The sequence below is a fragment of the Colius striatus genome, chromosome 5, assembly GCF_028858725.1.
Source record: "Colius striatus isolate bColStr4 chromosome 5, bColStr4.1.hap1, whole genome shotgun sequence".
Lineage (NCBI taxonomy): Eukaryota > Metazoa > Chordata > Aves > Coliiformes > Coliidae > Colius > Colius striatus.
Window position 1 is genome coordinate 45985535 of NC_084763.1, and position 72089 is coordinate 46057623.

The following is a 72089-nucleotide window of genomic DNA, read 5'->3' on the forward strand; positions in this document are numbered from 1 at the left end:
TCACCCAGCTTGACCCTGGTTGCCAAGTTCAAAACCCAGTGACTGCAGTCTTCACAGCCAGCCAGCTGAGCAGAAGGCAGAGCTGTACTCCATGGCCAAAATACATAATGGACCAGATCCTCATCCTATGTAAATAGGGAAATGACTGTAACACAGCTATGCCAATTGACTCTAATCAAGGCTCTGGGCCAAGAACTCAAAGGGCATGTCTACATGGCTCAAACCAATGCTGTATCACAGATCTCAGAGCTAGTTTCAAATATTTTCTTATATGGCACAGTACAATTCCATATTGTGATATTGACTTGGCTCCCAGAAGTCCTTAGGATTGCCAGTTAACTTGGCTTCAACACATGGTTACAGCTACATAGATAGTGATATATAGATATGATGTGGAGGAGATCTCTGTGTCCAGCTATGTTGTATGGTTTACCTGGTGACAGCAATACTTAGGGTTTATATACCACTAAAGCAGCCAGATTTCTTTTCTTTCTTTTTTTTTTTTTTTTTTTCCATAAACCAGACTGAACCCTGCTTTTGAAAGGAAAACAGATTTGCCATGTTACTCTGGTCATGCTACCAGCGGGTGATGCGTTCACTGCTTTTGTCATTACACTGCCCATATCTATCTCTTGAGTACTGGAGATACTGGAAGGCTTGAAATCTTTCTTAGCAAGCTCAGTGACTAAAAATTACCATGATTCAGGTCCTTTCCTTGTGGACTTCTGGATCAGATGGACATGCAATCCTGCCGTCGATGGCAGTGGAAAGGCCACAGATGGAACAAGCTGGTCGATGACATCCTACTCCATCTTCTTGCACAGTGAAACCAGCTGTGGCAAATGACAGATCATTTTGGGGGAAGACTACGTTATAAAGCATTTTATAAGCAGTAAACTTCTGTGATTTTCAGAAAGACTCCTTTCACAAGTCACTTGACAAACAGTGTGACTGTCTCTATGAACTCACCACACTGATGTGCAGAGAGTTTATATAAACTGGTGTGGAGGAAAGGCCTTTTTTAAAGTCTGCCTTTTAGTCCCTTGAGAAGGAGCAATCTAGTGGGCTTATTTGTATTATCATGCTCACTGCTGCTTAAAAAAAAAGACAAAATGTGGCAAGCAGCTCATTAAGAGAGAGAGATTGGATCTGTGTTAATATGCAAATGCTAATCCATTAGGACCCTGCTCATACACCAATCAATCAATTAACTCGTCTGTCTCTGTATTGTTCATTATTTGAAAAATGCTTTTAATCATTTTGCTATGCATTAATTAATAGCATGCCTAGTTGAAAAGAAAAAAAGAAATTTAGCATTCCTTGGGGTTTACATGTACAAATATTTAGTATTCAGCTGTGATTCAGTGATTAAGATGTATCACATAGCCAAAGATAACACAGGGATTTACAGAAGCAGAGATACAGGGAAATTTGATTTTATATCAACTATTTCATATATATCTTTTACAAAGCTCTTGATAGAGTAAGCCATTATATGTGATAGATTTATAAAAAGCAAATTCAGAATTGCAGAAAGAGAAATCAAGAGGATAAAATATGTTTTTCCTTCTACTATTTGAGAAGTATTAACGGGCCCAAATAATAGCAAATAGACATAACCCAACTGACTTCAGAAGCAATGCCACAGGAGATATGAATTTGGCTCCAAAACCTCAACAAGATAGCAATAGACAGAAAAGCTATTCCAGATGAAACTGAATTTTCTAAACAATAGTGACTTTCTATTAAAAAAAAGAAATGTATCATATGAGGGAGGAAATTGTTCACAATAAGGGGATAAAAATTCTAAACTGGGCAATAGATGTGCAGTAGGACAGGTAATTTGAAATTGATACAAAGGTATGTAGAATTGTTTGAGGACAGGATGAGATGAGCTTCCTGAATATCATAGAAGTCAGGTAGCATCATACTGTATGCTGGAGTTTGGTGATGTTCTAGTAAAAGGAAGAGCAGAAGTCAAGGTGAGAAGAGAGTGATATACATCAGAATTTAAACAAAGGTGACAGTTGCAGAGTGTCTGAAGCAGATTAATAGACAAAGGAAAAATAGGAGCTGAGGAAAGTTCAGGATCAAGGATGAAACAAAAGTGACAGAGAGGTAAAGCAAAATGTGAAGCCTGGTTTTGAAAGAGTTAGGAGTGATTGTATGGGGCAAAAGGATGCTTCTCTGCTGCATGCAAAGCTCTGCTTCTCTCCTTCAGATGAACATGGCTTTTAGACAGGTGAGTAATCCCATTAATTTCATTTTTTGAAATCTCAGTGTTCAGTCTGACCTAACAGCCCATTTTCTAAGGGTCCTTGTGTCAGAGAGGCTTTGGTGCCCTGTTTGCACCATCGTGAATGAGTGGCTTCTCTCTTTCACTGCAGCCTTCTTCATGTGGCCAATACCAGAGTGATCTCTGTGTCCTGAGACACAGAGAAGTATGTTGCTGCTTGAGTCTTTGCATTTTCTGCCTGCTCTGTCTTTAGTAATTTAGTTGAATGACACTAGGAAAACCCATGTGTTATGGGCTGCTAATTCTCAGCACACATCTGCCTTGTTAAGTATGACTCACCAAGCTCAAATTGCAGAGTGTTTATCCATTTGAAATCCTGAAGCTTTTACTGTAACAGAAGGAAAATGAGTGATCACCTCACTTAAAGTGTTGTTTTCCAAAATATTACTATACTAAGGGTTTCTAGGAACATCACTACTTCCACAGATAAAGCACTGGGTTAGATTTTATTAGTGAATATATGCTGAGCAATGTGCATACAGAGTTGAAATGATATTTATAGTTGTTAATTAACCCTTATTATTATAATGCATAATCTTATACTCTTTTTTTTTTTTTTAGTTTTGTGAGTTGTGTTTATATGTTCTATTTTTAAAATCTGTTCAAAAGCAGCATGGAGTAGCAAAATAAGCAGACGGAAGGACCTCACCATTTATAACTCAGGCCATACCACTTAGTTACTATTTATTACTCATATTATTTTTCCTCTAATAGCATTAGTATACATTTTTCCTTAGACACAAAAATCAAATTGTCTTTTTCTTGGATAAAGTTTGTTCTGAAGCTCCTGAAAACAGAAATGGTGCAAAAATATGGACAAATAAAGGTGGTTGTTCAAGGTCAGTCTCTAAGCAAGTAGCAGAGCTAAGAATAGATAAATACAGAGAAGGTGAGTGGGCACTGTGGAAATGCCAAGGACCAAAACATGTTTTATTTTGAGAGGAACTATTAAGTGTGTGAAAAAGAGCTAGCTGAATAACTAAACTTGTCCTCTACCTACTCTTTGCCCTGTAGCATTCACAATATACCAGTCTTCGGGTGAAATAAAGATGTTATGGAAGAGATGGTAGCTTCTGGGCAGAAGCTGATTGCAAGTGATTCCTGAACAGATGCAATGACTGTGAGTGCAGCTTCTGGCCAAGGGAGAATTCCAGGTGCTTACACTTTGGGTGCTTCGTAACTGCTCTCATAAGAAACAAAAGGGTGTGCTAGAAAAAAAATTGTTAGAGTATTTGTTAATTTTGTAAGATTTGGACATAAGTCTTTTAACTGATTTGGTTTTGGAAAGTTTTCTAGGCTTTTGTAGGGTAAAAGAAATAAAAATGTATTTTCTTCAACTTTTCCAATTAAAAAAATGGAATTGAAGTTCTGCAAGAAATAACACTTGCAGGAACACAGAACATCTTTATTTCTTAAAAAAAATACTTCAAATCTTTGACCAGCTCTAATTTTGAACATTACACAAACACTGTGCCTTTCCCTGTTATAGGAGGTGAAGTTTGCCAGCAGCAGCCGTTGGGATGGTGTGAGTAACTCCGTTGGAAAACCACCGTATTAATGTGATGGGGAGTGGCTGCAAGATTCGGGAATCATTTTATTTATTAAAAGCCATCGTTCACTCACTGTCAGGAAGGACAAATAAGTTATTGTGGCAATGGCCCAAGATGTGAAATCCCTGGCATTCATTCCTTACTCTACCTCTGAGCCTCAGACTAAAAAAATTCTCAGAAGTATTAAATGCTGAGCTGTTTTTATTTTAATTGGCTATCCATAAACTAGGAGTTTCAACACTTCCCTGTTTCACACAGAGTATCGGGTGGGAAAGAGCACGTGATGTCTGTGGAGCTCTATGGCCACAAAAGCCAGCAAAACACCCAAGGTCCTGTTGCTAAGGAATATTAAACAGGAATTCTGGGGGCAGAGGAGATATTGTATCCAACAGTATCCCAAATTCTGTTGGACACAAAGGAAATGAATAAACCGGGACTCATTCATCTCAGAACCACTTAAAAGATTTAGACAATGAGTTCCCACTGGGAAAGGAGAAAAATCAGTAATGCAAGTTTCATTTTCAAGGCATTACACAGGAAATTCTAAACAATAGAAACTTTAAAACTTTAAATCTAGCACCAAGACCATAAGTGCATTTCCTTTCACACATATTTGTTTAGATATGAAAAGAGTGAAAAATATTTACTGTCTTTTCTTCAGTGGTAAAGGCAACATTTCTTTTAAAGGCATAGGCACATGGTGATGGGATATGTTTATACACAGCTGAGGCCAGATACACTGCAGATTTTATGGGTTTGTGTATGGAGAGGCAGAAATCACATAGCTCTCCATGCTGATCTCCCCTGCATTCTTGGGAAGAGAGAAATGCAGAACTAAGCATTTCTGACACTTGAAGAATTCACCAAGAGATGCTCGCCTAACCCTGTGATTACTTCTATCTGTGCCTATAAACATACTGTAAATCATTATAGTATGGGAAGTTGTCTCCTTGCATTGATTGCAGATACCAGATGACATTTTAAACAAGAGAAAAATGAAGTCCTCCCGCTCCTGATATTTTCACCACTTCTTTTCTTTACTAATTTTCAATGTCAGAGACAAATTGTGCCAAAGTGCTAAAGTCTGACTTCCATAGATTTGCAAAGTGAATTAAACTATCCACTCCTTTCCTCTGAAGAGCCTATTGATATGCTCCTTGCTGTATCTCAAGGATGAGCAAAACAGCTTTCATAGGCATGGTACTAGTGATTATATTTAAGAATTAAGAGTTGCATTACTGGTTTTCAAAAGAGTTGTATTTTTGCATAGATTTTAGCCTTCTGCCTCTGAGAAATCTGTGACAATCTGTTAAAAACATGCACCCATTAGTGTGTTGCCTTGCACTCCGGCTCCCTCTCTGTCTCCTTGCTTTATCTCTGAGAGCTGTTTGGTAGGGTTTTTTTTATCAGTAAGACATAGAAATCTAGACATACACTACTGAAAGACCTTTACCTTTTACATCAAAATCCCTTTCAGTCACCATAAATGTGTTCTCTCCAGGAACTCCGTCGCCAATATGTTTTTATCTACCAGATCCATGATCCTCCATGAGTCTCTTATCAGAAATATGAAAGTGCAAAAAAAACCTTCTCTCTGGATCTATACAGTCACCAGTCTTGAGTCATCAAAACTTATGAGCAAGATTTCCTGAAACAGGAAGCCTTATAAAAAGTAAGTAAACAAGCAAAAGTGCACATGTATTGGAGTATTTTAATTCATTCCTATTTTCAGAGTTCCCAAGTTCATATTTTCTAATTTTATTTCATAAACTAGGCTAGAATTTTCTTTAAAAAAAAAAAAAAAAAAAAACTAGAAAACCCATTCTTTTCCCATGGCCTCAGGAACTGCAAATTTAAAAATGCTTTCCCCAGCACCTCCAAGTATTGTAGTGTACTTACAGATAAATTCCAGTCATGGGCACTGACTTCACTGCTCTGTCTTAAAAATGTAATATATGCCACTATGCTTAGGAGTGGCTTTGCAGAAGGAAATGCTTCTAAATGGACACAGATGCTTCTAGCATTATAAAAAAATGTTTGTCTTCTAAGTAATTTTAAGTGGAGAATGAAAAATATTTGAACATGAAAATAGTGAAACAATGCAGATGATCCATCCTGAACTCCACTAGCTAATGACCAGTTCTCTACCAATTTCTGATTTGTGTGTATAGATCTTTTAAAAAAAAACAGCAGAGACCCAAAATGGGTGAGCAGGGTAGGTAGCTTATGAACCTACACAGCTGATCTCTGGCTTGCGATTGGGCCTGCTTGTGTCGGAGTCTTTGTCTGACCTCAGGAGAGATCTTGTCCCCTCCCTCCCCCTTATTGCCTTCTTTATCCTGTTTGTAAGATGGGGTTAATGATTTTGACTTCTTTTGTAGAGCATGTTGAGATCTGCCAATGAAAAGACTGTTTACAACAGTAATGGTCAATTACAATGGCCATAATGGTCATACCCAAGGCTTTGGGAATAATGAAGATGGTACTAACCCAGAAATAAATCCTTTCATTAGATTGACACTCATTAGGTGCAAAAATATGAATTGCGTCAAATATCAATTGCATCTTTTGGGTGGCAAACCTATTTCTCATTTCATTTGTAGGTCATCAGTTTTTTCCTAGAAGATCAATCTTAGCAGCCTGTGCCTGCCCAATTCTTTCATGGAGCTACTGGATCCCATTTCTGTATTTGCACTTCCCTGCTCAGCCTAATTTGTAGAGCCAGCTAAATCATACCCCTAATTCTTCTGGTGGGATCTCAGCCTTCAGCTCTGAATCTTATATTTCCTTTATCTTTCCCTTATCTCCAATAACCACAGCAATGTCATTTTGGTTAAACACTTGATTTCCTCTTTTTGAGTGAAATTCACCCCTGGATTCTTTGTGTGGTAGAGCCACACCACAAAAGAGTGATGAAGTCCATGTGGCTGCATTGTCTTGAACAAATGTGGCCCTGAAACCAACTCCTATTCACTTTGTCTACAGGTCTGCTGCTGTCCCCAGTGTCTTCCTGGATAATTCTCCAGGATTTATCTACACCACGAAATCTGAAATGAAAACCATGCCAAAATTTTAGTAGAGTGAAAATATGAAAGTAGTAGTAGGAAAACAGCATGGGATCAATAAATACCTTTGGCCAAAAAACCTTTGCTTAAAAAAAAACTTGGAGGCAATTATGTTGCTTAAATTAAAACCCTGCTAAGTAAGAACGCAGACTACAATGAATCAGTCCAAGTTTTTTCTTAGCAGGTTGTAGCCCATAGCGACGACAGAGTGATTAATACTGAAACTGTCTCCAGCAAAGGGATCCTGTGTCCGGAGATGAGACTTGTGCATTACTCACAGAGGTCTTCTGGAGAGGCCAAGAGCACTTTCAGCCAAGCAGTTTCACAATCAAATGTACAAGCTTGGAAATGGACAGGAGAGAGTTTCACCTGCCTTATGAAGTTTGAGATGTTAACATGCATAACATGATTTGCATAATTTCTATAGTTTCCATTCTGTTAGATACATAACAGGATCTAAATATTATGCTTTCAGAAAAGGTTGTTTTATTGCTTTTTTAAAAAAACCCTTTCCCTCTATTAACCTTCGCCTCTCCCCTCTTCCCCCCTTTCGTAAATGTTTCATAATCTAGATACTTTTCTCATTACAATTTCTGTGTCTGACATTAAAAAATGTTCTAAAATTCATAGCTTGATGTTAAGTTTGCTCAATAATCGACCATTAGTTTACTTGATGCATGACTGTCTGAATACTTTGTACCAGTAAATATAACAAACTCATGATAATTACTATGTGTAACATGTTTGCATTCAAACATGACCTTGAACTTACTTCTCAAACATTTGAGAAATGTCAGCTATGATGATGATCTTTGTTCATTACTCAAAGGAGTTTCTGGGTCTGAATTGTGTAACACACATTTATGTCTATTTAAAATGACACAGTAGAGCTATTTTTATTGTTTTAAACGCTTAAAGCACTTTTAAATCTCAGTAGCCCTCTGAGTCATGCGATCCTATGACCATCTCGGCACTTTTCCAATCCAAATGTCTATTAAAAGCTTTGACAAAAGAAACCTTAATGTATTTCAGAAGCAGCTGCAAGGCCAACCTGTATGCTTATTAACACCCTGTTATTATACACCCATAGGTGTATAGCAGCACATTTTGCTGAGGGATACCTCGTCCCAATTTAAAAGGCAAATGAAATTATTTTTTGTAGAAATTAATGCGACAGGGTGTTCACCTACACTGGAAAACATCCACAGCAAGTGAAAGTGACACAGTGATACAGCTCCTGCCTTTTTAATCACCCGAGTATAATATTGACCTGTCAGTTCCAGCAGCATCAGCCTCTCTGCAGTAAGTGTGGTAGCTCAGCTGTGTGTTCCCTGTCTCGGGCTCATCTCCCTCTGAGGCAGGAGGGTGTTTGGGGCACAGTATGGACCATTTCTTCTGTTCTGTGGTGCCTCAGGAGCTTGGTTCCCTGTCCTTGGTTTAGGAAGCAATCTAAGTAGGCTACAATTGATCAAATTGTTCAGGCAACTTGCCATGAAAGAGAAAATTTTTCACCATTGAGATACTATGACGGTGAAAACACACAACTGCTAAAGTCTCCCGACTTCTCGTAGATGACAATGACTGACAGCTGAGAAGTGACTCTCACCTACACTGTATTCTGCAATCATCCAACAGCCTTTCTCCTAATGGAAAAAACAAACAAATAACAGTTCTCATACAGAAGACACTGGCTTTTGTCTGGCAGCTGGTGTGGGATAAACCTCAGTGACTGCCTCCAAACCAGACCAGGATACCATCTCAGGCTGGAGCTGCCTGGATTCAAAGGATGATGAGATTTCTTTTCTGCTTCCATCAGTGTATCTTGCTCAAATGCAAGTCACAATGAGTTAAAATTAGAGGGTCTCTGTCCTTGTGCTAAGCAGTGAATTCACTTCTCTGATACCTGTTTGATTCCAAAGCACAGACACTGCTTTTAATAACAAAGTGAAAGGGACATTGGTGACAGTCATCTATATTCCCCTACGTGCATTTACATTTGACTTCTCCTGCACCCTTCCTAAATTAGATACTGTCCACATTAGAATTCAAGCCATGCCAGCCACAGCTATGTTTAAATGTGGTTGTATACTAGTATGATTCCAGCATTCCATTTCTGACCACAGGGGATCAAGGATTTTTAAACTGTTGTTGCTGTTTCCCTTCCCTCCTAAAGCAGTATAAGCTGTACTGTGCTGTTGTTGGCGAGTCAGGCCTTCAGTCAAAAGTCTTGTGTGATTTTGGTAAATCCATATGCATTTTGAACTGTCTAAGCTCTGCTTCTTTGTCTCTGGATAGACTATATAGACTGCAATTTAGTACTACCACTATTCTGGAAATGGCATGGATCATGTTGCTCTGTTCCTTACTGGAGGATACTCAGACTTTTTGGGGAGAGATACAGAATGACATGACATAAAAAGAAAATCCTCTGAGACCAAAAGCATTGCATGAGAACTCTGTTAAAGTGAAACAGTAGCAAGGCTCTAGGCATCTCAATAGCAAGGCTACTCCTTCCTCTTCAGAAGTTAAATGCTTCACTTATGACTAAATATTAAGACAGCCTTTTGAGAAAGAATTCTTTACTCAAAAACATGCCATGGATTCTGTTTACTTTATACTACAGACAGAAACTGGAGATATTTTAGGTAACATTGCTTTGACTTGCATCAGTGAAATAATGCACTGGTGTAAAATTGACCCATGTAGAGATGATTCATGGCAATGAAGGATTCAGTACTTTAGACTTCTATGTGAAGAGCTATAAAATGCCATCTTTGCATGGAGATGGACAAGTAAATGTCCTGCAGTTTACAAAGTAGCAAGGCAACAACGGCATTTTCAACTCCTTTGCTACAATCTCATCCAAAAACTGAGGTCTAAGCAGAGGCTGAAGCTAAAATTTGTAAATCAAACTACAGGTAGTCCACCACTTAATGCTTTTCACTGAATGACAGAATCACCTTCTTCACGTGGAAGTCAGGTTTAAATCTTTACTTATGCCTAGGTTATGGTTCATATTCAAACACTGATATAGCCCTCTGTAGGGTAAAGAATACATTTTTGACTCCTTAAGGTGAGAGAGAAGTTGTGATTTAAAACAGAAAGTTGCATTTTTTTTTCTACACTATTAGGAAAGACAGTCTGGGAATTGCCACAAAAACATTACTAACAGAGTAAACAATTCAGTTTTTCAGATATCCTTAAGAATACTGTTTCTCTAGAAGATCCCAGAAGCTTTTAAAAGTTTAAATTCAAGAATATCTTAAAAGACCTAGTACTTGTCTCTTCTACCCAGGCCTGTATGTACATTAAGCATCCAGCACTGGCAAATAGTGTAAAAGGCAAAATGAATTTGTCAAACACACTGCTGAGTATGACAGTGTTCTGTGAAGAGTCTGTGAAATGGAATAGTGGCAAGGGAAAGAATAGTGTTTGGTTCTTGATAAAGAAGGTGACTTCCTACCTAGGCGATCAACCTGTGCAGCAAACTTATTAACTGTCATTGAGTGAGCCACTTCAGTCAGTGGGAAGCCACTAACATCACCCTTACAAACAGTGGCAATAAAAGCTAGGCACAGAATAGCTTTTTGCCCCTGACCTGTCAGTAACTTCCCCTCTATTCTTGGTCTACCACTGTCCCAACAGAGGATTCATCATTATGTGCCTCACCATCCTTCTGCCTGGCGCTCTTGGTCTGGAGATTGCTTGCTGGTGGTCCGCAGAGATGACAACAGTCATGCAAGCTGAATGAAGGCTGGGAGGCTGTCCACAGTCCCTCTTTACTTGTATAAAAATGAAAGGAAGGCTGAGTTAAGATTGGAAAATGATCTCAAGTGAGAAATATCACTTTTGATTCACTTATTAAGAATCTATTAATTTCTTAACTTTAAAAAAAAGTTTAAAAGTAAAATTGGTGCTTAATAAGTGGATTTTTAAGTAAAAAATAAAAGGTAACATGTAGAAGAATATTACTTTGTAAGTCTTATGGGAGGGAAGTCTTTAATGGAAAAGTATCTCAAGCTTCAATTAGGATACTATCTCAAAAATGTCTCAAGATCATAAATTAGAATAACCTAATTGGACTTACCTCATTTTTATACCAGCTAGGAATGTGACTCTCTGCATCTATCTGCAGAAATCTTCAGTTAGAAATTATTCTTCTTTATAAAGTGCTTCAAAGCCTTTGATGGGCTATTGAATGGCAAATTCCAGTGCTTTAGGCCACCTACTTCAACTTAATGGAATATTTGTGCAATTAAAGACATATCGTATATTTGGTGTGATGTACAATTGAGTACTGCTAGTTCTGTGTCCCTGTAAAAGAAATAAACCTTGTTTCATGGGAATGACCAATGTAGGTGGACTAATTTATGTTTGGGGCATGTGAAGGAGTTTTTATTTTTCAAACAGAAACATATTCTTTTGATTAACAGACTTACAGTCTTCGAACTGCCTTTGCTATATCCATGTTTGGATGAAAAGCATATGTTCACCTTCTAATAAGCTGTTTTACTACTGCTGGAACAACTTCTTACCACAGGTTTGCCACAGGAACCATGATTCACACTATCATGTGTTCTGGACTACTTAAAATTACAGTTATTAAGCAGTTTGGAGAAAGGCAAAGCTCTTAAAAAATCAGCACATCCTGCAGGGCCTCAACTGTTTTGCAAATGTCAGGTATATTCATCCCTGCCACCCATCCCACTACAAATACAGACAGGCATTTTTATAGAGTAAAGTCCAGAGCTATATCCTGCAACAATCTGTTTTGACCTAGTCATCCTTCAAAAATGTTCTTACTTTTTTCTTCCTTTAGTTTTCTGGTTTTCCCTTTCACATTCCAGTTTTTTTACTACTCCTTACCACTTCATGTTTTCACTTCCCTGATACTATTTCAGAGTATCCCTAGCTCTCTTTTCTCTTTAGCTTCTCTCTATGGTTCCAACTCTTCTTGCATTTCACACTTCCCCCTACACTTACAGCCAGCGTGCATCCAAACAGCAGATCTGAGTCCTACTATGAGATTAACGAATATCCAACAGAACCAGATTTGGGTTTCCATTACTGTCAGGCTTGCCAGTATATTGAGTCCTGGGAGGCTTTTTTGCCACTTTTGGGGGGAAAAAAAAGAAGATGTGAAAAAAAGTTAGAAAATACTCTTGCAAAAGCCAGTAGTGCTTTTGAATGGGTGTGTCTGTCATGTTGGGGCCCACAGCTTAAAATAAATAAAATCTTAGGATGACTGTGCTGGCTAATTTGTGAGATAAGCCTTTTATATTGGGGATTTTGTCTGGACAAAGTGAACAGGCTGGAGAGCTGAATATGTAAGCAAACCACTTACCGTGCCTCTTGCATCACACATGCACATAACTAATACGTTAATCATCAATGTTCAAACACAGTTACCAGATACCATGCCAGAAATAACTTCTGCCTCTGTTATTTTTGTTGACCTACCATGTTTCTTCACTTTTATCTCATGTTTCTAGCTCTCATTCAATTTTGGTTTTAAAATCAGTGGACAGATGAAGATTTTCATAAAACTCTTAACTCTCTTTGCCTTAGTACAAAATATCCCTCTGATATGCCAAGCGTTGCCGTTGGCTATTAACTTTCACTTAACGGACTATGAATTAATTTACCACGCTGACATGGGCAGTTTGAGGCACAGCATGAGTCACAACTCATGTTATAGTTTGTTCAATTACATCCCAGTCATTTGAGCTAATTGAGTCAAATGATACAGTGTCACAGGACTTACTGTAAGTCCAGAGGATTTCTCCTTCTGCCTAAGCTGCTCATCTTCAGCTGTCGACAGCTTACAGCACTCGGTGTCATTGCTGCCAGATCCCTGGCAGTGAGATTCTCCAGCAGCTCACACCCCTCCACACGGCAGTGGCTGCTCTGGGGTCGGTTGCGTCTGCACCCACGCCATTGCTGCTCTTTGCATACTTGTGTTTTAACCTTCCTCCCCTTCCTCCCTCCCTGACAGGTCCCTGGACATGCGCCGTGTGCTCTCACATAACACAGCTCACTCATGGAGCCGTTTAATCTCTGCTGAAGCTCCAAGTTGCAGAGACACCTTTTGTGGCTTTACTTGCAAGAGGAATGGAAAGTCACAGAGTAATGCTGCACTGAAAATGTTGTGGCTTTGGGTTGTTGTTTTTTTTTTTTTTTTTTTTTGCTGAGGTTCACTCATGTGCCAAGGCAAACCATGCATAACACTCTCTAACTGCCTTTCCTAGTATACATTACCTTCACTTACAATGGGATTAGTCCCATTTGACAGTGGGGTAAATGACAGTAGCATTTGCTGCTGTGTTGTAATAAAGCATTGCATTTAAATGAACACATTTGACTTGGATTGTAAAGTACTTTGCAGATGTAAGTGAAGTAAGCCTCCTATCAGCCCTGGAGGTAAACAAAGAACATAAACAAAGAATGTTACATCCATTTCACAGGTAGATAATCTGAGGCACAAAGAACTTGAGGCAAGAAGCTTGGTGGCCTAAAGTTAGACACTTCAGTTCCAGTAAATCAGTTGTGGATCCTGTTCCTCATGTTAGGATGCAGTCATTCCACTACAACAATGTCAAGAAGACAGAAGTGTGTGAAGTCTTTGAGCTGCGCTTCACAGCCATGCGTGGTCAAAGCTTGAGAGGACCCAAAATGAAGCCTAATGAAAATTTTTCACTGAGATTATTTTTGAGGGAAAATATGACCATTAATCAAACTAATTATTTTGACTTTTTTTTAAAAAAACGTCTTTAATAAAAAATTGCCTTCAACAGAAAAAAAAATCCTGTTTATTTGGAAAGGTGATTAATTTATCACTCAAGTACTAAAGTGGTACTTCATGTGAAATTACCAGAGCTGAATGACTGAGGGTGCACTATGAGGCAGAGTCCAGACAAATCATTCAGATACCTTAGTTTTGGATAAGGATGAAACCCAGGAAGCTTTCTTGTGTGGGTTATGAAACAGGGTCTGGAATTCTACTGGGACTTTCAAGTAAAATTTCACTAAATCCTTGCCTCATTTGTCTGCACTCAAATTCTGAGAAGTGAGAGTCACTCATGAATGGAGAGTTAGAGTATGGGATAGTCTCAGGGCAAGACTGGTGAGAGGTCTTAGAAATCTTCTCCATATCCTAGAAGGAGGGATGTTCTAAAAGTAGCCACGAGGGAAGGTTGCCACTGGTGGTTTTGGCTAAAGGTTGAAAGGCTGTTGTGGAATAACCTTTCTCTCAGTAAGTCAGAGCCCAGAGGGACTGACTTTTCACCTCCACAGATGACGCTCTTTCTTCAGAAGTCAAGTAGTAACTCCTACCAGCTCTTCATACCATTGACTTGTAGAGGATTTTTAATTTACTGGACAAGCTTAACTCAGTCTGGAATTTTCCTGGATATCGGGAACAGATGTAGTCCCTTTATAGTAGAACTGACAGTAAAATGCATTACTGGAAAGAAAAGTATCCCTTCCTCCTTTTTCATTTCTGTTTTCAACCTCTGCTATAAAATATCCTTTGGTTTTATACTTTGCTCAAGTGACATCTATGATTCATGTTTGGTCACTCCATATATGAAAACTGTAACTTTTACCAGGCGAGATTTTTTCGTTCAATTGTGTTAACTATCTTCATATTGGACTGACATTCTTACAATTCAAAGAAGCCTGTTTCTCCAATGTAAAGCACTTGAACAAAAGGTCAAAACAATGTGGTATTGATTTAGATGCTACACAGGGACCATTTGCACATAACTTCTTTCAGGAGTACATATTAGATCTTCAGACTGAAATTTAAGATGCATGCAGGTTATAAGTGCTGGCTGTTCTACTACTTTATCGTCTTGGCTGCGGGTTGCCTTAATGCTACTAAGCACTTGGGCACAGCAGTAGTGCTGTAGCCATCAGTCTGAATGGACTCCTGTGGAAGGAGCAGAAGCTGTACTCATACAAACAAAAATTGTTCTTGATTGAGATCTATTTATACATTTATAAAACAATGCAAAACACACATCTGTTGAAGCATTTCACTAATAGTGGGATTATTTATTGTGTTTTTCTGAACGTGATGACCCAATTTAGATGTTGATTTGCTTAGCATCTGCTGTGATACTGGAGGAAGAAATCCCCACTGAACCACAGAAATCACAGAATAGAAATGTGGGTGGGAGGAGATATCTGAAGATCATTCACTCCAATCTCCTGCTGGAGGCAGGTCTGTCACCAGCACTGTATCAAGTCAAGCATGGCTTTATCTACCCTAAATCTTTAAAATCTCCTGGAATGGAGATTCCTCAGCCTCACTGGTCTGCCTTTTCTAGTATTCCTTCATCTTACCAGAGGAAAAAAGAAATTATCTGTTTCACCAGTCAAAACTTTCCAAATTGCAGTTTGTAGCTGGTCCCCTTGCTATATTGTCAGCTGCAACTGAGAAGAGTTTAGCTCTCTCATTTTTGTAATTACTCTTCAAGCAAAAAGAAATCCTGAAGTAAATAAAGTCTGTGTTACCATATTTATTAGTAAATTTCAGAACTTGCACATTAAAATGTACCAGAGCCCAGCTATTGGGGTGCAGACTTCATTCACATGAGCCTTTCTGAATATCCCAGCTGAGATTTGTCCTACAAAGGTGAAGTGCTCCCATTAGAAAGACATTCCTGCAATCCCTATTAAAAGCCAATGGAAAGAAGACTTCAAGCTGCCAGTATCAGGTTCTAAAGGTGCCTTACTCTTACCACTGCTGTCATTAGTCAATTCAACAGCTGCAAAAAACTGCTGGAAAGTAGAATTTGATGCATTATATGTCCTATACTGTGTGTGGAAGAGGTGGGTACAACTTATGCTGCCCAAAGTGTTAAGATAGCCTGGGTATCACGTTGTCATCATTCTTACCACATTAAGAAAAATCCCACAATTTTCCCTTCCTATTTTTCTGATTTTTTTAAATGCTCCTTAAAACTTACATCAAGATTTATTCCCTTCTAAAATGAGAATAAGATCATCAGAAACTAATTAGATCTGATTCTAGTGTAAAACCACAATGGAAACTTTTATGAAATGTCAAAGCTGACACAATTATTACTGGTTGTGGGCTCTAGGGGAGACAGTAGTTTCCAGGCATTGTGTAATTTCTTTTCTTACCATTTCTTTTTTGCTGTATTTTTTTGGTTGTGGTGTAGGTTGTTGGCGATTTTGTTTGTTTGTTTGTTTTTGCTGAGGTTCACTCATGTGCCAAGGCAAACCATGCATAGCACTCTCAAACTGCCTTTTCCAGTACACATTACCTTCATTTACAATGGTACTTCATTACACCCAACAAGGGTAAAATACAGTGGAAAAGACTATTGTGTATCCTAAACAACGTATACTACTGTCACTTCTATGCTTTTATTCCCCAAACACTGACAGTAATTCTGACTGTAAGCATCATGAGCTTTGGTTAAAAAAAAAACCAACACATACTTTTTTTTATTTCACTCCAAGATGTCTGAATAAATAAGTATACATCCAGACATCACAAATCACTGTGCTACTAGACTAATATTTTCATGGCCTCTCCAGTTAGTTGACACTATTTGGTTAGGACTTGTTTTTCTTTGGTTAGAAAATGCTGACTTGGAAAAAAAATGAATCTTGTAGGAATGGACTAGTTTTGATAGATTTCTTTCTCTTTCTTTCTTTCTTCCTTTCTTCCTTTCTTTCTTTCTTTCTTTCTTTCTTTCTTTCTTTCATTCTTTCGTTCTTTCTTTCTTTTAAGATTTTATATTTGTCTTGTAGCCTTGATGAAATTTTGATCAAAATGAGAGTAGATAGATGAGCAATGTCTCATTATATGCTAATACCGAATGATGAATTCAAGTCCCCTCTGGTTATCAGTGGGAACCTGAGCTGCATCATGAGTCAGTGTCATGACCATTGGGTATTGGAGAAGGAGTGGTGGTAGTGTCCTTTGCTTTCTTCCTAGAATTCTTAGCCAGACAGTGTTAGAATGCAGCCTGAAGAAGGACTCTAACCACCTGCCTATATACTCCTAATATTGCAGGACTAGAAAAGGAAATGATCTTTTTCTCAGGAAATCTAGTTCTCCCCATAGACGGGATAAGATATGTGAAGTCATTCCTCACAGATGTTATTCTAATCTGTTCATAAAAGCCTTCAATGTAGAGCCCATTCCTCTGGGGATTTCTGTTTAAAGCTTCAAAAATTTCTAAACTAGAATCAGTATCATAGCTTCTAATTTGGGGATTTTTTTTTTTATTTTTTTACAGGAAGTAAGAGTTAAAATTCTCATTGCCTAGATGGGAAAATGAATTACAGATAACTCTGAGCTAATTCTGATGATGAAGAAAACTTTACCTTCCCATATCTACACAATGGATATACATTTTAATTCTGTTTTGATGAACATAGCAACAGTTTACGAGTGTTGGTGGCATTTTCTGTATAATTAACCTCTAATGTAGCAATTTACATCAAAGAAATTGTGCACTGTTTCCTGTACATGTTCTACAAAGGATTCTCTCCACACGCTGCATGTTCAATGGTAACCACATGGCTGCTCACTTCCTATGATTTTGTCTAAAATGTTTAAAAAGATTTTTCAGAAAGGTGGATGAATTAGCAAATAACTGGAAGAGATTCAGAAAGAAAACAAAAAATAAAAGAACAGAAAGGACTGTGGATGTTCATCTTGTATTTTGAAATTACAGTAGCTTTCAAGGAAAAAAAATCAGGTAGTAAACCGAAATAAATCTCAGTGTTGGTAATTTTAATGATTTTATTTCAAGTCTTGCAATATTAAAGTTTTGGGTTTTTTTAATCTCAAAACCTGTGAAGACTTGGGATTCTTGTGTTTTTGTAATTAAAACAAACAAACTAACTAACTTAAATGTCTAGTGTCAAACTGCAGTGTAAGATGAGAAATGATGTACTTTAACTTTCCAGGACCAAAAAAATGATCAGAACCTATGGTTTGCATAAAAAAAAAAAAAAATTGGTAATTGCTTGTATTTGGTTAGAAGGACTATGTAAAACAGTGTTTACACTAGCCGTAGGCTCATCCCTAGGCTTATAATAAGGAAAAACTTACAAGACCTGCAAAAACCAAAGAGTAAATTAATCTAAACACTGAAGTCTTTTTGCCACTGCACCAACTGGTGTTGGTTATATAAGCAAAATAGCTGTTGGCATTTTAGGCTGACTTCCATCTGAATGGTTTTCTGAGATAAATAGACCAATACCTGTTCTAGCAAACTTGCTTGTTTAGATAAAGCCAAAGGCTTTGAAATAAATGTCTTTCATTTGCTTTACAAGAAATATCAAGACTGATGGCTTAACTTTTTACTTTCAGTAATTATTATTTCCCTCACTTTCTCTCCATGACTCCCCTAAGGAGACTTAAAATACTTACTACAGAAGGATCTTCCTGATCAGGAAGTCCACTACCCCTTCCCATACTCTCACATCACAAAATCACTTCTGTAAATCTGTTATATTTCCCTGTAACTGATTTTTTAATTTTCCCTGCCCACTTCTCCTAATGAAAGGTTGTTCCTGAGCTTCAATGAGGTGATATTTTGAAGCTTTTAATTTCCAGACTATGTTATTTCCTGATAATTTTCTTCTGTGCAGTAGCTGTCATTTAATCTTCATTTGTATTGCTACTTAACCTGACTAGACACATTTCTATCTGTTACAGTGCTAATAGTGCTTGGGATTTTTACATTTGACTTTGTAAAAAGTGTGAGGTTGATTATTTTTTATTATTATTATTCAGTAGAGGGAAAATTCCCATAGAATTATTGATTGTTAGAATCCTTTTTTTCCTGATTGTCTCAATTATTTCTATTTTAAATGTTTTTCTCTAAACCTGCAAGAACACAGAAGAATAAGGTAGTTTGTGTAACTCCATATTAATAGGAGCTAGATTTGTAGATCTCTCAGGCTATGTTGTTTTGCAGAGTTATTAAAGGCCTTCAAGATTAATCCCATCTTTTACTAATTTCAGTAGAAAACTACTATTTCTAGTTACTCAAGCTCATGGCAGAATCCAAAAGAAATGCAAGTCTGCAATAACTTAGTCTTTGATAACAATGTTTGATATAGCTGTAAATTAGGCTACCCACTCCTCTTGGCTTTGTCCTTTGTCCAGATGAATTTGTATGTTTTCCTAACACAATAAAACAGAATTTTCAGCTTCTTGAAATACTATTTTCTTTCTCTTTTACAGAAATAGATAGAAGACACTGGAAGACAATAGAAGAAAAAAACCCCCCAAAAAACAGTGAAGACTAAAATCTTGTGATAATTTCCTAGAAGAGCCTTAATACAAATAGTACATACCCCCATCCATGATATTCATTTGTCTATCTATAACTCTGCCTTATACATAGACCTAGTGGTTTGTCCACCCTCCCCTCATATCTGCCATTCACCTTGGAACTACCTCTTCTATCATTTGGGGAACACCCGAGAGTGAAGTTCATGATGGTGCAGAAGTTTGAGTCTAAAATATCTTTTCTTCTTGCACTATCCATAATCAAGGGATCTGAGGAACTTAATCACAAGATCCTTTCTCTGCTGCTTCTGCAGTCATACTTGCTGTGCGCATGCCTTCCTCTCTAATTGGTATCTTTCCTCGTTCCTTCTCTTTTCCCTCTGTATAAGACAGCAAACATACAGCTGGAACCTCTGATTATTTGTAATGTCCCTGTTCTGTTCTTTTCTGGCTTAATTTGTTTTAAAGCACAGACAAGGGAATGTTAACATGAAACTTCATAAACCTGATGTTCATGGACTATATATAAAATTACTCTGCTGGGGTTTTGTTTTGGTTTTTCTCATTTATAATTCTGAAAAAATATAAATCTGTGTCCAAAATTAGGTTTATTATTAAAAAAAAATAGATTCAGGTGCTGAACTACCTTCTTGATAATTTTATTGTGATCTCCCAATATACCATATTTTCATTCAAAAGGGAGTAAACAACCCTTTTCAAGGGCTGATACAGACAATGCAGACCACGAGGAGTCTGTGTCACAAAACAGGAAGTGAAAGAGTATTTTTGAAAATAACTACTTCAAAATAAACAGAAAGGTATTTTTGCATAGAAAAAACCCAATTATTTTTACTGTTGTCAAGACTGGAGTTGTGTAGGAAGTATTAATTTTCAAGTTTCTTGTCTCCTGTATTGCTTGTTGAGATATACTTGGAAAACCTAGTTTTCTAGTCTAGCCCCATTTAGCTATTAAGGACAAATGAATGCAAGCAAGAAAAAATTTTCTTCTGGCTTCTGTATGCATGATTATTTATAATAGTTGAAAATGATCAGTCTGTGGTGGCTCAGAGTTGCTATTTAGAAGATAAAGCATGTCAGCTGTTTCTGTTAAGTGCTCCAAACTATTTGCAATCAATGACTAAAATAGTGCTTCAGGCTAACCTATTTCACTTGGGAACTGTAGTGGGACAGCAGAATACACATACTCACTTAACTGGGCTCAGCTAATGAATGATTACGCATTAAGCTTCAGTCCTTTATTCATTTACGATATGAATGTATAGATGAAAGCAGGCATAGTCCTGTGAAAACTGAGTTACCTTTAAAGTCACAAATCTGAGCATGTACTGTAAAATTTTATATTCTGGGATTTAGTATTAGAAACAATAAAACATTCTCTCTCCATTTTTTATCCACCAGCTTGCATATGAGTAAGTGATTGGTCACTGAAATGCCTTGGTTGCTTTGTCTGTTTTCTTTTTTGGTTTTTTTTTCTTTTCCTTTTTAGCACTCCAATTATTATTTTCCTGTAATATGATCAAAAGCACAATCCTGATGATTTCTACAGTGGTACAAAAGTCTTCTTCCTCCAGATCTACTACTAGATTTTGCTCCAATGACATTTGAATGAATAGAATGCCTATCACATTTCACTCATTTTTTTCTCTAAAAATTTTGTTTATCTTGTCAGAGGCCAGAGAAGTATAGAAATGGAAATACATTTTTTTTTTTTTAGGGAAAAAAGAAAAAAAGTTGTTGTAATCATCCCATCAAGCACATAATAAAAAATCAAAAACAAAATCAAAGCTGTCCTCTTCCTCCAAAAACAATTGTAACAATTTTTCAGATATCTTTAACACTCTGTGACCTGAATGACCAACTCTGAATAACAAAGACCAAGTGATGAATAGCGGGAATGATTAGTTTGCAAACAAATCATCAGCTGAGTATCACATGTCCAAACTATTCACCAAATATTTAGAGAGCAAGAAAGCAGCTTTGCCTCATGAACAATTTGATCAGATGTGACACTCCTTATGAGTCAAAGAGCTGTGTTATAGATGGTAAGCTAGATTTAGTGTGATACCCAAAAATGAAGACAAGACGTGCTTTCTCTGGGGGCTTTCAGCAACTCATGTAGCAACCAAACCAAATATACATAGGATGAAATAATCCAACTTTCATGGACCCGAATTTATGTAGAAGAGGACAGTCTCATGTAATGTGGTTCAAAAAACAGAGAGATTTTTACAGCTGGCACCTTAAGTTTTATAATTTATTTTTCTATTAACAATCCCAACTGATTCTGGCCTTGCCATTATCTGGAGACAGACCACTTACTTGAAAAAGTGTTTTGAGATATTTTTTCCTTCCGCCTTCCTTCTGGAATTTGGGAAATATGTCTCCATATAATATCACTTTCAGCTCCGATGCATTCTTTCTGATTGATTATTAATGAGATACTGTGAAAAATGGAATGCAATACATGGCTCCAGTGTGTTATTGGGAAGCTTCCCATTTGGTCGCAGCAGTTTATATTGCTATTCTGATAGTAGTGCTTCAATGCTGTAAAAATACTTTTTAGCACTAATTTAAGAGCTAATCTGAATTGTTCAGAGTGTAGCACCAATACCATCATCCTTTTGGTAAGAAAAAAAGTATGAAGGAAATTTGTGTATGTCATCAGAAAGCTCAACTTTTCAGTGCAAAATTGAAAAAGAATATATTTTTGCTTGGAACCTGAGCTATTTTGATTCAGACATTTTGCCACTGTTTTTTGGATATCCTAGCTTTGATGGATGAAAGGATGGTCTTTCTTGGGATTTCACATTTTACAATACACTTTGCAAAATAATTAACACAAATATTAGCATCTGGATATGACCATTTGCCTTGTGTCCCTGGATTTCTGCCAGCATGGAGATTCTGAATTCAATAAATTTACATTGGTATAAGAGCACAGTGGAGCAGAAAATGATGTTATAATATACTTCCTTTCACTCACAATGTTTAAGTTCAGCAAAAACTAGTTTTCTGTTGCACATCATCCAGTTTCCAACATAGAAATGAACTTATGCAACTGCTGTGTAATACTTTTGAGTAATTGTTTTATGGAAGGCCACGTGTGTTCCACTCAATTAAAATCTGAGTTTGTTCTCACACCAGATATAGATGGGTCAAATGTGTACTGAGACATAACCTCATTTGGTATGAAGTCCATAAAGTTTATGGGGCTATATAAATATATACAAGCAGCTCCTTGGAGTTTTCCCTGTTAAAAAATCAGCTGCATTGGAGGCATTTTGGTTTTAGCAGAGGTAAATTCAGAGCCAAGGCTTTTGGACCTACTAACCTTTGTCCTGTAAATTGTCTCCAGATTCGAAACTGCTAGGATTAAAGATGAGAAACTGAATTCTTGTTGAAGAAAAAGGATTTAGGCAGGAAATCTGAAAACACAGGATCATATCCTCTATCAACCAAAGTTCATGTAGGCCATTTTTCCCCCTTGGACCAGAGCCAGTGTTACAGGAAATGATACGAATTTTGAGTAATTTGGCCCCAGAGTTTTGACCTGTATAACTTACTTCTGTGATCAGTTTTAGCAAAAACCCAAGAAAAAAAAGAATCAGGGCCTTGAATTCTTGAATTCCAACGATTCCTGAAGCCATTTTTATGAGGGGATGTTCTGTATTTGAATTAAACATGAAATATATTTACCATTTATGTTCAGGTAGTGTACTTGTTTTGAATGATTGGATGATAGTATTTATAAAGACTATTTTAAACATTTAACTCTTGTGAAATTCAATTTACCAGAGCCTACAAACTTAGGTGCTCCCTGTAATTAATGGAGAGGGATCATTTTCTTCAGATAGTGAGCATGAACATATTTGGAGGATATTTAATGTGGGATTATGTGGATATCTTCTACCATGGCCAAATTTTTTATGGTTATGTTTTTATTTGGGTTTGTTTTTTTTTTCATACTACCAAAAAGATTTCTGGTGAGTTAGTAAAATATAGGGAAAAAAATACATCAGTTTTGTATAATTTGGATACAATATAGCAAAACACAACCTTTTGCTGTAGCAGGACTTCTTTGTGGGCAGATGTGCATGAACTGTGGTCAATGACTTCAATCAAATAGTCACTGAGGTAGGAGAAGATGCTCACCCCACACAAACCATGTCCTTGAGATCATCAAAGCTTTATCTCGAGTATCTTGGATCCTCCAGCAGATCTGAGACTGAAACAAGGATTTATGGAAATTACCCAGTGACATAAACTAGATTTTCGTTACAGGAAATGTTTAATTTTGACAAGTTTTTTCTTAGAATTAGTAACTTCATCTTGTTAACTTCTTCTTTTTGATACCACAGTTTACACCACTGTAGCTGTTACCATAGATATGGAGTATGGTTGTTTCCATGGTAACACATGGTGTACCATAAACAAGCTACATAGAGATAACTTACTTAGAATGTCATTTTTCTATGCTACTGTATACAAAATGTTAAATGAAAGAGAATGTGAACAACATTTAACTTTTTTTTTAATAGCGTATTCAATTTTTACTCAAATGTACATTTTAATGAAAACCCAGCAAGGCAAAGTCAGCCAATCTTTATAAACATGAGGTAATATTTTAAGAAGCTTACAATCTCCATTCTAACTCCTCTTTGACCATGTAGCTTCATGTCTGAGCCTCATAGCAGGGGAGTTTGAACTAGATGATCTTGAAGGTCCATTCCAACCCAAACCATTATATAATTCTATGATTTACTTGATTTTAGAAGTCAGATGAAATAGTTATGCTTCAAGGAATTATTTAAAGTAATTGCTGTTATTATAATTTTAGTTATTTTTACCATTATTCAAACTACTGATTTGAATGACAAAAAAATCCATCCAGGACATATTACTAGTTATGCTGTATATTTACACTGTATCTTTGCACTATATCCACTGAAATCTCACCTGAAATTTCACCTGAGACTGCACCTGGCTTAAACATGTAACTTGCTTCTGACAGCCATAAAATATCAGTCTCAACATTTAAAATCATTTAAAAAGTGTAATGTCAAATGCTTTTTGAAATGATAACAACCAATTTTTATTTTAAATTTTTTTAAAATCTCAGGTACACATGACAGAAATCAGTCTCAATTCCCACCATAGATCAGTTATTGGCATTTAAATGGTTCGTGTCTTCGGATCTCAAATTAGAAAAATCTATTTTTAAAATAGTCCAAGCATTAGTGGCCAATTCTATATGTACATGTGGGCTTAGAAAGAGAAAAGTTTATTTCTGGTTTTAACTTGACAAAGCACTGTGAAAAAAAAGATGCCAACATACATAGTTCATTAAAGACTGCATAAATTTTACACACATGAGTAATATAAGGATAGTTATCTTTAGAAAGTGCAGTAGATTGGAAAGAGAAGTAGAATCACAAGAGCGTTCAGGCTTTGAGCACTAGTAAAGGCATGTAGATTAAAACCCACCTGGGTAAATCAAGGAACTGTGATTTTAGGATAAGGCTCCACTAAATGTCCATGAAACCATCATCAGACTGTTCACTGTGTGAAGAAATGTGAGCTTGGACGTTCAACGCTAGGAACATCTGAGATCCCCTATCAGCTAGAAGCAAAACCACCCTCCTCAGCATCTGCTTTTCATTCAAATCAGACAGGAACTGCTGAGCAAGGATGTTGAGGCCTACCAGGGGAAGTATAAAATTTACATATGTTAGCCAGTCTTGGCTGTTGAGATAATGATTTTTTTTTTTCATTCAGCTTCTTCTATATGAATAGTCCGGCATGATTTTGCTAATACAGCTTCAGATGTTTCTATCACCGTGGGCAAAAGGCTGAAGACCTGTTAACTCTGCCTGGGAACTGAGGGAAGGCAGGTGCAAAAATTTCATTCCTCTCTATTTGTAAAAATATGATGGAGATATTGTGCAGCCTACCTCTGTTGCTGGGACAGGACATTAATCACAAGCTGGCTCCCAAACAATGTCCCAGAGGTTTCTCATCTAGTGAGCACTACCCCAGGCACTTCTCCAAAGTGTGGTATCTTTTCTAAAAGTGCAGAGATCTGCCTCCTCTTGGAGTTAACTCTAGAGATATAGCAATTACCATTCACCATAGTTAAATGGCTAAAGTGAGAGAAGGCTTAAGAATTTTCTGCTTCTAGAAATCCTCACTCATGTCTCATCTTCCCTCTCTCTACAACAGCGATACTATAGAAATTTATGCTTACAGTTCATTAGAGGACATTGCATTTTCACTCCATTTCCTTGAGGTTGTGTTCTCATGTGTGGCACACTGACACATGCCTCTGAGTGATAGAGCTGGGACTGAAGTCAGCAATCCAGGAAATGTCACTTACAGAGATTGCTTGGTGGAAAAAATGCAAGAGCAGAGTCATTCCTTTAGCTGTCACGAGTTAGTAACTGATTTCTTTTTCTGAGTTGATGTGGTGTCTATGGGGATGGAGAGACTCAGAGCATTGGAGTAGATATGTTGCAGTGCACATTGCAGTTCTTGACTGGAGAAAGGTATCTGGGTAGCTATTACAGCCTAGGTGGCAATTACAGCAAGTCAACTGATTCTGATGTGTCCATGCAAGTGTCCCAGAAACTATTTGAAGTGGCTATATGTCTACTTTGCTCCCCCTTTTGTTTTTTTTTTTTGAGAAAGAAGAGAGGAGTAGGACTGTAGTTTGATTTAACCCATATTCCTCTTGCAATTCCTGCACTGCTATGACATGTCAAACCTCCTTTGTTGCACCTGAGCCACCTTTCCCAAAACTGCTGTATCATAATAGTCAGACTTAAAAGTCACTTATATGCAGTACATTACATTAATCTAAGCTTTGGTAAATAATAAATACTAAAATTTATCTAGCTCTTATGGCTGGAAATTTCAGGCAAGTGAGTACTGTGAAACTCAAGTGGTAAGAAAGCAGAAAAAAATCCAAAAGGCCTCAAAGTATACTTTACACTTTAAATCTCATGAGTCAGTGTGGGGATTCTTGTCTGACCTGATTACCAAATGGTCAGAACTGGCAGTGCTTTGCTGGCCAGTAAAGCAACATTCAGGTCTCTTCTTTATTGCGTTTCATGAAATAGCCTGGTAAACAATAGAAATGCTGAAAATGGACTTTCATAATCACAGCAGTCAGGGGAAAAAAAAGATATATATATTTGTATTAAAAGTCTAGTAGAAGAAAGTACAAAGAACACAAAGTATAAAGAAAAAAAAAAGCTCTGGAAATGCACTAGCTAAATGTGTAACTCATATCAGAGCTTGCTAACACCATGCTATACTTTGTATTAAAAACCCATGAAAAATAGTCCTCCATGATGAGATCAGCCCCAATAAGACACTACCACAGTAACAGATGGCTGAAGTAGGAGTCAGGTCTCAGCTCTCTCTTCTGCCAGCTGCAGAAGGAAACTGGAAGACAAGGTGTAGTTAATCCTCAATATCCCTCTCACACCTTACCCATAAAACATTACACACTCAAATAACATAATAGGATATCTTGTCAACTCATCCCTTCCCTTCTTCTCCATAGCTGGGCCCTTACCTTTCAAAACTGTAGAGCAATATTGAATTGTCCCTCTCTGACCCATGGCCTGCATCTGACACAGAAAAAAGGCATTTCAAGCAGATATGAGACTTCTACCTGCCACTTACAGGCAGCTGAATCTGAAGCTCATAGGGGCATTATCTGCATATTTCCAAGCTGCAGACTAGCATGGCAAACCCTCTCCCACCATGTCACAGCACAAATTTGTGGAAGTGAGCTTTGTGTGACCCTGTGAAGTCTGTCTCAGTCACTGGGAGGACAGACACTGGAGAGGTTTGCCATTAGGGGCACTGTGATCTCAGCCATAGTTCAATTATCAAGTTTGCCAGCTAAAATAAACAGTGGTTGAAGTCATAGATTCAGACTAGGAACTTTTTAGAACAGTCATTGACACAATTTTACTGTCACGTGCAATACTCAAAGAAGTCAGTTCCCCCCAGATGAATTTTACTGTTGTATGTTAGCCAGTAAGAGCAATTTCAGTCAAGACGTTAACTCTGAGATTGAAATGAAAAATTGAAGAGATGGTAGTGCTGAATAAAAGATGATATTAGCCATAAGGCATTTTAAAGAGATAAGAATACAGCGCTGAGATGCCAGGCTTCAGTGTATTTTGTATCTTGTGATCTGTTTATTTGGATAAAACACCTTTGCACAGCAGATGAAATCTGATGCAATCCCATCATCTGACTGGGCACACTTGTTTTGTCTGCTGCTAAGAACATGTGAATTGCCCGAGCCAGAACCTAGTTGTCCTGATCTGCATAGTGGGATCAAGGTTTCCTTTGCTCAAGGATCCTGGATGTTTATTGCATGACTCACACACTCCTAAGCCACTAAAGCTAAACACCTTCTAAAAAAAAAGAAAAAAAAAAGAAAAGAAAAAGAAAAGAGAGTGCCCATCGTCTCCAGATAAAAACTGACTAGGAAAAGTTTAAGTAAAAGTGTCCATTTGATAAAAAAATCCCTATATACATGGGAAGAAACTGTTCAGAGTGCTTTTATCAGGAAGAACTCTGGAGTGGGAACTCAGTCTTCGGTTTGGGCTGCTCTTTATCATGAGAAACTCCCTTGTCTTCAGAGGAGGAGAAGACTGGAAAGAATTAGTGTACAGTTAGTGTTTATGTGCACTTGGGCTTAGTCATCGTTTGTATTGCAGTGTGTGGACTGATCCAGCTCCTGCAGCTGAAACACAATGTAGTCTGACTTCAGTGGGTACTGGGTCAGACGGCAAACGAGACAATTAATAACAAATCAACATTAATTGAGGTCACCTATACGTTAAGGAATTATACAGCAGTATGAATGGCAATGTAAAACAAACATTGGAAGCACCGAAGTAAAACAGCTCGAGGAAAGAGAATCTGTTAATTCAAACTGACACTGTAACTGCTAGACATAGTTTTCAAGTGAGCTGTCCCTCTTGAATTTGGCAGACAAGATCTTTTGGTTTCACAGGAAGAAACAATTCTCCTCAGAGCAGCTCTAGCTCAAGCTGCAGCAGTGAAAAGATAGCTTGACAATTCAGGCCTTTTTAAGGTTACTGCCATTAAATTAGTCAGTTGGAAACACTAAATATCAGCTTGTGAGATGACCTTTTTAGTAGGCAAAGGACTTTTGATTTTTATTAGAGCAATTAGTCTTTTTATAAGTCTCAAAATAAAATTAATCATTGTGGTAATATAGCATTAAATAACTCCTCTGATTTCAGTGAAGCATAGGACTTTTAAGGAGGGGTTTTTTTTGTTTGTTTGCTTGCTTTGAGGGAGTGTTGTCTTTTTCCTCTCAGTTTACAGCAAGTTTTATGTGTAAGCATGGGCTTGAAGGTACTGATCTCTCTGAAGGCAATAGCTGTGTTCAGCAGGGAAGCTCAACAAAAAAGGAATTCCTTAGCCTTTCTCAATCACTTCTTCTTTCATCTGGATACATATTCAGCTCCAGTGCAGTTTCCATCGAACAGTGAAATGGCACATCCATACAAAGATCAGAGGTTAGAAAGGTGTCTTATAACCTTCACTGTGTTTTTTTTTAATTTCACCGAGACAAGTTCCACTTGGATAAGTAACATCTTGTTCCTATATTTGCATTTTTAATGTCTTGTTTGCCTTTTCTGAGCCATCAGGGTACAAAGCAGTCTTTAAAGTACTTTCTCAACATATTTTTAATCATTGCAGCATAAAATGATTTTATTTTGCTCTTATATTTTCTTTTTTTATGATTTCTCACTTTTATGTATTAAAAATCACATAATGTACACAGTCACTTTTACAGTACTACTTGTAAAGTGCAAATCATCAAAATTATGCTACTAAATAAAAATTGTCTAGTGGCTAAGGCACTGATTTTAGTTTATTTAGCTGCAGAAATTTAAGAAGTTATTTAACCACAACTCCTTGTTCTGTATTTCTGCTTGGCCTTGGTATGCAGCTGCAGGCCTCTATTTCGGCCACTTCATGACAAAGTTCAGCATTTCAGTGCAGTCCTTAGGTGGCTGTTAACAACTATACTTTTCCCTCAAAAAGCTGAGATATGGGCATAATTTCCTCAAGTCTCCAGTGGGTGTGGTGAGCCAACAGAAAGAGTGAATGTGGCTGGGTCTGGGAACAATAAACAAGTGTGGTGAGATACTTCAGTGCTCAGCTGTCAAAAGTCACAGTCTCTGATCTCAGGAATCCCGACATGTGTTCTAAGTTCTCTATAAGTGATAAATTAAATAGGATTAATCAAATTCATACATGTAAGTGTGTGCATGTGTTTCCAGATCCATGACATAATAATGTTAGCAGCATAACATAATGAAATTACATATATACTACCAGGAGATCTAACTATTTACAATAACAATCAAAGCCAAAACATCATACTGTGAATATAGTAATGATATTTCCATATAAATATTTAAATTAAAATTATAATATTGCAACAATCTGAAGTATTTAAGCACAGGCATTCACAACATTTAATAATTGCACCTTCGCGATATCAGTATGGCGTTTATTTTATTTAACTACAGAAGTCTACAGCTCAGCGAGTAACTCATCTTACTTTATGGTTACTGGACAGAAATAGCCCTTGGAAGGGCACAATTCAATTGGGTTGTTTGGAAAGACTTTATACTATATATTGTCATAACAAAATGAGAATTTGAGGTTTTCCCGGGTATCTCCAATGTAGTTATCCACATCTTGTCAAATTAATCCTGTTCTTACTGAATAGGTAGTCTGTATCTCTACTTTTCTGAGAATGGTTCATGTCTTTTAGTCTTTAGCAAATAAAATGTTAATTAGATTTTTGTTTAAGCTGATTTACTGCAGATGAATATTGCCTTTAACGCTATTTTCCTGTTTTCTTGCCACATTGCATCTTGAAAAGTCTCATTTTTAACTGATTACTCCAGTCTTGCCCTTTGCAATCTTCCATTTTGATAAACAGCAACAATCTTTTTTGTTGTTGTTGTTATGACATTTCCAAAACAGACTTCTGAAACCTCTTTCCTCATTTAATATCTGTGGTACTTTGACTTATTGTGTGAGTCTCCTGCTGGATACAAATTCCATGTTCTGACTCATCCCAGGACCACAGGTGATCTCACAAACTCACAGTTTACTTCAAATGCCAGAGCAGTTGATAGATCTTAGTTGATTTCTAAATAAGTAGAGGAGTTTAAAACTAAATGGATTCTAAAGGGAAGCTTTATAAACATACTTAATGTCTGATGTGATTGCCTTACAATGTCAGGAAGATACGACAGAGAACATAGTAACTGAGTAATCAATTTTGTGTTCCTATGTCACTCAGTGTACAACGCCACGATGGGTAAGCATCTAATGAGCAAAGAAGGAAACTAAACCTCAATGTAGTCAAGAGGATTTGATAATTCTTATCACATACAGTAGACCTGTACCCAGAAGTATGAACAAGAACTATTAGAAAATAAGAACATATATTTTATAGCCCTACTACTCCCTGATACCAAATTGCTCTTTTTCATTCTGGTAGCATGATTAAAAGGAAATGTTTGTTGATATTTGCTGATCAGCAGGAATATTACAGTTTTCTGTGCACTTCTCTAAAGTTTTGGGAAAAAGGACTGTTGCTCTCCTTTCTTTAAACTTTTTGCACAATGCAAGATAATTCACCTCATGGTTCCTACCATTAGCCACTGGTGGGATTTCACAGTTGAAATACATAGCTATGAATTAACCATACAATTTATAGTTCCAATTGTAATTGGAACCTAAGATAAATTATATATTATTAATAAATAAATAAAAAAAAAAAATTCAATATAAGATAAATTGTATCTTATTAACCACCTGGCTTATTTTAACAATAAAAGAAGTGAATTTGATCCTGTAGTATAAAAGAAGTTTCCTGAATCACAAACTTTGAGAATTGATGCTTCACTCATTGGTGTTCCTGAAAGTTGAAGTATGTCCTATAGCTCCAGTCTGTTGAACATTTGGAGACTGGGCTTTCAGAGTGGAGAATGTGTTAGACTTCATTCCTCTAAACCTTGTTGCCTATATTTAACTTATTTAAGTTGTATTTAACCCGTACAGAAAAGGCTTACTAAAACTGAGCACTGGAACAGACTGCCCAGGGAGGTTGTGGAATCTCCCTCTCCAGAGGTCTTCAAGACCCACCTGAATGTGTTCCTATATGACCTGATCTAGGTTGACCTGCTTTTGCAGAGAGGTTGGACTAGATAATCTCTAAAGGTCCCTTCCAACCCTACCATTCTATGATTCTATGATTCTAAACTCAATTAATGTATTTGTTTATAGAAGTTCGATTATTTGCTTAAACATTTACATGTTTATTCTCTTGCAGAAGTAAGTTCAGTAAGTTTCCCAGTATTATTGATGTACAGCTTCTTTGAAGCTGCAGTGCTTGCATTTGAGTTTATATTTCCATTTCAGAAAAAAAAAAAAAAAGAAAAAAAAAAAAAAGAGTTGCATCTGTTTCCCTCGTGACTGAGCATCTGTTTTCAGTGTAGTTCACTGGGGGCCTTTGCTGTAACTCCAGAGTATGGCTTCTTGCTTCTAGTTATATACTGACATGTATTAACTGCTTTGGTAAAACCTCTCAAGGCTAAGAATTGTTAGGGGCTCTTATTTCATCTTCCCACAACCTTTACTTATTGGGCTGGAGCCTGATTCTAATGCTTTTCAGGAAGAATTACGTTTCTAATTAGGCTGCCCTAAGCTTGCCTAGTTGTAGCTTAGTCTAGTTAGTGCCAATAGCAAAGTAACTTTTATATTATGATTCTGTACTGATCTGGTAAGTCAGTGAAAGAAGATGTTCCTTGGTGGGAAAACTTTGATCAATTCTATGATACTATGATAATTCTATGATTCTATGATAGTTCTATGATCTACTCAATTGGCTATGGAAAGTTAGAAATCAGCCTCCATATCTATGTCATGTCAGCTGCCGAATGTCACTGATTTAAAAGCTTCTGATTCTTGTTCTAGTATCAAATACTCATATCAATATGCTTGCATATTATTAAAGATGCAACTTCCAATAGAAATAATGATGAAAGACATTGAAATAAGTTATTAAGATTTGAATGGAGAAAGCACATTTATCTGACTCTGAGATAAAGGTAAGAGCATGAGTGTGATCTAAAGAGGTAGAATTTCTGTAGCTATACTCTATTCATTCTTATTGCAATGTGTTAAATGTATTCTAGTAATCCATGTTGTCTCATGTATGAAAACAATGTTGTGATGCAGATTGTAGCTGTTAGTCTTCAGACACCAAGAAATGGAATCATCTAGTAAATGTCACAGATTATTCATCAAATTTATAATTTTGTTCCACATATTCTGCAACTGAGGAGTTACTTGGGAATTTGTTGCACTCATTGCTCTTAATTATAATAATATGTGAAGAACCTAGCATTTGTATACCAGCTGATGCTATTCATGTTTTATTGAGTCATATAAAATACATTAATTTTGTGTAAGCAGGGCATTTGTGTTCTTGTTACTGAATGTAATTAATCTATTAACTTTTCTGACTCACTGGAATTTCAGCAAGTTTGCATGTTGCAGAAATCTCAATTAAATTAAAACAAGAATTTGCTTCTATCCTATGGAAAAAAAAAAATCTTTCTTCCTGGTGTAGAAAGAGGCTACAAGTTTCATTAAATATATCCAAAATTCTATTGGTTCAAGGCAAGGCATTGAAGTGGAACAAGTCAGTGGCATTATCTGATGTATGTTAACTGGACATGGCTTTTTAAAAAATTGCTTGTATCATTCAGGAAGTCAGCAAATTCTAGTTATATAACATTTTGTCTTCTATTGGAGAAAATTAGTGATTATGTGCTCAAATTTTATCAAATGCTCTGTAAACCAACAATTTAGATAATATTATCTCTCAAGTGAGAGTTCACAACCACACATAACATTGGAAAGTTTAGCGATTTCTTCTCTGTCTGATTTTATGTGGATAAATGTCTTTTTGGTAGAGCTGAAAGGACCTACTGACATAGGTGGATTGATTAACAAAATATTTTTCTATGTCTTTATTCACTTTTACTGAATAGTGAATAGCTACTGAAGATTATTTTTCCTTTTAACTTGTCCAGTTAACCTAATCAAATGGTTCAGACTTCCTACAGTGCAGCAAGTCTTTCTAAATGTGTAATGATTTGTTATCAGAATAAATCCATTCTGCAGACTGCAAAAGAAGGTTTCTTCCAGACTAGTAAAATGTGGTAGTTGTGTAAATTCTTATCCTTGGAGATGTGTGGGCCTAGTTGACCATAGCACTTAGACCAATATATCCACAGAGTTCTGAAGATACTTTCATTTTATAATTTAGTAGACAGACATTCCATCCCTTAATGAATTTTGTGTAAAAGACTGGCTTAGATTCTCATCTAGCATCAAGTAGAGGAAATGCGTTGATTTCAGTAGCATTACTCACGATCTGTGACAGTTCACGGGATGTTAAATGAAATCCCTTTTTACCTTTAGCTAAAATGCTTTCATGAAATGGTGTAAAAGCTAAAATTCCATTTCTAGCACCCAGAAATGACCTTTTGTGAAAACATGTTTCAAAACCAAGCCCCAACCTTCAGTAAAAGGTTTCCAGAAATCAATAAATTTTAACATTTCCACCTTTGCCTTTGCAAACTATTTTATTCTGTATTAAGGTATATTTTGCAATTAACTAGTGATTGCCATTTATGATTTATTGTAACTTCTCTCCATTATTATTGCTATTTTGTTCTGCCTAACACTCTAGAAAAGTGGAAGGTGACAACATTGGTTAATGACATTGAAACCCAAGCTATTTGTTCCTGCAATTTGTGAAAAAGAGACAAAGGGATGCTTATCAATTATTTTAGCTTTTTTTAATCTCCCGATATCATGTATAAGAGTGAGTTAAGGATCTGGGAAGCAAAATAACTTAGAGCTCTGGTAGTAAAATACTGACATTTTTGATTCTGTTAATTTAAGATATTAATGTCCTCATTGATCTCTGTTTTTTTGCTAGAAATAGGACAGCCAATTAATACATCTATTGGCCCCTCAACTCTTCAGTTCTCATCTCAACACTCATATCGATACATATATATACACACATACATATTTACACTGGTGTCTGAAGGATGGCAAAATCCATTTTGCTACCTTTGGTGAGAAAGCTTGGCCATACAATGCAGGCATTAGCACCTTTACTGCCACAGTTAAATCAGTAACCTTTGTGGAAGGTGCACTGCAGTCTAGAAAAAACTCAAGTTTTCATGGAAGTAGATGAGGGAAGGAATTTATTATAAATAGTGATGTAGCTTCTGACGACTCACCAGAGACAGATTTTTCTGATATTTCTAAGCATGAATTTCTTTTTTCCTTTAAGAGGAATTTACATTACAGTCTGTTTTCACAAAATGATTTGGCACTTCAATTTATTATTTATCTTTCAAAATTGAAGCTGACCTAAAATCTCCATGCTGCAGTGTGTTACTGTAGGAGTGTTAATATTAATGCTGTTTTTTTAACTCCCACGCTGATGGGTTTAGGCAATAATGCTAATTGCAAATTCTTAAAAACATTATGCTTTCCTTTAATTTCTGAATTCTTAGGTCAGAGCAATCACTTTATAACATAATTTAAATTATGCAGCATTAGATGCTCGTACCTGAGATATCATTTTGACCTGTCTAGTGTTTAATGTTTACTCTACTAGAGTATCTAAAGATACTCTCTAAAGACTGTCTCCCCTGTAGAAGTGAACTGATGTCTTCAAAGGAGGAGAGTAAAAGGTATGTAGACTCATTTTAAACCCTCTGCTCTCAGTACATCTGAGATGTTCCAGTTACTGAATTCTACTCATTCGTTTTGAACTGTTATTTCCATGAAAGAAAAATTTTACTGAATTTTATGCATACTCTTGAATTCCTGTGGATAACAGTAGATCTGGAGCACTGAAGAACTGAAAATTAAATTCTAGCATATGCTTTTCTTACAGGAGATGACTAAGCCAAACCAAAATAGTGTCAGCAACTGCTTTTTGGATTATTTTTTCTGCTTGCTTAAGTAGTTAAATAAGCTCACTGAGTACTAGATTTGCATCAAAGGCAGCAGCATCAGTTTGAGACTGGTGATAAGGAGAAAGGATTGTGACTATCTCTTCTGGTATCACCAAACCATTGCATTTACTTGATTATGCAAAAATTTCAGACCTTGTCTTTGGCTCATGAGTTAAGGCATACCTACCAAGTCCTAAGGAAAATAATTCAACTTGAGCATTTTTAAATGATTATTGATAACCTTAGCAATTCATTAAAATATTTTTTAAAGAAATTTGTCTTTTCTTGCCTATGCAGCAGCACTGAGCTGGTATGACTGCAGGGACAAAGAAATACAGTTTCACTTTACTGTAAAAGTGTTAGTTCTAAGAAATAATCTATCCCAAATAGACCAACAAATTCAGTTCTTACTTCTATTACAAGATTGTGTATAACTTCTCACATGTATGTAATGTAACTCTGTCTTTTCATTTTCTATTAAAAAAAAAAAAAAAGAGATTAAACTGATTAAAACTGATTCAAGAACTGGATTATGTATTTGGGCTTTGGATTTGACCCGTACTTTGGGACTGCTTTTTTCCTTCTTTCCTTAATCCCAACTTTCTCCTGGATGGAGTGACATCCTAGGACTTAGAAGCATTCATATTTGGCAATGTAGTACCTTCCATAGAGGGTATATGGTAATGTGGGACTGAAACGAAGTCATGTAAGCACTGTGAGGTCCTCAGTTAGGTAAGCACAAATGAATCATTATTACTTGCTCTGCTTTCCTTTTAGAACTGAATGACAGAAATATACCAAAACCTCCAAGCTGAGTGAATTGCTGTTGTGTTTCAGATCCTGATTCAGACACTCTTGCCAGCTGAAAGGAAGTTTCCATAACAGATCAAGAAGTTTCTTTAAACTTGAGGAGTAAATAACTTTTTGAGAATCATTATACTTCAGTCTTTTGTTGGGTGAATAGAACTACTGAGCATATTTCTGCTCTAGATATTAATTCTTGTTGCCCACTATCCATGTCTGTCAGATAAAAAGATTTTACATACATAATATAAATTATATGCAGCCTACAGTTTTTATTCCAGATGACAAAAATACTACAATAGCCTTATGAAATATAATAACTTCCAGTTATCATACAATATGGCACAAGGTGCATATAAAGCAGAGAATTATACAGACATTATGAAGCATCCATATCCATGGAGTACAAAGAAAAATGATATCCAATTTTCGTGAGCAGTTGAGATTTTAAATTCTTTCTTGAGATGAAGACATTAATATTTTGATAGCAAAAGGTCATTTTTCAGTAGCATTCACAGATTGCTAGTAAAAGATAATGCTTCCCCAGTGGACATGCTTTTTTACAATATGTCTTCCACATACTAATGAAATCCCCAGAAAGCAATGGCTGGGTCTATAGTTTGCTAGATAAAGAAAAAAAGGGGGAAAAAAGGACTTGGGAGACTACTTTGTTCTGAATACTGTATCTGATTTATTTAACTCCCTTCTGTACTTGCAGAATATCTAAAAATCCATTTAAATTTCAGATTTTTATGGATTTGTTTGTTATTCAGAAATGCTCAGTAAGCATTTGTTACATTTTTCTATTTTTGGTGAAATGCCTACAATATGATCTAATGGTGACCTAAGTAATATCCTGTTGATTTGTTTTCCTGATTAGATGACTTAACTACAACACCTAGGAAGAAAGAAATGTCTACCTGAAAACTTGTTAAAGCCGGAAAAATTTATGAATGTTCTCATCAGTCCCAGAACTACAATTACTGTAACACCCTAGGCCTCTTATTTATCCTCTGAGAAATGTCTTTTATAGTTCCGAGGAGATATATCTGGTTTTCGTTAATATAGAAAACTTGGAAGCCTCACCCAGTGATACTTTAGGGAATAATAGCAGAAGTAATTGTGAATTTTTTAATGATAGAATTCCCTTCACTGGGAAATTCCATTTTGTTGAAATGGGGACTTCCCACAGTCATGTAACAAATTCAAAGAAATGAAGAGTCTGGGAAGGAATAGGAAAGAGCAATGCATTTAGAAAGAAGTTACCCATACCCAAATGACCTAGGGGATAGATTGTTCAGTGTAAACTGGGAAAGATGTTATAGTTTGAGTTTCTGACTCATTCAGAACAAAGCTATGGGGAAACCCAAATAATGATTTTATAGTCACCATGGATTTGCAAGGCGTGTCATTCCCATTGGAGGTATCCTACTTTGCATAATTAACTAAATATTAAACATATGAATTTATTGAAACTTAATCTATATCCTGGGATAATAGTTAAACATCCAGACAACTCTGAAAAGTTACCTTCTTTAGTTCTTACTGCAGCTTGAGCATTTTGGATAAATGTCTTTAAATGTATTTGGGACTTGACACAGTGATTGTGCTTTTGATTCAAAATAAAAAAAGAATAACAGACATTCTTACCTCTACTTCATATTCTCCTTCTTGTGGTTCATCACCCATCTTAAGTATCATGTCAGACTAGTATCTTTTATTCAGTTAGTTATCCCAAGGAAGAATAAATCATCTCTTGCCCCCAAGCAAGTAAAAAACATGTGAAGGTGGGTATAAAATTCTATATAGCAAGTATAGCCTGTATGCATTAGATTTACATGTACAGAGTTGACTGCACTGAATCCTGGAGTGATGGAATATGTCCAGTTTGGATGATATCTACATGACACTGTTTTCTTCAAGTACACTAAAGCTAATACCTCCTACTAGAAAAATACCTACTCCATGATACTTTTGTAAAAAAAATTAAAGATAAAAACATTTTTTTTTTGTTTTAAGATATGCATTACCTATCACACTAGATCTCTCTGGACTACAGTGAAGCTAAATTTTGAGTATATATTACAAAAAATTAATCCATTAATTCAAATAAAAACTTTTCAATCAGAGAGTTAAAAAAGTCAAAGAACTTGAAACAGCTAGCACATGCCAGATATTAATCCATCATATTCTAAATCTGTGAGAGACTATTTATTTTGCAGCTTTTATAGAATAATAATTCAAAATCATATTTGACTACATACCACAGAATAATGATTTAAAATCACACTTGATTATGTACTTCACTAATTCACTACCAAATTTATTATGAATAATCACAGACAGCTAGAAAGCAAAGTAAATGAAGAGAAAGTAAATAATAACTATATAAACACCAGAAGCAAGGCTTGGTAGTTGTAGATGAAAATCTTTCAATGGAGTTCAATACTGTAGTTATTTTACTTGAAGGTAAAGCCAGGATGGCTATGGGTTAATACTGAACAAGGAAGGCACTGTTATTTGTCATGTGGTGTTTTACAGTGATTTACCATGTGTATATTTATGATGATGGATATTTACAATTATACTGAGATGCTGTGGAACTTCCTGTTTTGATTGCTCAATGTAAAAGGAGAGAGGATCTTTAAAAGGAGATTCAGGTTCTTAAAAAATAACTCTAAATTGGACTACAATAGCTGCGGCTATTGTGTGAAATTGTGGCCTGTAGAAGGCAATGGTGGATCTACTGTTAAGTTCAGTGCGTCCAGGATTTTTGTCTTGTGTTTTTTATAATATTGACTGCACTTGGCAAAGGCAGGGTGGAGGGGACTGGTGTAATTTTTCATAAGGGAAAATCAGAGGTCAATTCAGTTTCATTACTTGTTTCCTATCTTGTACCATTTCCCTATCCTGGTGAGACCATTCATTGCCTCAACCTTTATATCCAGCCTTCCAAAATCCCAGCAGTGACCTTGAAGTCTCAGTTGCCCAAGGGTAAAATCTGTGTGATTCAGATCCAGCTGATTTTTTTTTATTTGTTGCTCCCAAAAAATCTCACTTCACTATAAAAGCATACAAAAAGCTTCCACAATCATAGTTCTGCGAATCATGTTCCCTTAGAATGGATTGGGTTGTGAAGGGCCTTTAAAGCTTATCTTGTCCAAACCTCCTGCTATGGGCAGAGATAGCTTTCAGAAATTCTCTATGTGATATGTTATGGTCTAAAATTTTGTGTTTCTCTCTGGTGCATTATGACACTTCTTTGTCCAGAGTACAACTGAATCTAGAATACAATACTATTACAACAAAGGATTTGGAGGTTGATTCTCTAATGTTTTAAACCATGTGTATTCAGCTGTCTGTGTGATAAATGGATGTAAATTGTTATTACTCTAACTTGGTAACAAGGTGGATCCACTATGCAAGTCAGCAGCAGGGAGAGACAAGGGTGATTGCCTTCTGACCCACGTAAACCAAGATAACATCAACAAAGACGACAAGAGGAACAAAGTCTGGCAAACACTAGAGTTTTTAATCTCTTCTAGTGATGTCGAGTATAACTTCAGGTAGAGAAAACAACTGGCACCCAAAGAAAGAGGTGAATAGGCTGAGAGATGTAAGATATAAGCTCATGAGACACAACAAAAGTTACTTTCTGTCTCTGTCTTCATCTTCTCTATCACTCAGCAGAGAATCAGGAGGAATATTGTATTTTTTGTTCAGTTAATTAATTGAAAATTTAAAAATAAATAGTCCACAAAGATACTAAAGCTACCACTACTAGTTCTGTCAGGTCAAGATGGTAGAACTCTGAAGCTGAAGTCTGTAACAAAGTGCGAGTTTAATTTTAAATTTCAGGTCAAATGGAAAACATTTTAAATTTCTGGATGAACTATGGTTTTCAGTTATAAATTACTTAATAGTGAATCCACTTTCCTTTGCATTTCCTTTTTTTTAAAAATATTTTTAGAATTTAATAAAAAAAAAAGCTTTCTTAATATTATAGTAAAAATAATGACATGAAATAGTGTTTCAACATTCCAGATAAATTTAAACATTTGAAATATTGTGTAGATGTTTTAGCACATTGTGTGGTTTTTTTTTTTCTTTTCTTCCCTCCTTCCCTTGACTGCAATATCTAGTTTAATACTATTGTAGTTTCACAGATAATTCCTGTTTTCCTCCACAGCCATCTCCCTCTGAGAATTCTCACTTTTCAGAGAATTCAAAACCAAAGCAACTCAATTTTACTTAACAGTCCAAAAACTTAGAAATAGGAATAATTTTTTGTTCACAAGTCAAGAAGCTCTGAGACATCTGTTTAAATTAAAACGGTTAACCCTTGTGTCCCTATTGACTTCAGTGAGAATAGTGGTAATCTTAAATGTAACGTGAATAAATGCTTTTGTTGATTCAGGGCACTTCTGCCATTCTCACTGGAGAATGTGTGCAACAGAAAATATGCATGGCACTTGAACCAGAGGGCATTTTAAAACATAGAACAGCCAGGCCCATATGCTGTGAAAATAACTCACAATTCTATATTTTTTATGTTTTCTTTTGAAGTCAGATAAGTGTTGCAAAGTGGGAAAGGTTACACAGCTGCACACACGCACATGCCAAGAGCTCTTATCTTCTTGTTACCTTACCACAGACTGAGCTGATGAGCTTATAAAATTAAGGGTTAGCTTAACAACATCTTTGAAGAAAAGTATTTTAGATGTCATTGCAGAACAGTTGTTGGTAGAAAAACAACCACCTCCAGTGAAGTTTAAGACAAACTAAATTCTCAAAGAGGTCAGAAGGTCTACAGAGCCCATATAGGGGTTTATTTCTAAACGGTGACAAGGCTACTGGCACAGAGAGATCACAGCTCAGACTGCACAGCTGCAATACAGTGGGAGCATGCCACTTTCCAAGTTGCCTGTTACCCTGAGAGAAGAGGAACATAAGTCATCCTTTGCAACTGTGTATTAGTTTTTTGACTGCGAGTAGTTATCATAAAATCTGTAGTACAGCCAGCACAACTGCCTCCCCACATTCCTACCACTGGAGGATATGGGTGAGAATGGGATGCCTCATGGGAATGTAGCATTGAACCTGCAATACTAGGATTGACCAGGGGTTTGTACTTCACAAAGCGCCATCAATCTGTCAGTAGCAGAAGATTACAGAAAAAAAATGCACCAACTGTGCTTACGTGGTGAGATCAGGAAGCTGACTTGGCTGACACCATTTAGTTTTCTATCAAATCTGTTTCCTGGGCCAGCTGGATAAAGAGATGAGGCTGGAATACATGCCCAGGGTGAGAGGAAGTGCAGTACTTATGTCTTGACCTGTTGTGAAACTGAAGGCTAAGAACCAGGGCAAGTACAGTATGTAATTCACTAGCATACTTCTTCCCATCTTTGGCTAATCAGTAATGTAGAGATTCTACGAGGCAAGGGCTGGATTTGATCTGTCATGGTTAATTGCCACTAATAAGCACATCCTCTATGCATTTGATTAATCTCTCTTTGAGCCTATTTATACACATGATGTCTCTAGAATTCTGTGTCAATTTGTTGTAAAGCCCAAGTGTCTTTAAAAAAAAGTACTTTGCTTTGAATACAAGAAAAACAAGATTATCCTTGTTACTTTGTCCAGTCACATAAGATAATCACAACAGAACCCCAGATCTGGTCACTGAATAGTTCTGAAAACAAATAAAGAAAAGATTTGAAACAGAAATTGCAAATTTCTTATATAAACTTGTTTATCCTCTGTGTCTCATTTTCGTGAGCTGCACTTTAATTTAATTTTTAACAAATTCATCAGTGTCCAACCCCTCTGCCCCTAATTTTTCACAGTAATAATCACTAGTGAGCGGCAAGGAAGAAATTATTTCAGGATTGGTCTCCAGTGCTGGAAGAAGTTAGAATATTATGCTTTCAACTGTGATAAAAGACGATTGCAGAGTGAAACTAGCTATTCCGTTCCTAGTTTCACAAACAGAAGATATACAGGCCATGCTAGTCTACTTTCCCTTAAGCAGCTGAAGAAAATTACGTCTTCACATACCTCAAAGGTTATGTTCTAACTCTATATTTAATAAGCCTCCTCTCTTGCAACCACAAAAATATATAGTAGGGTTTTTGTTCAAAGAACAGAAAACGTAGCCAACTGTACTGTCCCAGGAATCAAAGCCAGTTTCATCATATATATCAAAGATCCCTTCTTATGAAAATTTTTGAATGACTCAAGGAGGAAAAAGATAATTTTTCAAGAAAATACAAAGTTCAATACTTGAGTGAAAAAACTGGATTGTTGCAGTATTTGCTGCAGAGATTTTACAAAATAAAAATATAAGTTAGTTCTAAGGAAAATAGGGATCATATGATCTTTTTTGTGTCGATGAAACGTAAACATTTAGAAATCTCTTCACTGGAATTTTATCTTCTGCATTACTCGGTTGCAGTTACTGTAAAAACAAGGATAAGCTTTGCATTATTAAGTAATGTTTTTTTTTTCCAGCCTGAAGCAAAACTGTTTCTTTTGGCATATTGTGACTTTGGGTAATCTTAAACAAGGGAAAATCCTAAAAGTAGGCTTACTGTTTTAATAGGCCTGGTTTTGATTTAATTTCAGTGGCTTTTCAACACACTCTTTGCTCAGTTCCAAATCAAAGCTCCTGTGGACAGTTGTGTGTATTGTCGACTCTTTAGGCTGTTTTTCACTGTTACAAACAATAAAGCTGTCACGCTGTAGTGAAGACTTGGGATTTCATTGTCATAGCTAGAGGACCTCAGTTTGTATTTTGTCTGTGAAGTTCTACAGTAGATTGGTAGAGTAGGTAGACCTGCTTCTGCAGGGGAGTTGAACTAGATGATTTCTAAAGGTCGCTTCCAACCCCTACCATGCTATGATTCTATGATTAGGTTAACACAAGAATAGACATGTGTTACAGACCTCTTCATGGTATCAGAAATAGAATGGTGAATAACAAATGCCATTTAATTAGAGCTACCAATGCAAAGAGTAACAGAAGATTAAGAATATTTCTAAAAACAAACACAATAAATTTCCTCTTCTGTGACTAAAATTAAATATCTAAAGCTTTGAATAAATTCCTAAATAAAATGTTAATGTTGTTAAAGCTGATAAACTACTGCATCTTCCACCAAAGTAAAAAAGGTGTTCTGGAAATTCAAGCAGAGCATAGTGAAGGCATTTTTGGTATTTGTAGTATTTTTTCCTCTTCCATCCTCCTCTATCTCTTTAAGGCTCTTTCTGGTTATCATAAATATTTAGCACACTTTTTTGATTCTGCTCAAATATCTTTCTTTCTTTTGGATGCTTCTTCAAACCACCTCCTGCTGTAGCCCTATGATCAGGCTTTAAAAATAGCTGAGTTCTCAGAGTACAGCTGAAAATTTGAGAGACTTCTGTGGATAAAATGAAACAAATCAAAAGTGTCTATTGAAATTTTTTGGTCAAAAATGGAAAACAAGGTCAACTTCTATTTAAATTCAAATCTAATTAAACTGAATAGAAGATAGGAAGTTGCTGTTTTCTAAACATGTCTGTGTGACTTTACAGCCTATGACCCTTGGTTACTTTAATGAGACTCAGGTCAGGTCTGTAATATAAAATTTTGCTGGAACAGCTATGTTGATGAGGAGAGCGGTAAAGTGTGATGTGTGATTGACAGAACTGTACTGGTGAAATCGCTAGTGTAAGCACAATCATATTGGCAAAACCACGCTTTTTGCTGATGCTTTCTTTCATTCTGAGGAGTGTGGAGGGAAGAGGGGGAAAGGTAGAGAAATGATTATAGGCAAAGCACAGTTTTATTTGCATAAAATACATTCATATTAGGAATGCTTTGCTGCTGAAATGTAGAAATTATTAGAATCAGCCAGTCGATGATAGTGTGTCACACTGGCACTTCAAATATGTGTATTGGTGTTACGATAGGATAAGTAGATCCCATACAAAGAGTCTATACTTACAAAGGCATCTTTGACACTTCCTTTTAAAAATAAAGTTTAGCAAACAGAAAAAGGAAGAGTCACACTACCAATGAAAAGATCACAGAAATCTGTGATGTCTTCAACAGCTGCAATTAAAAAAGCTGGAAAGTAATAGAATTGGAAGTTGACCTATGGTGTTACATCAGGTTGATATATCAGAATACCTCAAAGATATCATGCGATTAGATTGTTTTAAGCTGGGCCCCAAGTAAACAAAGAAGTGGCTCATTTAGAACTATTGGCTTTATTGGATAATTACTTTAATTAGGCAGTTTTAGAAAACTACATATTAGCTACATGACAGATCAGAGCTGTTTTGTTCTATTGAGTAATTATTTAATTAGGCCATCTTTTAAAAACTGTTTATCTCTCATATAATGGTTGGAACCAGGTTCTCCTGGTTTATTTTGTAATTATTTAATGAGGTCAAATGTATCCATTGCAAAAAAATCCTTTCCAAGCACAGTGCTACTCTGAAAGTTCTGAGGTGCTTTAATAACAATTTGCTACATACAGGCAGAAAAAGTCTTTCATTGCTAATGTTACAAAGATTGAAGCAAAGACAACAGAAGGGTTATAGCCTTTGCAGAGAAGTATCAATGCAAAAGACTAAAAATGAATAAGGAGGAAAATGTCAGTTACTTTTGTTATATCATCTAAGCAAAGGTAAAAATGGAAAGCAGCCAAGAGTCACCTTTTTTCATCTGGCCAAGGGAAAATGAATCAGGGATACCAGATATTCTGACAAGGTAAAGATGCTTTAGAGTTCTTAATTAAATGGAGATAAAAGATCAAAGCAGAAGCATGGTCTAAGGAAACTTTGTTTCTTTGCAAGAAGCCAAGCTGGATTAGAGGGGAATGATGATTCAACATCTTTTTTGAAGTAGAGAGATCTGAAAACTAGATATGATCCTCTCAACACTGAAGTCACTGCCACAACTTCCACTCATTTGAATGGGAGAAAACCTAAATGTGTGCCATCTTGAAAGTGAATACCTCCTAACAAAACAAGCCTTATGGAAACTGCTGTTCCCAAGTATAACTCTTTTTTTTTTTTTTTTTTTTTTAATGATAAATGCACAGATAGATGTCTATTTTGCTAAGATGTTTAATTGTAATATTTTTAAAAAGGATATTAAAAAAGCATGGAAACAGTGCTGGAAAGTCTAAGACTCTTCCTGAACATGCAGGAGGCTTGTACCTCATACGAGCCAACCACAGAGATGCAGCTAAGCATTGCTAATATGAATGCATTTTAAGCAAATAAAACTATACTTTGCCTATAATCCTTGCTCACCAATCACACAGATGTGATTAAATATACAAGTTCTGGATTTCAAGGAGTGTTCTTAAAGAAAGGAAAGACTAAGAGGATGTAGAAACTGTGACTATGGAAGAATTACAAGACATCAGCAACATCTACTCATGGCATCCCATTGTAAAGAATGATATTTAGATGTTATTAAATAATTTTCTGCTGGCTGAGAAGTGAGAAAAAGTGAAGACAGAACAGTTTCAGAGTAAAAGGAATGGAATGGCAATAGTGATAGTGTTGCTGTAGCTGTCATGTCTGACCTTCCCTTACTGAAATAGTAATAGAGTTTCAAATAAAAAGATGGGACTCATTTCAGAAGATGTAATATCTGAGACATTTGTCCCGAATCCATCCAGAACTATGGCAATTTAACAAATTACTACCCATCACTAGAACTGCAGGAAATGTCTGTGTGCACACTCTTAGCCTGTATCTGCAGGGTGTTTGAATCTATTCACTGGAGGTTTATTTTATGTCACATTATCTCAAAACCAAGGAGAGCTTTTGAACATTCGTAGTAGTTCATGCTAACAACAACTGAGCCACCCTGCCATGGCTCTGAGTCAGAAGGCTCTGGAATTGCCTGGGAGAATTTACTTGGCTCCTGACAATGAGTGAGTCACAGAACTCCATAAAGCAACATGAACTTAAAACATTTAAACTCCCATAAACCATTAATTTTCATCCAGTTTGTATTGGGATTAATGATTTTTGCTTGTCTGCATCCTACAAAACTGAAGTCTCAAAAAAAAAAAAGAGGAAAAAAAAATTAAAATGAGCAAATAAGCAAAAGCTCATGCTGTCCAAACTGCTAATGAGCTCCTTTATCAAGCACACTCTCAGTAAGTTTGCTGACAACACCAAGCTGAGTGGGTTTGTAAATCTGCTTGAGGTCAGGAAGGCTTTTCAGAGAGACCTCAACAGGCTGGATAGATGGACTTTTTGTCCAGACGAATTGTATGAGGTTTAACAAGGCCAAGTGATGGGTCCTATACTTGGACCACAACAACCCTAGGCAATGATACAGGCTTGGGCATGTGTGGCTAGAAAGCTGAGTGGTGGAGAAGGACCTGAAGATGGTAGTTGACAGACAACTGGACATGAGTTCACAGTGTGCCCAGGTGGCCAAGAAGGACAATGGCATCTTGGCTTGTATCAGACACTGTGTGACCAGCAGGACAAAGGAAGTGATTGTTTCCCTGCATTAATAAGGCCAAATGTTGTCTTCAGTTTTGGGTCCCTCACTACAAGATGGACAATAAGGTAACTTTGAGTTTTTAAAGACCTACTTGGAGGAATTTAGAGGGCTAGGATTCCAGATTATAGAAATATACAAGCAAGTTGATCAGTCTTCAAGCACTACTCCTTCCAAGCTCAAGATCAGTGTATCATAACAAGCAGAAAATAAGGAAGAGGAGGTAAGAGGCCTGTGTGGATAAACAAGGAACTACTGGAACAAATCAAAGAGATGAAAGATGTCTATGGAATGTGGAAAAAGGCCTGACTGCTTGGGAAGAGTATAGGATAATTGTCAGAGTATGCAGGGACAAAACCATGAAGGTCAAAGCCTTTTTGGAAGTAAATCTGGCAAAGGAAGTAAAGGAAAATAAGAAGGGCTTTTTCAAATATATCTGTCACAAGAGGAAGATTAGGGAGAATGTCAACCCATTGATGAACAAGGAGGGTGCCCTGGAGATGGATGTTGCAGAGAAAGCAAAACTACTTAATGTCTTGTTTGCTTATGTCTCCACTGCTCAAGCCCTCCGGAAGTCCAGTCCCTTTAGAATAATATCATAGGGATTGGAAGGGACCTTTACAGATCATGTAGTCCAACCCTCCTGCAAAAGCAGGGTCACCTAGATCAGGTCACACAGGAAGGCATCCAGGTGGGTTTTGAAGAACTCCACATCCCCCTGGGCAGCCTGTGCCAGGGCTCCCTCACCGGAACAGTAAAATAGTTTTTTCTTATGTTTAAATGGAACTTTTTGTGTTCCAGCTTCAACCCATTCCCCTTGTCCTGTCACTAGATACAACAGAAAAAAGTGATACCTCAACCTCCTGACATCCACCATTTAGATATTTGTATAAATGAGATTTCCCCTCAGTCTTCTCTTCTACAGACTGTACAGCCTCAATTCCCATAGCCTTTCCTCATATGAAAGATGCTCTGAACCTCTGATCATCTTGGTCACCCTGTGTTGGCCTCTCTCCAGAAGTTCCCTGCACCTCTTGAGCTGGATAGTCCAGAACTGGACACAAGACTCCAGATGAGACCTCACCAGGGCAGAGTAGTAGGGGAGGAGAACCTCTCTTGTCCTGCTGGCCACACTCTTGATGCATCCCAGGATGCCATTGGCCTTCTTGGCCATGAGGACACATTGCTGGTTCATGCTCAGTTTATCATCAAGCAGGAATCCCAGGTCTCTCTCCACAGAGCTGCTTTCCAGCAGGTCACCCTCAGCCTGTACTGATGCACGGGGTTTTTCCTCCCCAGATGCAGGACTCTGCATTTGTCCTTGTTGAACCTCAGGAGGTTCCTCTCTGCCCAACTCTCAAGCCGGTCAAGATCCCACTGAACGGCAGCACAGCCTTCTGGGGAATCAGCCAGTCCTCCCAGTTTGGTGTCATCAGGGAACTTGCTGAGGGTACACTCTGTCCCCTCATCCAGGTCGTTGATGAAGATGTTGAACAAGACTGGTCCCAGAACCAATCTCTGTGGAACTCCACTGGCCACAGGCCTCCAACTCAATTCTGTGCCATTGATCACCACCCTGTGGGTTCTGTCATTCAGTCAGCTATCGATCCACCTCACTGTCCATTCATCCAAACCACACTGCTTGAGCATTCTGATGAGAATGTTATGGGAGACAATGTCAAAAACCTTGCTGAAGTCAAGGTAGATGACATCCATTGCTCTCCCCTCATCTAGCCAGCCAGTTATGCCAGTTATAGTCAAACAGGATTTCTCCTCGGTCAATCTGTGTTGAGTCACCCTTTTTCTTTGTGTGTTCACAAATGACAGTGTAGATGAGCTGTTCCATCACCTTTCCAGGGATGGAGGTGAAGCTGACTGGCCTGTCATTTCCTGGGTCATCTCCTCTCTGGAGAATCCAGTGCAGAGCCACCAAGATGATCAGGGGACTAGAGCATCTTTCTTATGAGGAAAGACTGTGGGACCTGGGGCTGTTAATCCTAGAGAAGAGGTAAGGAGAATCTCATTAATACTTACATGTGTTTAAAAGGTGTGTGTCAAGAGGATGGGGCATCACTTTTCTTCGTTAGTCTCCAATGACCGGACAAGTTGTAATAAGCATAAGCTGGAACAGAAAACGTTCCACTTAAATGTAAAGAAAATCAATTTTACTGTGGGGATGATGGAGCGCTGACACTGGATGCCCAGGGATGGTATGGATTCTCCTTCTCTGGAAGTTTTCAATGGATGGGTTCCTGTGTGACCTGATCTAAGTGGACCTGCTTTATCACGAGGCTTGGACTAGATGATCTCCAGAGGTCCCTTCCAACCCCTATTTTTCTGTGATTCTGTGAGGTGCTGGAGCATGTTGAGAGATGGACAATGAAGTTGGTGAAGGATCTAGAGAACAAGTCTCATAAGGAGCAGTTGAAGGGACTGGGGATGTTTAGCCTAAGGAAGAGAAGGCTGAAAGGAGCTATAATCACTCTCTACCACTACCTGAAAGGAGATTGTTGTGAGATACGGGAGGTCAATCTCTTCTCTCCTGGAATGAGTGACTGAATAAAAGGAAAAGGACTCAAGTTGGCCCAGAGAAGGTTTAGAGTGGACTTTATGAAGAACTTTTTCACTGAGAGGGTTAATAAACATTGGAATGAGCTTCCCAGGGAAGTAGTAGAGTCACCATCCCTGGGAATACTTAAAAGAGACATAGATGAGATACTGAGAGATAATTTTTAGTTTAGTGATGAGATTGGCAGTATGAGGTTAGTAGTTGGAATCCATGATCTTAAAGATCTTTTCCAACCGTAATGATTCTATGATTATAAACTGGATTTATGTGGAATCTGAGTCATTCATATTAAATCACTTCATTTCTTAGCTCAGTGGCTACTTAAAAGGATCCCAGTTCATTAAAGGGTAATACCTTTCTTGACTTTGTCTCAGGAGGTCCTTCTATCCTTCAGACATTCCTTCTACTGTATTCTCTGATTCTATCCAGACTATTGTCTCATGCCAGAATCCCTTCTGAGGTTTGGTGGAAAAAAAACCCAAAGTACAACTCTTCACTTGACTGTATTTTTCCTTCCTTTGGTCTCTGAATGTTAGGACAGATTTCCCTTTCCAAGGAAAAAAATCTATTTAAGATTCTAAGAGTAGGAAAGTTCAAGGAGTTTCATTCTTTCCCTCACATGATTCTTGTCAATGGCGCAAGACAAGAATTGGGGGAGGAAAAAGGCTGGATGGCTGACTTTTGACTATTTGAAGTGGTTCAGTCCTTAAATCTTGAGAATCACTAAGGTCTGCTAGAGTCTTGGATTATTCTTTCCTACAAGTCTGTACCTCCTTACAAATCCTCAAATAATGACTCTCTTGATGAGCATCTCAGAGCAGGATGCTCATTCTACCTCAGGCATACTTTAGTAGTGATGCAGTGAAGTAAAATGGAGGGTTCCAGAAAGGTGCTAACTCCTTGCATAGAATATATATTGTGTATCTTCCTAGGCTTTTATAGCTCAAAGAAACAAGACACACGAGTTTCTTTCTTAGATTCCGTGGCTCAATAGTAAAAGGAAGGGAAAAAAGGAAAACATGCCTAGCTAGGACCTCTGGGCTCATCTTCTGTGCTTTTGACTTCTTCTGATTCTTTGTGTCTCTGATATAAAAGGGAGATATACTCTCTCAAAAATGTGTCGCCTCTGATATAAATGCCCCCTTCAAAGCACTACAATATATAGCCTTCAAGAAGCTCAAATGTGATTTCTGTGTCATCTGGAATAAGAAATGACTTGCACATTTTTTATTTTTACCTAAATTTTGGGGGTTTTAATCTCTAGTAAAAGGTATCGATATGAACTCTGGTATTTTGTTTGGATTCATCCCATTTTAGAATCACACAAGTGCAAAAACTGTTTGAAAGTGTCAAGTTGATTCTTTTAATATATACAAATAACTCAGAGTGCCTCTCTTTATTTGTGTGTAAAATTTGGGAAAGGAAAGAAAATGTTTTTGGGCAGTTCTTATGCTAGTTCTTCATTTGCCAAGTTTTTAGTTTTGATGACAAGTGTATTTTTACATGTTGATTTTAATCCTTTAGTAAATATTATTACCATTGGATTACTAACAGCAAAGCTGAACTATAGAAATAAAAATGTCCTGTGAGGTTTCTCTGTTTTGGCAAAACACAATAATATGAATGAAAATAGTTATGCACTTAAAGACATCCTGTCACATTCTGGCAAAAATTGTCAAAATCATACTTCAGGAAATTCCCATTTAGTAGTCTGAATTTTGTTTCCAGTATGGTTGATTGCCAGGATATTTGTGCATGAATTACGTTTTATTGCCACATTATACTTGACTGATTTATGTAGAGGCATTTGTGTAATAATGAGTGAACCTTTAAAGGTTTTAGGGGTTTGATTTGCTGGAGGGAGAAATCCTGTGGTTCCAATCTTACTGTTGGTTTGAATTTCCTGAGAATGGACTTTCTCATCACATTTTCCTCTGTATTTCCTAGTAATAGACCTGGCTAAAACAACATGTTTGCTTGCAGTCAGGATTTACAGAGGTTTCTCAGAAGTGCTATGATTTTCATTCTGAAATAGTGGAATTTCCTTAGCTCGTAAACAGAAATTTTAGGACAGTGACAGCTTGTTTCAATATGTTTGTAATGTTTTTCTCTCCGAGGGGTACAGTGGATGCTAGAGAAGCAAAAAGGAAAAAAAAAAATCAGTTGATGAAAATGGCTGTCTCTTCAGTCTCCCTGATGATCATGTGTCACTGAGGACTTACTGATCAGAATGAATGTCTGATGCTGCTTTCCTTTTTGCTGGGAAGCTGGACAATGGGCAGAAACTGAGGAGGCCTGTGGTGGGCAGTGACACGGGGCAGGCAGAGGGGGAACTGTCACCATTCTTGGTAGAATGGGACAGCACTCAGTGTCCATCTCAGCCCTAGCCAGGGGCGGGACAGCCCCAGTCCTGGGCATTGAGCTACTTCCTGGAGACAGGCTGGGATGTCAACCCATAGTGGGACCAACAGGGCTGGGCTGTACCTGGCATCCCAGTGCAGGGACTGACAGCCCTTGTGGGGCTGAGAGGGTGTCTTAGACCACAGCAGAGGTGAGAGTGCCCTCGGTTCTGACAGTGTCTGCCAGAGAGAATCCTTTGTACCACACTACCATGGCTTGCAGATCTGAAAACTCTGAGTGCAGTGTAAGTAATGTGTAGCTCCATCAAAGCCCACAGGACAAAATTCCCTAGAAAGTGGGCAGAAGCAGCACTGCTGTCTCATCTCACAAGCTGTTTCCTGCACGTTGCTGAAGCTGCATGTTTCTCGGGCTAAACTCAATTCCACCAAGCTCACATCGTGATACTAGCCTGTCGCAGAGAGTGGGCACGTGGTCTCTTGTCCCCAAGGGACCCAGGAAAAAAGACAGGAGCTGGGTGCAAGCACAAGCCTCTGAAAAATGTCTTGGACTGAACAGAAAGGCAGTTTTGGAGTGTTAGTGTCTGCTGGCTTTGACAACCACTCACTGCATGGGTTTTCTGGATCACATTATTGGAATTCATGGCCTACATTTTATCCAACTTCCATTTTAGAAACAAAGTAGGCACTTTGGATCTCATCTTGCAGTCCTTTCTTCATAATCTAGCTTCAAAAAAAGGCAGTGTCAATGAACAAAACCCACCAGCCTGCTGGGCAAGTGTCACTCAACATGGTTTTTTTATGATGTTTGGATTTTTTTGAGCACAAAAGCTAAATTTTGGTTTATCCTTTCTTAAATGTTGCCACTCAGCTAGAAGTAACAAAGCAGGTGCCGACTGAAAAAAATTTTCATCTCTGTGGTGCCAGAAAGTTATTATTTTGGGGCTCTGATTGAGAGGAGAAAAATGTTCTCTTTTCTCCTGCCATTGTGTCATGTGTCATTTCGGAAACTTCTCCAAGAAATTCTTTTTTTTTTTTTTTCTTAAGAGGAAATTGAAGCCAGCACAAAACATTTCAGATGTTTTCCTGATAATTATGTAAACATTCAAGTTCTCTAGAAAGTACAGTTAGTTTGAGTCTTTGTGCTTCTTCAGGTTTAAAGATATCTGAACTGGGTTTGCCCAGGCTAACTCCAGAGCTGGAACCAAGTGAGTGGACACTGTAGGCAGTTGAAGTTCAAAAGCAGCTCTACGATATTTGTGTTGTCTCTTGATTACACAGTATCCTGTGGATTTCATTAATCCGACTCTCTCTGGTCATAGAAGGAATAGTGTGGCTCTGAACAGCTCAGAATTCCCATAAAATCTCAAGCTTTAAAAAAAACCCAACAATTCCTTCCTTCCATTATTCTTCTTTATGATTTGCAAAGGATGTTGATTTTTGCGTAGATTAACCTAGGATGACTTAATATGTACTTCTTGTGTGTGATGTACAAAGGCTCTTCTGAGATTCTTGGTTTGATTTTAAGATATCCATAATTTCAAAAGAAGAGAAGTGGCTGAGGAAATTTCTGGGGTCTTCATAGAATGGCAGGAGTTGGAAGGGTACTCTAAAGATCATCTAGTCCAATCCATCTGCTCAAGCAGGTCCACCTAGATCAGGTCACACAGGAACACATCCAGATGAGTTTTGAAAACCTCCAGAGAAGGAGGTTCCACACCCTCCTTGGGCAGCCTGCAACAGGGCTCCCCTCATCTGAACAGTAAAGAAGTTTTTCCTAAAACGGAACTTTTTGTGTTCCAGCTTTTGTCCGTTATCCCTTATCCTGTGTCTGGACACAATAGAAAAAAGTGTTGTCCAGTCCTCTTGATACACACTTTTTAAATACTTGTAAGTATTAATGAGATTCCCCCTCAGTTTCCTCTTTTCCAGGATGAATAGTCCCAGATACTGCAGCCTTTCCATCTAAGAGCTCTATAGTATTAGAGAGGCAGAGGTGGAGAAAGACAGAGGCTTCCACAATCACGTGGAAGCCTCCAGTGAATCTAACAAGCCTTGGACCCTGGTTACAAAAAAAAAAAGAAGGATAAAGGCTTGATTTCAAAGCCCTCCTTCCAAAGTGCCCACTACAAACAAGTATGAGGCACTGACGACAAGAGACTTCAACGGGCAAGTTCCAAAATGGGAAAACCCATCAAACAACCCACCAAGCAACCCATCAGGGGTGCAACTAGAAAGGCTAGAGCCCTTCTGGAATTAAATTTAGCCAGGGATGTTAAGGACAGTAATAAGATATTTTTCAAGTACATCAGCAGCAGAAGGATGATGAGGGGGAATGTGGGCCTGCTGCTAAACACAGAGGGTACCCTGGTGTCTGAGGATGCAGAGAAGGCTGAAGTACTGAATGCCTCTTTGCGTCAGTCTTTACGGCCAAGGCCAACCCTCGGGAAGCCCAGCCCAGCAAGGATAATAGGATTGTCAGGACAACAGAGGACTTGACCTGGGTGGAAGAGGAAGAGGTTAAGGACCTGCTGGCCAAGCTTAAGGCTCATAAATCAATGGGTCTTGATGAGATGCATCCTAGAGTGCTGAGGGAACTGGCTGATGTGATTGCTAAGCCTCTCTCCATCATTTTTGAACAACCATGGAGGACAGGCAAAGTGTCTGAGGAATGGAGAAAGGCCAGTCTTCAAAAAGGGCAGGAAGGACAACCCAGGAAACTATAGGCCAGTCAGCCTCACCTCCATCCCTGGAAAGGTGATGGAACAACTCATCCTGAATGTCATCACTGAACATATGAAGGAAAAGGTTATCAGGGGTAGTCAACAAGGATTCAATAAGGGGAAATCCTGTTTGATCAACCTGATATCCTTCTATGAGTGCATAACTGGCCGGCTAGATGAGGGAAGAACAGTGGATGTCATCTACCTTAACTTCAGCAAGGCTTTTGACATTGTCTCCCATAACATCCTCATTGGAAGGCCCAGGCAGTGTGGCTTGGATGAGTGGACAGTGAGGTGGATTGAGAGCTGACTGAATGACAGAGCTCAGAGGGTGGTGATCAATGGCACAGAATTGAGTTGGAGGCCTGTGGCCAGTGGAGTTCCACAGAGATCGGTTCTGGGACCAGTCTTGTTCAACATCTTCATCAACGACCTGGATGAGGGGACAGAGTGTACCCTCAGCAAGTTCCCTGATGACACCAAACTGGGAGGACTGGCTGATTCCCCAGAAGGCTGTGTTGCCGTTCAGTGGGATCTTGACCGGCTTGAGAGTTGGGCAGAGAGGAACCTCCTGAGGTTCAACAAGGATAAGTGTAGAGTCCAGCATCTGGGGTGGAACAACCCTATGCACCAGTACAGGCTGAGGATTGAACTGCTGAAGAGCAGCTCTGCAGAGAGAGATCTGGGAGTCCTGGTTAATAATAAACTAACCATGAGCCAGTAATGTGCCCTTGTGGCCAAGAAGGCCAATGGCATCCTGGGATGCATCAAGAAGAATGTTGCCAGCAGGTTGAGGGAGTTTCTGCTCCCCCTCTACTCTGCCCCGGTGAGGCCTCATCTGAAGTCCTGTGTCCAGTTCTAGGCTCCTCAGCTCAAGAGAGACAGAGTACTTCTAGAGAGAGTCCAGCACAGGGCCACCAAGATGATCAGGGAATTGGAACATCTTTCATATGTGTAAAGGCTGTGGGAACTGAGGCTGTACAGTCTGTAGAAGAGGAGACTGAGGGGGGAATCTCATTAATACCTACAAATTTCTAAATGGTGGATGTCAGGAGGTTGGAACATCACTTTTTTCTGTTGTATGTAGTGACAGGACAAGGGGTAATGGGATGAACTTGGAACACAAATAGTTCCGCTTAAATATAAGAAGAAACTATTTCACTGTGAGGGTGATGGAGCAGTGGCACAGGCTGCCCAGAGGGATTTTGGAGTCTCCTTTTTTAGAGGTCTTCAAGACCTGCATGGATATGTTCCTATGGGACCTGATCTAGGTGCACCTGCCTCTGCAGGGCAATTGGACTAGAAGATCTCTAAAGGTCCCTTCTGACCACTACCATTATATGATTCTATGATTCTAAGAAAGAATCTCTTGATCATCTTGGTGACCCTGTGCTGAACTCTCTAGAAATTTCTTGTCTCTCTTGAGCTACAGAGCCCAGAACTGTACACAGGACTCCAGATGAAACCTGAGTAGAGGAGGAGCAGAACTTCCCTTGACCTGCTGGCCACAGCCTTCTTGATGCATCCCAAGATACCATTGGCCTTCTTGGCCATGAGGACACATTGCTGGCTCATGTTTTGTTAAGGACTCCCAGGTCCCTCTCCACAGAGCTGCTCTCCAGCAGGTAACCTCCAGCCTGTACTGGTGCATGAGGTTGTTCCTCCCCAGATGCAGGACTCTGCACTTCTCCTTGTTGAGTGTTGTTAGATTCCTCTCTGCCCAACTCTTCTTTTTCACAAAGCAGAAACAGAGGCAAGATGATGGATATACGAAAACAAGAAAACTTACTTTTTCCTCTCTGGTTCACACAGGTTTAGTCAAGTCTTTAATTGTTCCTAAAACAGTTACACTATGGTATGCATTATTGTCTGTGCTCAGACCTTACATTTACTTTTCTGTTGTCAGTCCTATACAATGTCAACTCCTAACTTGTAAGGATGGAATTATGTGCTTGTTTTAGTTGTTCAACTGCCTACAGATTTGGTCATTGTTGATGAGTTTTAAATTCTGTATTGCTCTAGGGTGTGAAGATATAACCCTCTCCTTGGTGCTATGGTTTCTTTGAATATGGCTGCAAGCTTAAACAATTGATCATTCTTTTTCAGAAAAGAAATGCAGGAGGACTGTAAATAAAACCAAAGAATTTATAGGTAGTGTTGAAGGCTTGTTAGAAAACTTTTTGTGGTACAAAAATAGACTTGTGTTTTCTTTCTTGTATGTGCAACATTTTCACCAAATTCACATCATTTTGGAATAATTAGGATGAAGTTGCTAAGCTTTTCTCTTCAGAATTTTACATAATTTCCTCTATTTGTCTTTTCCTTACAAAATGGGACATGCTTAATTCATAATGAATTCTCTCTAGTGAACAGAGTCTTTAATACTAACCTTCAATAAATTTTTATTGAATTGTTTGCATTATAAATTAGACACTAGTGTAATTTTTCTTGTCTAAAGTGATTTTCTTTAGTGAAAGTTTTAGTATCCATGATGATATACTCATCTTTCTTAATGTCCAGCCTTTTGCTGAATAAATCTATTCAAATTTTTTAGAGGTAAGTCTGCTAAAAGGAGGGTCAAATAAGCTTAATATTGTCAAAGAAGAATTTTCATGGAGGAATTCTGCTCATATAATTTTGCAGATACAAAAGTTTATTTGATGAGACTGAAAATCAGACAGGACCATGGACTTTTTGTTCTGAACCCTGGCATATCATTTTGCCTAGTGGCTCCTGACTGGAAATGAGATTTTACATGTTTATCTGTACTTATATTCATGTAACATTTTTATTTTAAGATATAAAGAGAGAGAAAATTTCAGCTCCCTTGAGATTTTTTATGATGATGAATCAATCTCACTTTTAAAAATATACTCTTTCTGTTGTTTTGAAGAAGATTAACTTCCAACCATTATAGTTTCCTATACTTTTAACGATGGAGCCCATATTTTTACTGTTAATATCTGTCAGTCAAGTTATATTTAAATCTTCCATCTGATTAGTTAATCAGGTGGTGGAGATCTGTTATCCCTAAATGTTAAGGTATTTTGTCTATAACTTGATTAATTTTTGTGACTATTTTTTTCTGCATCCATTCCAAAACATTTTTTGAATCATAAGGACAAATAACTGCTAAGCTTTTCAAGAATCAAACTGCATCCAGTTTGTGCATTCATACTTAAAATATACCACTAAAAAATGTGAGATGTATGTGGCAAATAGTGTCTCTAAAAATAGTGTCTCTTAAACCAATCAAAAATATTGTAAAATATTTCTTATCTGAATTCTACTGAATTCACTGGAAGCCATCATGATGAACTTTGCAATTTGCTCTTTGTTAATAGTGTTTGCTTTTTATTTTCCCAAGTGAAAGCTTCCCCGGATGTTATTTTCATTATTAATTTTGGTCTTTACTAGTTTTCTAATTAATTTATTGTATTTTAGGTTGCTGAACATGTACTTTGGGGCTCAATTTTTGTCCCTTTATTGAAAAAAAATTCAAGAGGAAATCTCCCTGGCAGCAAGGAAAAAGACACTATTTATTAACATTACAGGGAGAGATATATATACACATTTTCAATACATCTTTAAACTTTTCCCATTGTTATTCACATCATTTAAATCAAAAGAAATTACATTATCTTCAAAAAACAGTGACTGAAATTGGGCCAGATATAACTTAATAGGAGTGACGTTTCTTATACTAGTGCAAAGAGAGGACTACATGTGTTCATATTTGACTAGAGCTTTCCTGTATTATATGTTGCAGAGGAGTTCATAGGGTTCATTTTGCACAGAAGTACAGAATCATTGCCAAAGCAATCCCTTACACAGACCCATTTGTCACTCAGGTATCATGGACCTGCTACATATCATGTTGGGACAGCAATTACACCAGACCCTGAGAATATGAAATGGAGGCCATCTGGAGATCTGGATAATGTTTCATTGTGCAGCTGAAAATTTGCATTTGTCATTTAAAGACTATGAAGATCTCAGAGAGGTTGCTTGGCTGTAGTCAATGAGTTCCTTAGAAGGAAGAAATGGAGTAAATTTGGCACAAATTAGTGCCAGTTTCTACACTGTGAAGTCAAAGCAGCCATACCAGTTTTACCAAGAAACATATCTACTTTCTGATCATTTCATGCCTACTGATTTACTGACTTATTCTGCATGTCTGTATGTGTATGTTTTAAAATACCACTAAATATCATCATGTATTTAAAATGGAGTTATATGCAGATCCTGAAGTTTTTTCTGTGAGTCTATAGTATGCAACCTACCAGTTTATGCCAGTTTTTGACTTTGACTACTGTGCAATTTCACTTTATCTTTACTAAATAATTTATTTTCCTTTTTTTTTTTTTTTTACCCATTATATTTTTTACCCTTGAGTTTACTTGGTGTATTTACTTTCAGGATACAGTCAATTTCCCCAGAAGAATGAAGATGCAGCCTTCTGTCAGACTTTCACTTATCTACCTGTAAGAGGAGGTTTTCATTCACTATTTTCAATGTTTAATAACTATGGAGTAAATAAGACCTCCTGATGAGATACTGTCTGATTCCAAGGTATTGTGACTAATGGAACTGGGGAGTGATGCTTGGCATACAACAGCAGTTTGAAGGGGCATCAAGAGCTCTGCAATGTGAACTGAAATAAACTTTGAATAAAAGAAACAGGTCTTTTAGCATGTAATATTGATTACCTTAAATGTTCAATATTGATCTCTTTTTCCCTAGTTCTGTTTTCTTACTAAACTCCCACGTATTAATCAATGTTTAGAATCTGCTCGGAGTCTCTATTGCATACAAGGATCTCCCAGCTCAAAGAGAGTGCTCAGGAGTTCTACTTTATCCTTTTCACATAGTGGAAAAATATGGATCATAAGGATGTTGATGTCTTAGTATTTTGCTGAGACATTATTTCACTAAAAATTGATAAATAACGTAATTCTACACCTTACTGGCTTGGATTTGTATATTTTCATTGAATCGAACTATTCCTTTGACAGCAGTGAAAATGCATTCTTACCTCAAATTTTTATTAGTGGTTTTGCAAATCATCTGTTGGTTTCAGTTCATTGAAAGATATGTTGGAGAATCACTTGGTATCCTGTGGTAAGTCAGTTTATTGAACCAAAATTTCTACATCCTTTAGCAGTACACATGCTGTTAGCCTTCACCAGGTTTGTGCAGCCATCTGAGAGCAAAAATGCATCTTTCTTCCTCCTTGGGCAGTATTGTTAGTATGCTGTAGCTGACAGCTAACCTGCAGATTGTGTTCAGGACAATCTCACTGAACGCCTTAAGTGGCTACCCTTTTCATTAATGGATTTAAACCTAACTGGAAGTACTGTTCGCAAAGCTTATTGCAAATATGTTACAGAGATGTGAGCAGGCACTAGCACTGCTGCAGGTAGGGCAAAGCATTGGATCTGTCCAAAATATCACCTGCCTTTGCTACTCTTCTATTCAAACACTTCATGGTCTTTATTATTATTTAACTTCATAGATCTCTGTAGTGGCAGCTGTGCCTTTATCTCTGATTTACAAGGGAGGAAGTTAGAGTATAGCTAAACATCTTGCCTAAAGACATGCAGGAAGTATATAGTGACTAGAGAAGTCAAATGCTAGATTAGTTCCCTGTTCATTAGACCTTTCTTCCTCATTAAATAATCTTTGGTTTAGTAAATGAAAATGAAGAAGTTGTTGACTGTGAAATGCAGTATAGAACACAAATTCTGATGCTTTTACATGACCGATAATAAAATAGTAGATGTGTCTGAACAATTGCTTAATGTGTGCTGGAACATAGCAGGAATCATAACAAGATTTTTCTTAGAATTGCATGAAGGCTGTATAAAAACAGAAATTATTTGATTGCAAATAATTCACTATATTATTGCCCACAACTGAGAGAAAACTATTTTCAGATAGATCAGAAAACCACTACAAGTCAATAGATTTCAGATGAGAGTGCATAATGGAAAACACTTGCTATCGGTTCACATGTTTTCTATCACAGAAGCCAGACAAGTACAGTCTTTGAGTCTTGTGTGTGAAGAACTGAAAGATTGGATGTGGATGGTGGAAAATATTTAGATATTTACAATTTGTTATTGCATACCAGAGCAACTGTGAGATAGTGAGATTAAGATTAACCACTTCCCAGATAACATCATATCAAGTATCTTTACTGGGGTTGCACATCTTATGCTTATCTCAGAATTCGGGGAACTATCCAGGAGCATTGTTTCACAAAGTGTCTTCTTCCTTACATGATTCAGAGGTGATTCAGAGATAGAGAAGGGTGGGAGATTCTGGTTATAGACTTGCCACAAGGCATTCTAGTGAAAGATTAGAGACAGACTGGATGGAACTGAATAGTTTTATATAAGAAATACTAAGAATCTTGTGCCATCCTGTAGAACAAAACACTCTAAGTTGCTTTGAAAAGCCATATGATTTTCAACAGATCCAGCCATCTCATTTTTCTCAGGTTGATATTAATGATCTCATCTATCACAATCCGGAGTGATATACAGTTCATAATCATTGCAATCCATTTCTGTGTGCAGAGAGTTTGTTATGGTTGAGTATTGCTGGAGGGTACACTAGATGGCATTCTTGATAACTGTGATTTTTTTTTATATACTTGCTGATGCTCAATATGGTTTAGGGATTCCTGGAATAATTTCAGCAAGTGTGCTAAATTCCCCATCTGTGGCAGTTCCTTAAATGCTACACATATAGTTCTGGCTGTATATCACTTTCCTAGATACAGGCGAGTGGATGACTGGTGTTTAAGCTTTGACAGCTCGTTAACTAGTCGTCATCATATTGCTAGGTTACCTGTTTGGAGACAGTAGTGTCTTCAGTGTAAATCAGGCTGCTTCCACTGACTTCAAAAGGAGTAGATGTCTTTATGGTAACTTTAGATCTCTTCCACTGCCTATAACACTGTACTCCTTGAAAGCTCTCCTGTGTAGAAGATTAGGGTAGACAATCTTCATGATCTTATTGTAACATTCATCCTCTTACCCCTTGTAATATTTGACACCACCAAGTTGTGTTTAATATTAGATAAAAATAAGCTTGAGGCAAAGCCATTTTTGTTTACACTTTAAACTGCAGAGAATTCTTTGGGGATCTGTAAAACTAAAATCCAACAGGACTGATGCCCATCTCTGCTGTGGCCCTTATCTTCACCATATAAATGAGCACAATCAGTATTTAGAGTTCTTGCAGGAGATAAATCTGTTGTATTTACATTTTTGTTAGCAATCCGGGAAACTTCAGACATAAGATTTGTTATAAATAAATATTTATGAATTGTATATAATATTTCTATCTGACACATATGTAGCTGTGGGAGGATTTTATGCTATTTTAATGTAGAAGAATGAAGTGTGATCCAAATGTCTGTGTTAGTTTGATTCAAATCGTCTAAGAAGGAAGTAATCTGTCAGTCAAGAATTATTACTTGCTACAGGGATACTTTTCAATCATTACAACTGAAATAAAAAGTCAAAGAGCAGACTCAACCTAAATATTCATCATTACTCTAGCTTTTGAAGTTTCAGATATGATTTCCTGGTCAGTGAATGGAGTTTTTTGAATAAATCACTGCAAGTCACAAACAAAAGACTTTTGCTGAATCTTCTGTGACTGTTCTGTTTAGTAATCAGAGTATGATCAGCAAGTACAATCTGAAATTTTGAATCACTGAGCTGAAAGAGATCTTAAAACTTCATCTAGTACATCTACGTGCTCTGAGACAGGATGTAGTGTTTTTAATATATGTCAAATAACTTCTATCATTTTGTGGTCACTATTTGCATAGCATTTTGAACATATGTTAAAACTGTCTAAATAAACAACCCAATCCAGCCAGATCTATAAATAGTAAGTATCTTGAACATTAACTTGAACATTCAGCCGAGCAAAATGGGAAAGGAATGCAGAGTGTCACAGTAGTATTTGTTTTTAATTAAAGCAGCTGCTTTAAATGCTATGAAAGTATTTTGTTGTTAATATACTGTACATAATCCTTTATGTTGATGTCCTAAACTCACCAAGTGGGTTTTTTTTTTTTACTATCTCTATTATTAATTTTCCATTTGCACCTATTTAAAACCAGAGTTAAAATACCATCAGTCATACTGTCATATGTAATTTGTTCAGCCATGTAGTTTCGTGAGAACTGAAAATTAGCATCACTTATTGACAAATAATTTTTTCAGAATTGTATTTGTGTAAATGTGTCATTTTTTTGTCTTTTGACAAAGCAAGAAAGAAAATTAAGAGAAAACTGCCCAAATTCTTTTAGTGTCATCTCACATTAAACAGAGATCTGTTTCACCAGAAAATGGTTTCACCAGCAAATTTAACTGGTTTTGAAATACACACAAATACGCTCTGACATGTTTCAATGTGCTCAGCATTTGAAGTTACTCATCAAATGACAAACTTCAGTCAAAGGTTGACTGTGAGTTGTTCATAATATGCCTGTGGGCACTTTGTCTGTGTGCCATGCTCAGCACTACCCTGTTTCCAGTAATAAGCAACAGTTCCTAATCTTAAAGACTAACTACTGTTTTGCTTTTTGTAATATGTTTATTATATTCTATATGTATAAGTATTTGGTCATCTCTTTCATATATGACACCATTTCTGTTTCCTTGTTGGTTAAAGTCCTTTGTCACCAAAGCACTGAAGACTAAGTAAATGGTTTTTTACTGTCTCTCAGCGGCAACAAGAATTTTCGCAATACGTTTCATACAGTTGTGCATGGGAATCTGGTCTGCAGGTCATTATACAATCTTGATGTTCCTAGTTGAATCATCTGCAGAGGTTTATTGAAATCATATTTCATCTTTGATGTGTTGTGTTTTTTCCCTCTCATGCATTCACCTCCATATTTAGTGCGTAATGGTATTTCTGGAATGCAGAGTCTTTTTGACATTTGTACACCCTTTGGACAGCAAAAGGTTCAGCTTGCACTATTAGATGCAAATCACATTTAATACACTATACTTAAATAAATCTCAAAGTACTGTCTTAAACCAATAAATGCCAAGAAATATAAATTGAAAGCAACTTTGGATCATACTGACATGAAAAATACCATAGTGTGAAGATTTAGACATTGAATATTGACCTTAACTTTGCTTTCTCTAGCTGTAACTGGATGAAGTTAAAAGCTTAATATTAGGCTTTATTGTATTCATTAACAATCTTTCATATTGTACCATAGCTACATGTCAAGCATAAACAGGTTGAAATGTGTGTTATATCACTAAGACATGATGTAAATCTTTATTGAGTCTTTATCTCTCTTCACATTGAAGGTTGGTTAATCCTTTTCATTTTCTTTTATGAAGAGATAGATAGACCACACAGGAGCTAGAGAGATGAGACTAAATCGTATCATCTCTGATCAATAAATAATAGAAGCACCAAGCATGTGGGGTTCTGAGACACATAGGGTATAGCTAGCAGATCTGGAGACTAGCCATGGACAACCACAATGTCTTTTTGACAGGATATAATTTCTCTGTGTCTGACAACAGTGTATTAGCCCTCACCTTATTTGTCCTTATTTTGCATGATTGAGCCTAAGTTGTATTTGTGGACTTTAGATGGAAACACATTTGTAAGAGATTGCGCTATTAAAGAAGATGGAGATTAAAATATAGATTCTCTATATTCATACCTTCCATATAAAATATATCCTCTTGCATTTCCCATGATAAACATTGCCATATTATAAAATGATTGGTCTCGTTACAGAGACCAGGCTATGACTAACAATCTCTGAAAATTTGTGTTCAATCTGAAGAAGATACCAGTCACAGCCATTTTGGATATGGCATCTGGATAGGAAACAGCTTTAATTTGAAACTCATTTCAGTTTTCAGGAGTCTTTCAATTCCTTGTTGCTTAACCTCAGGCAAATGCAGTAACTACAGAACTTTGGGTAATACTGGCATCTGGGGGAGGAAAGATAAATTCCACATGCTTGTTGAAGCTTGCTTTGTCACTTTACAGAAGGAATGTAGGATTCAGGGATTTCTAAACAGAGCGCACAGTTAAGATAGCCACTCTCTTGGCTACAGTCAAGTCACACAAGAAAATATCATTTTCTGAGGAGTCATGATGACTTTTCTGGTTTGTTTGAGTCTGTCTGACTCAATGAACCTTAATTATTTTCTGCATAGTCTATTAACTCTGATCACCAACCTATGAAAGAAGAAATCTCTTTGTTAGACGGAAGAAATTAGCTTTCATTTCCCACTTTCCTGGGGAAGCTGCTATGTTTTAAATAGATGATGAGTTGCACTGTGTTATTCTCCAAAAATCCAGTATCTGTGAAAAGACTTAATGTTTTCCAGGGGTCTGATCTAGTCTATATGAGTAAACTCTAATAATGCTTAACAGGTCAGGAAGACCCTCAGGGGACTTCAGAGAAGGAATACCTGCTTGACATCCATCCTCATCTTCAGTGTGAGCTTTAAAGTACAATATTTAACCATAATAAAACAAGCTTTTCTGCAACTGTACACTCCAAGCTCTTTAGGAAGTTTAAGGTCATCAAAGGTAACAACTGTGAAGAATAAGTACCTTTGATGCTTACATGGTGCCTGAACAGATGTTTTCAGGAACACTGTTTTGGATGCAGTTATCAAAATATCTCTTATGAGACAAGGCTGTGGGATCTGAGACTGTTCAGCTTGGAGAAGAGGAGACTGAGGTGGAACCTCATTAATACTTACAAGTATTTAAAAGGTATATGTCAGGAGGATTGGTCGTTTTTTCTATAGTGTTCAGTGATAGGACAAGGTAATGGACAAAAGCTGGAACATAAGAAGTTCCACTTAAAGAAAAATTTCCTTACTTCTGTAAAACTTCTGTAAGGATGAGGGAGCCCTGTCACAGGCTACCCAGGGAGGGTGTGGAGTTTCCTTCCCTGGAGATTTTCAAAACCCATCTGGATGTGTTCCTGTGTGACCTGATCTAGGCAGACCTACTTCAGCAGGGGGTTTGGCCTAGATGATCTTTAGAGGTCCTTTCCAACCCCTACCTTTCTGTGATTCTTTAAAATACTACTCTTTCATCAGATAGATGCCTAAATCCTTCTGGTTTTGTTTATTTTTGGGCTTGAGTTCAAACTTAAATCCTAGACCAGATAACATTTTACCCCTAAGCAAGACTTGTGTGATCTTGTATTCAGTGAGGTGAGCTTAAGTATGAAATTGGCCCTTTAGTCACCTGTCAATTCTCTGAACAGCTGACTAGCTCTCAACATGTCAGCTTTGCAGCTGTTGAACCATGAGAATAATGATTTGAAAGGAGATTTTGTTTTCTCTTCTGAATATGCATAGTGCATAAGTAAAGGGTGTGTTCAATGCAAGCTCTTTATCAGTAGGCCAATGTGATAAGGAGTATAAGGAGAAGCAGGATATTTTGAGTCAGGTCTTATTTCCAACTGCAGGTAAAATTTATTCTCATTGAAAACACATTATTATTGATTCAAAGAAGACCAGAATTTCTTGTAGCAATGTAGGACAGAATCATTTACCTAACATATGGTGCACTACATAATTTAGCTACAAATCTACAAAGTTTACTGGGGTTCAGATGAAGAAGTCTTTATAAGTAGGTAACGTATGTGGGGGTTTTTTATCGTAGAGATGATATTTTTACAGCAATACTATTATCTGATATGCTCATCTCTGAAGAGCTTGCTTTCTCCAAAAGCAGGAAATTATTCTGATAACAAAGAAGAGTACATTTATGTAAATGATACCTACAAAACCACTTCCTTAGAAGAAACAACATAAATTATAAGTCAAAAGCTATTTAGACATCTTAGGTATTGGTAAAAGAACTAGGTATGCTCAGTACAGTAGTATAATCATTTTTATAATCTATTTTCTATGAATTCAAGAAGTTTCATGTTTTATCCTCTGGAGGAAACTACCTCCTTGTGGCTGGAGAATATACTTTACAAGTGAAGGAACAGTTCGTTAGCCAATGCATCTTGGTATTGCTGAAGAGACCTGAGTGTGGAACTGGCAGAACAGTCTGCCAATGCCAGACAAAAGATGACAATTCTCATGTGATTCAGGGCTCTTGTTTCAGAGATGGAGATATCTGACAGGAGAAAATGTGTGAGATGGAGTTGGGCACAAGCCTTTAAATATCAATATATTGATCTAGGTATTGGATAGTATATGAGGCGCTGGTATAGAAAAAGTCTCCAGAGCTTTGCTTTTGCAGATACATCATCTTTCAGCCTTTACAAAGTGTATCAGGGCAGCCAGTGAAGAGCCTGGAGAAAGGGTTTTCTGTCCCACTTGTAAGCAGTTTGGATCTCTTAAGGGATATACAAAGCAGCAGCACATACAGCCAAAATGGATATGTCTTCAGGAAATGGAAATACCTCAACCTTTGTTTCCCTGACATAATAAAGCTCCTATATCCTCATTGCATTAGAAGCATAGGTTTTTTTTTCCAGTCCGTAATGTAAGCTTCCAACACACTATGGGCAATAAAATGTACCCACATTGAAATCTAGCGGCATATTCCAGCAAAAGTAACAGCTGAGCATAGACAAATCAGAATAAATTAACTCCCTGCAGATATTTCTTCTTTGCACTGTACAAAAACTTTACGACTTCTGAGGCACCTTCAAAAGAGCTAGTTTTGTTTACAGCACTTACACCAAGTACTCTGCTTTACATTGAGTGTTTCCCATTATGTTTAGTATTGAAATGGAAATGGAACAATATCTTTGTACGTGGAAAACTCTGACATTATGGTTGGAATTTTGATTGACTTGATTTGAAATGAATTGTAATAAATTATATTTCTTGTTAATTTTAGTTTGATTCATCAGTTTTTAACCCTAAAGGATACTGATTGTTTCAAAGGAATATCAAACAGAAAAGACACCAGAAGATACCTGACGCTAAAAGGCATAGATCTCTCTCAGGGAGGCCTTTCCAGTCTTCTGTCTGGGGACTTCTGAGCCAGATTGCATGAACATAATTTAATTTAATGTCTACTGATTTATTTAGCTTTCATCAATTTCCTGAATCCCATTTTGAACTTAAATATATGTATATATTTGGGGAGTCTGTAAGCTGCTTGTAGCAATGAATTCAAATAATTATTCTTTGAGCTGATCTATCACATCTTAACGTAGTGTAAAACCTGAAGAGTTTCATGTTTATTAGATGAGGTTTTACAAGACCACATTGGGATCATGCTAGAATGTGTGGTAAGATTAAGAGTTGTTTACACATATAACAACCAAATAGAAAAATGTAAAAACAATGATATGTCCTCTGTATGAAATGTCAAAGGTTATAAAGAAGTGATTTTGATCTCTGGAGGTCCCTTCCAACCCTACCATTCTATGATTCTATGATAATGCCACTTCCGGCTCTTTAGTCTATTTGTAATCATGGACAAAACGTGTACATGTAACCCAACTTTGTCACCTTTTACCAACCTACACTACTTTATACAAAGGTAGAAATCTGTCATTTATTGTGTTGCACTCTATCTTGTAAACTTAATTAAATTTGTTCACTTCCAGACCCTGGCAAATCTACAAAGATTATTGACAAGTTTATTAGTAATAAAAAAATTGCTGAACTGTCAAAGTCTTACCTAATCATTGGAAATAATTAATATTTCCAACTGTATTAATAGTAGTGTCTGCTTTAGGAAGACAATTAATTGCTTTTCTGAGCTAATAATGATTTTCCACAAGATTAGTTCTGATAATCACTCTTCCTCCCTTTCCTCAGTTTTCAAAATCTCATGCAGTTTTTTGCCAAGAAGTCTTAGACGATTTCATCATCCACATGCATTCCCCATCATGAGATTATACCAATTGTGTGATTATATATGGACAGAGCACTAGAAAAAGTATGATACTTTTCATCTGATGATCGTGGTCTTTGATTTCTAAGACTCATGAATATATTGCATTTAAATGTAGTAGTTTTTCCTTATGTTATGAAAAATTCTCAGAACAAATTACTTCATTTTACTGACTTGAAGAGAGTTTTAACAAATATTTATGTCATCTGTATGTGTCTACTGCTAACAAAAAGGTATATTCTGTATTCTTCTGTATTCAATGAGAGCATGACTAAGATGTTTAAAAAAATACAACTTTTTTTAACAAAGAATGTTTAAAGCGATGTTTGCAGAATGGTTTCAAATGGCGATAATCATTCAGTTTTGAAAGACACACTACAAGACAGCCAAATAACTAGTCTCTTTTAGTTTCAGACCTCAAAGTGTAAACCAGAAAATTTTCACTCCATTTAACAATAATCTTTTAGTAATAACAACATTACCAAGATTTTAAAGAAGCAGGATATTGATTTCTTCCTCTGAAACTTTTAGTAAAAGTCATATATTATTGGAATTGTTCCAAAGACTCGGCAGAAAAATTATAGGATCATTTGATTTCCCTTATATCCTTAGGGTTACTTCTCATAAAAATCACATCCCAGTCAGAGATGGACAATCCATAGAAAAACTATTTAACAAAAACTAGCCCTCAAGAAACAGAAACATTCTGACTTACTGATGTTAAACTAAATACTCTGACCAATGCCTCTAGCTAATTGCTTTAATGAGATTTTTTTTTTTAAGTTAACATTAGAAACCTGATTTTCTATTTGTCAAGAGAGGCTGTGGTCAATTCTATGAACCAAAACAAATAATTTCTAGTTTTTTTATTACATGACAATAATGTAATACTATTGTTCATGTAAGAAAAAAATAAATAATGAGCGGGATGGGATAAGAAATCTTTCTTCTTTTGGTGTAGTACGATCTAGTAGAGAAAGGTGCAAATTATAAGACACAAAAAATATGGCACCCTGTTCTATCCAGGACTGCAGAAACTACCTCCTTCCTACATCTCTGTTATTTTGTTTGTCATTATTAACTTGATCAGAGAGATGATCTTAATTAAACAAACCATGAGCCTTTTTTTGTGTGTGTAAATCTTGACTCACTGACTGGAATCAGAGACCTTGTTCATTTAAGCACCTAATGGCTATTTGCATAGAAATGGATTTCAAACTGAATGGCCTTGAAAAATAGCTTTTTTCTGATATTTCAGTTCAAATTTATGTTGTATTTCCTTATCAGTGTAGAATAAAAACTGATCCATAACAGATTTTTTTTCAAGTTGCATTTTGTTTACAAGATACATAGGATTCAATGCATAAGGAAAGATTAATTACCTTTTAATGACTAAAGAGAAATAATTTTCAAATGTAAAAAAAAAAAAATCCTCAGAAATGCTTCTCCAAAGAGTCATATTCTGTGCAATACACAAATGTTAAAGGAGAATGAACATAGAACAACAAATTCAAGTACCATGAGTACCTTTTATATAGTTAAAAAGATTATTAAAAAATAAGAAAAAATCTTTTCTGGAATAAAAAGTCTTTACAATTATTGTTCCACAAATAAGTTACTTCTTTGAAGTGACTTACGTAAATAAAAGGAAACTGTTAACTCCATGTCCTTAAGCTAACTGAACACACAGGGGAAAGATAGAGCAGTGAACAAAGAACTTGCTAATGTTTGGATTTCTCTGCATTCTTCCAAGCTTCTGGAGCAATGCAGTGCAGGATGATGTGTATCACTTCCCAGTAAGTCACTAAACAATTTAGAAGCAAAGAATATGTGGGAAATGTGAGTGATTTTATGTATAAAAAGTCTGTTTGTAGGCTTAAAATATATTTATCTTACAAAATTTAGTGGGGTAATGTCTCTTCTTCTAAAAATTACATGATACAAACTATTGATTTGATTTTTTAACAATAAGTGCCAAAATTTTTAAACTTAATCTATTCCCTCATATGAAAACATTTCAACATAACAACTAATTAAAATCAGTGGATAGAATTAATACAAAATATAACTGTTTTTTTAATATGGTACTACTACTATTCATAAATTCATGAACTGTTTTACAAAGACACTCCATATACCTCCTTAGCCTTTTTCATCTTGCAAACTGCTATTCAGAATTCCATAAGAAATTTGAGCAAACTGAATCCATCTTCTTTAGGGCACCTCTGAACTCAAGATGTTCATTAGACTATGAAGAATGAACACTTCAAGAAGAAAGAATTACTTAAGAGAAAATATAATATTATTTAAAAAATTCAATGGGATCTGCCTATGAACATAAGGATCTGTACAACTCTTGTGCCAAAATAATTATCAACAGATAGTAAACTAGTCATTATAGCCAGTCATTCCCTTCATAATAAAAAACCACAACAAGATTCTAATTCAATCTCTTTTGTAAAAAAATCCATAGTCAGTAATTCAAATGGACAAATGGACTAAATGACCTCCTTAATGCATTTATAAAGCAGTATGTGCTCAGTTTCATGAAACATTTACCCCCATAGATCTTCAAAGTATACAACGGTTCTCAACGAATTCAAGCAGAGAAACTTTACTTAACAGTTGAAAGCATAAGTCATTGTTTCTTCTTCAGTAAGTTTTAAAGATTTTTATTCCTCTTATGTGTTAAGGCATATTAGCTTTGAGCTTCACAATTATTCTTTGTTACTCTGCATCTCTCAGCATGCAAAATGTTGAAAAGGCAGGGACAAATGAGCCTCTTCAAATTCAGCTATTTTAAAGCTTATAAAATATTAAAAAGTAATATAAGGAGATGCATAGCAAACAGTAGTTGAGATGATCAAGCATTTTATTTTTCCCACGGTTCATTGTATCAGTCTGTATTTTAGTATAACAATGACAGAATAGTAGAAAATTGTTTTATTTTTGATATGTTTAGCTTATAGTCATAAACCAAAATTCTAAGAAGAGAAATGTCAGTAACAGAGCTGCTATTTCCCAAATTCTTAATAAGGATGTGAAACAATTATAGTTTGTAGCTGCTTCAAAAGATTGCATGAAAAAGAATTGATAGCAATATATATTGAAACCTGGGATAGATAAGAAGGTTGAAGGTGGCATTATGGCTGCAGGGACTTTTGTGCGGTTTGGAAACTCTTAAAAGGTTATTGGTAGAAAAGAGAAACCAGGGAGCTAATGTTCATCTTGTCTCTGCAGCTAATCTTTTTTTTTTTTTTTTTCCCTGCACTCTGAAAAACGCCTCACAGGCAAAACATCACCTCTAACCTTGTTTTCTGTTCTGTGTATTTTATTAACCTTTCTTTTCTAAGTCTACAGTTTTCACTTGAGTGCAGCCCTGATAGCAATCTAGGTTGACTGATTATTATTTTTTACAATGAGTAAGGTGTTACCATGATATTATTTCAGCAAAAGGACTGTGTTTAGTTGCCATGGTAATTAAAAAAAAAAATTGTAGTCTTTACTTGTCAGAGTTGTCAATCCAACTTCTGCTTCCTAGTACCAAATTCGACTCTTCTTTTCAGAGAAATGCAGTCCTACTTCTTGATCTCTAGCTTCAGTGCAAGGGAAACCACATTCACATTCACAAATGGAGCTGTGGTTCACTCAAGTAGGGAACATATAGCTCTGGGATACTTCAGAGCATGGTCCAGAGAGTAAGTCTAGCACAGCTTCAGAGTAGCAATACCAGGTGGTGTATTCTCAGGAGCCAGCTCCCAGACCTTGCTGACAAAATAAATGTGACCTATGCACATCTTTTTTCTTCCTGATTTCACTTTGAGCAATTACATCTGGTTAAAGAGATATTATTTTGATTAACAAATT